Source organism: Camelus dromedarius, chromosome 28, assembly GCF_036321535.1.
Source record: "Camelus dromedarius isolate mCamDro1 chromosome 28, mCamDro1.pat, whole genome shotgun sequence".
Taxonomy (NCBI): domain Eukaryota; kingdom Metazoa; phylum Chordata; class Mammalia; order Artiodactyla; family Camelidae; genus Camelus; species Camelus dromedarius.
Genome location: NC_087463.1, coordinates 3,652,117 through 3,724,205, shown reverse-complemented (window position 1 = coordinate 3,724,205; position 72,089 = coordinate 3,652,117). Strand labels below are relative to the sequence as shown.

Genomic DNA, 72,089 nt, shown 5'->3' with positions numbered 1-72,089 from the left:
TTTTTCAAATTGTATGTATCTTGAGTCAATCCTGGAATTAGATTAACATGATAACGATGAAAATAATTCCATTATTCAATTATATTTGAAGATGGTAAAATGCAATTTTGTCATTGAAATTTAATCTCATGGTAGTTCTATGGACAAGGAAAAGTAGGCAATAATAGTCACGATTTGTAACAAGAAAATATAAGACAGGGAATAAGAACGCTATTTGCCTAGTGAAGGTGAAGTAAGAAGCCAGGCCACTAAATCCTGGACCAAGTTTCCTATCTTTAAATTAATGCTTTACAACAGAAGTACCACAATACACTCATGCTGCCATCAACTGTAAGACCTATTATAATTATCTACTAAAATGAGTAAATATGAATATTTGAAATGATTTTGTAAATAAATTTAATCCAGTTCAACTCAGGAATATTCCTGTATAGAACCACATTCAAATGTGCTTTCTTAAATAGGAAGAAGAATAAATTTTACATAACTCTGAACTGGCTACACAGAATCTGATCACTTTCAGCAGCAGGTATCATGAAGGAAAGGAGTTTAAGAAAACTGAAACCGCATGAGTAAACATGATTTTTAATATTAGAGTGCCAAAATTACATTTGCGATGGTAGATGCCAAAGACTGAGTGAGGGCTTGAAACTACCTAAAGAATTCTAAGGAATATGGATTTGGCTGAAGTGTCAGTGTGAAAATGTCTTTCAATTTGAACTTCCTTTTAACTCTGGACTGAAAACCCGAATCAGATCAGAGAATTAGCATGTGCAGATATCATTCTCAACCTCATAAAAGCTTGAAATCCATTCACAATGACCCATTAATTGGTCTTCCAGCCTCTACTTAAATAGCTACAGCACTGGGTAGAGTGAAGACTTTAGGACCCCAACCCTTGTCCTAAGCTCCCCAAGCAACCCAGCTCCCCAAGCCCTAGAGAAGCACAGCATGGAAGGAGGGCAGAGCTGGGTAAAGCAGTGAGGATGGTCCAGGAAAATAATTTTTCAAAAGAGGAGTTCCTGGAAATATACTGGGAAAATCTGTATCCAAGATACAAACCCAAGGCCAGAGTCATTTAAAACCCTGGAGAGTCACAGATTCTCAAACTTGAAAGGTAAATCAGAAAGAAAGCAGAAGGAATTATATGTGGATCTTATCACAGTTGATCAGAAACTTGTTGAGGTCTGATTTGATGTTTGATAGGTTCAGGGACTAATTTCACAAAAATCAAATACCTGGCACAGTATTCTGATAGCAGCTTCATGCATCTCACTAGGTAGAGGGACATGTTCTCAAAATAGCAAAGAACTCAAGAGCAGAGTTCATATTGTTAAGTCCAATCCAGAGACAACTGTAGCCAAAAGGACAACTGCAACTTTGTTTACCAGAAAAAGAAAAGTTTGGGGAAGTAGACTGTGGTGTCACAACTTCCAATTTTACTTCTAATTGAAGTAGAAGCAGATATGACAATATTTACGGCAATAAATATATTGCGTTGGGCAGAATCACAGAATTTGGAAACATCTTCCATTTTACCTAACTAAACCACTTATAGAAATACGAAGAGCTGTTTAAGGTGATGAAAGAAGATGATGTCATAGTGTGAAATAAAACTTGTGTCTCTTGATCCTGAAGCAAGCGCTCCGAGTCTCCATCACATTTTTATTCATAATATGCTCACTAAATAGTGTTACATCAGAGAGTCCGTTGATTTCTTCAATAAAACATATGGTATCTATGAAGTGGGAGGCTGGATCTTTCTGTCAAAAGAGGAAACTGTAACACATCTATGACATCTACATATGTGTATTTTGGTAGCAAACTTCATTTTTGAAAAGAGCCACAATTAAATCACAACAGAGTCTAAAAACATAGGTAAGTTGCTTATCTGAGAAATACTCTCTTTGGTCAACAGTGGATTAAACATTCCTGTATTTTTATATCATAAATATTATCCAAAAGCAGTTTTTGAAGACAATTCCAGATTCAAAGAACTAAATGTAAAGTCAAGTTTCTAATAATGAAATTGCTTTACAAGTATACTTTACTGAAAGGATATCTGTATTTAATTGTTGCTAATAATTGCTAATATAACACAGTGTCATTTCATATGGCATACAATCAAAAGTATTTTTATATACCAAAACATAATCAAATACCACACTAAGGAACTCTGAATAATGTAAAGATAATAGGATGTGGGTAACACTATTTGAGCTCAAAGCTGACTTTCATGTTCTATGATCGAATTATTTAACCTTCTGATTCTCCATTTTTTTCCTGTAAAATGAGAACACTAAATTTTAAATTTATAATGCTATTGAGACCATGTGAGAACACGCTTAAATTTCATATCAGTTTTAATAGAGTACAATTTTTATAACCACTGATAACTTTTACCCAAGAGAACAAGAAATCCGATATAATTTTAAATATTAGGTACATCAGGGGTGTGCCAAGAGAGCATTGCCAAGTATCTTCTTTCTGTAATAAATTCCATATCCTAGATACCAACAGGCCACACAGCTTTTGAGTAACAACTGCTTACCACAGGCGCATTGTACAACTCTATTACTAGAGAGGAAAAATTTTCAATTACTACAAAACAAAGGAGGATCTGGTGAAATGCTTTTTTTTCTTATAACATGTAAAATGGTTGGAAGAGTATCAGATTTGGATTTAGAAAAAAGGGGAGCTGTATACTAGCTGCATCTCTGATTTTGGGCAGATTACTAACTTTTTTGAACTTCACTTTTCTTCATCTGTAAAACAGCAATAATCCTAATAGTACCTAACTTGTAGAGCTGGTGTCAGTGACAAGTGAGAGGTTTGGGAAGGGGTTTATAGTAATAAAATATGGAAAAGTAAAGATCATGATAGAAATAAATCTTCTTATTGGGTCATTTATTATCTGAAATTGCATTCCTGTTTAATAGCATTCTAATGGCATTTTTACCTCTGTATTCCTTACTGTGTAGATAGCATGGCTTAACACAGGAGTAACAAGAGTATAGAACACTGCTATGGATTTATCCATGGGAAAAATAGCTACTGGTCTCAGATACATAAAAATATAGGGCACAAAGAACAAGACATTGATTGTGACATGGGAGCTACAGGTAGACAGGGCTTTTTTCTTCCCAGCAGAGATGTGAGTCCTTAGGGAGTACAGGAAGACCACAGAGGATGCCAATAACATTACAAAAGTGAGCCCAGGGATTATGCCACCCATGGCACCAACCAAGAGACCAACAAGGAAATTGTCAGTGCAGGCAAGTTGTATCGGGGGAAAATGTCACACATGAAGTGATCCATGCATGATGTTGGGGCCACAGAATGGGAGCCAGAAAGTGACTAGGATCTGTCCAATAGAGTGGAGAAAACCCACTGCCCAACACACTCCCACCAGGAGGCAGCATGTGCAGTAATTCATGATGGTCACATGGTGCAGAGGTCTACAGATGGCCATGTAGCAGTCATAGGTCATGACCACAAGGAGGACAATCTCTGAAGCTCCCAAGAAATGTTCAGTACAGAGGTGTGTCATGCAGCCACTGAAGGAGACAGCTTTTGAATCAGAGAACAGATCAGGTAACATTTTAGGGATTATGGAGGAGAAAAAGCATGCAGCTATCAATGACAAGAAAGTCAGGAAGAAATACATGGGAGTGGCCAAAGTTGGCCTGCAGATTCTAGTAACCACAATGAGCAGATTCCCTGTGACAGTGACAATGTAGGTGATAAGTGACCCCAAAATAGAATTCTCTGCATCTGAAGACTGTAAGTCCCATTAGAATGTATTGAGTCACATTCACTCTGTCTTCTTTCATTTCAATGGTGAAGATGAATTCAGAGTTAGAGAATTAACCTGTAATGACAATACTTTTAGTAGAAAGGTGACAGGAAGTCAATATTTTGGGTTTTTCAGGCAATACACAGCATTTTGATAATATAAGCTGTTTTTTCCATAATATACAAAAGGAGAAGAAACATGGTAGAAAACTGTGAACATTTGAGGATGTTTAATTAAGCTTAATAGATTCAGTTTAATAGATTATTTAGTATATCCATGTACCAGACATTTTGTGGCTACTTCATACATGTTTTCTCATTTAATCCTCATGATCAACTATGATGAGACATATTTTATGGTTGATATAAAGCAAAATAATTGATTTGCTTAAGAATATACAGTTAGCAGGTGACAAATCCTGGATTTGAATCCAAGGAGCCAACTTTACAGTTGATATGTCTTTCTTGTGTCTGAATTTCCTATGGAGCTAGAAGACTTATTCAATAAAATCCTGGAAAACAGGAGAGTCAGAGCAATGTATTTAGGGAGTGCCCCTGGGTCATCATTTTTAAGGAGCAATAGTGCCCTGCGCTCTCCAGAAGACTTGTGCCCCAAGCACTTGTATCATCAACAGACTGTCTCTAGTGCAGGGCTTTAAAAGGGTTGCTTCTGCCAGTCTTTCTAACTCACTACACTTTCCTTGAAATGTGAGAAGAAATTGAATTATCTGCAGTCACACTTTTCACTTACTGTACCATTGTAGATACAAAAGTTAATTCTTGGAATGCTTCCAGAAGGAGGGGACTTCATTCCTGAACAACCTAACGCATCACTCAAAGCACCAACACCAAAAAATATATATATATATTTAAACCAACTTATTATTTTCATTAAATAATTAGAACCATTAATTGAACAAAACAGAAAGAAAACACCACATAAAGTCCTTCTCAAAGATGATTAGTAGAAAAATAAAGTTAAAGGAAGCTGGTCCAAGAGGAACCCAGAATTGTATATATATTATATATAATATATGTTACTTATAAAATACATCCACATACAGAGAAAATTGCTTGAAAGAAGGGAAACATAAAACCTGTCTTAAGGTATCGTCTACATTCCAGCTACTCCAGTTTCTCCTTTTCCTAAGACACGTCTCTGGAAACAAACACACTCTTATTTGCTAATCTCACAATCTGGATAGAGAAAAAAAAGGTAGACACATGTTTCCATAATGCTAAAAGAGATGAAAGTAAATTAAGCTAAAGACTGTTGATAGCTCAAGGCTCTCCATCATGAGGCCAAAATTTGTTTATATAGACAAAACAGGTGAACTACTGACACATTTTAAATATAATTGTGCATACATACAAGTGATTCGATTATTTCAAAATAGTGCTTCAAATTGATAAGATCATGTTTAGTACTCAAAAAAGTTGTTAAAATCACCTCCAAAACTCAGGCTCGTGTCATCTCTATGACCTCTAAAAGCCAGTCAGCTGATAGTCCCCATAAGTAGGAGGCAGAGATTGTGCAAGTAAATTTTCTAGGATCAAGTCAGGGTTACCAAAGCCTTGCCCCATGGAGAATGTACTCACATAAACTCTTATGTACAAAAAAGCTGAAACTCATGACACATTAGAGTTTCAACTTAGCAAATCCAAGCATGAAGATGAGTAAATAGGGCCACTCTGGAAACAAATCACCCAAGGACTTAATGGGAAGTTATTTTGATAGGACTAGATTCCTAATGATTTTGAAGATTCAAAAGAGATGCTCTAAGTGTCTAAGGATTTATATAGGAAACAACCCCTGAGCATGGCAGAGGAATTCAAATTTCATCTAAATAGAAAAGGTTACCCAAAAGGCAGCCAGATTTTATAAAGATTGTGTAAAAATCCTCTGTACTTGGATTACCTTTACTAACATTCTAAAGTTGCTTCATGAGCTTACTGAACCATTTAGACATGACTTTGCACTATATTCCTCAATTGTGTTTTCACTATAGCCCCACAAAAGTGCTTTTTAAAATATTTTATTCCCTTAATTACCCCCTCTAAAATAATAATACCACAAATTTACTGCCTATTTATGTGAGATATATAATATTCATGCTCCAAGAAATCATTTTTACCTCCTTGGGAGAGATGTTGCCCCATCAAATACATGTTTTTAAATATCCCATTTATTAAAAAAAAAAAAAGGAAGATGTTTAATGTGGTTATGTAAATTTTGACCAAACTGAAATTCTTGCTGTGCTTCAAGCAACTTCACAAATCTACATCCAAGTCTTCCCTCCTGCATCACCCTCTGATCAAATGTTTCTCATCAGACCCATTACTAGCAAAATTACATTTTTAATTTATCTGTTTACCTGCTGATTACCCATCTGTCCTCACTGGAATATAAGTTTCACACAAAATACAACCCTGTTTGTATAATTCAATGTTGTATGCCCAGCTTCCATGGCTCTGTTTCTTACTGTAGGCACTAAACAGTATTTTTTGGATAAGTTAAATAAGTCAAAATTTCCTAAACTGAGTTGACCGTGAGGCATTTTTCCAGTAATAAATGTTAAGATTAAGGGATAACAATGAGAAAAGCCTTATGGAAATAACACCTATTTAGCTCTTAAAGGTGCTGCCCTCAGGCCCAAACAGAGGGTCAATCTCCTCAGTGATTGAGTGGCTCATTTTTTAACTCCAAATATCTCTTTGGCCCAAAGGTCACTTCCTTTGAAAGTCAAACATTTGAATTGCATTTCTTGAGCTTATCACTCCCATTTTTATGATGCCCATGAAGAGTAATGTATCTGCACAAATAAGATCATTTGTACCATCATAGATGGCTTTTCCCTGACACAAGAGGAATCAAGAGTAACCAGGAAAAAGTCAGTCAATGCAGAACTAAAGAAAACAAAGCTCTCAACTCTCACCAAAGTGGGTATAGAGGGAACATACCTAAATGTAATAAAAGCTATATATGACAAACCTACAGCCAGCATAGTACTCAAAAGCTTCCCACTAAAGTCAAGACAAGGCTGCCCACTATCACCACTCCTATTCAACATAGTCTTGGAAGTCCTAGCCACAGCATGAGGCAAGAGAGAGAAATAAAAGGAATCCAAATCAGAAAAGAAGAGGCAGAAGTGTCACTATACGCCAACGACATGGTACTATGTATAGAAAACCCTAAAAGGTCCACACAAAAACTATTAGAGCTGATCAAAGAATTCAGCAAGGTAGCAGGTTACAAGATTAATGTTCAAAAATCAGTCGCATTTATTTACACTAATGATGAATCAACAGAAGAAGAAAGTAAAGAAACCATGCCCTTTAAAATAGCACCCAAAGTAATAAAATACCTAGGATTAAATCTAACAAAGGAGGTGAAAGACTTATACATGGAGAACTATGAACCATTGATGAAGGAAATTAAAGAAGACTTAAAAAAATGGAAATATATCCCATGCTCTTGGATTGGAAGAATCAATATTGTTAAAATGGTCACACTGCCCAGGTAATCTACAGATTTAATGCAATCCCTATCAAATTACCCAGGACATATTTCACAGAACTAGAACAAATCATAATACAATTTATATGGAACCATCAAAGACCTAGAATTTCCAAAGCATTACTGAAGAGAAAGAAAGAGGCTGGAGGAATAAATCTCTCAGACTTCAGACAATACTATAGAGCTACAGTCATCAAGACAGCATGGTATTGGTACAAGAACAGACATATGGAACAATAGAACAGAATAGAGAGCCCAGAAATGAACCCACAAACTTTTGGTCAACTATTCTTCAACAAAGGAGGCAAGAATATACAATGGAATAAAGACAGTCTCTTCAGCAAATGGTGTTGGGAAAACTGAACAGCAGCATGTAAATCAATGAAGCTAGAACACTCCCTTACACCACACACAAAAATAACTCAAAATGGATCAAAGACTTAAACATAAGACAAGATACAATAAACTTCCTAGAAGAAAATATAGGCAAAACATTCTAGCATACATCTCAAAACTGTTCTCCTAGAACAGTCTACTCAAGCAATAGAAATAAAAGCAAGAATAAACAAATGGGACCTAATGAAACTTACAAGCTTCTGCACAACAAAGGAAACTGTAAGTAAAACAAAAAGACAACCTACGGAATGGGAGAAAATTTTTGCAAATGAAACTGACAAAAGCTTGATCTCCAGAATATATAAGCAGCTCATATGACTTCATAAGAAAAAAACAAACAACCCAATCCAAAAGTGGACAAAAGACCTAAACAAGCAATTCTCCAAGGAAGAAATACAAATGATCAATAGGCACATGAAAAAATGCTCAGTATCACTAATTAACAGGGAAATGCAAATCAAAACTACAATGAGGTATCACCTCACACCAGTCAGAATGGCCATCATTCAAAAATCCACAAATGACAAATGCTGGAGAGGCTGTGGAGAAAGGGGAACCCTCCTACACTGCTGGTGGGAATGCAGTTTGGTGCAGCCACTATGGAAAACAGTATGGAGATTCCTCAAAAGACTAGGAATAGAATTACCATATGACCCAGGAATCCCGCTCCTGGACATATATCCAGAAGGAACCCTACTTCAGGATGACACCTGCACCCCAATGTTCATAGCAGCACTATTTACAATAGCCAAGACATGGAGACAGCCTAAATGTAAATCAGTGGATGACTGGATAAAGAAGAGGTGGTATGTTTATACAAAGGAATACTTTTCAGCCATAAAAACTGACAACAAAACGCCATTTACAGCAACATGGATGCTCCTGGAGAATGTCATTCTAAGTGAAGTAAGTCAGAAAGAGATAGAAAAATACCATATGAGATCACTCATATGTGGAATCTAAAACAAAAACAAAAACAAAAAAACAAAGCATAAATACAAAACAGAAACAGACTCATAGACATAGAATACAGACTTGTGGTTGCCAAGAGGGCGGGGGGTGGGAAGGGATAGATGGGATTTCAAAATTGTAGAACAGATAAACAAGATTATACTGTATATCACAGGGAAATATATACAAGATCTTATGGTAGCTCACAGAGAAAAAAATGTGACAATGAATATATATATGCTCATGTATAACTGAAAAATTGTGCTCTACACTGGAATTTGACACATTGTGAGATGATTATACATCAATAAAAATGTTAAAAAAAAAAAAAAAAAAAAGAAAGCTCTCCACCAAGAAAAAAAATCAGAGAAAAACACCTCACTGACAATCTCCATAGTGTGGCCAATGATCAGTTGTGTCGTCTTGGTATTTTCACATCAAGATATCAAGGAGAATTTTGAAGAGAGAAGATTAGAGTAAGCAAAGTCTGAAAGATGTGATAGTTCTGTTTAACTTCATTGAGTCTTATTTTATTCTAATATGAAATGGAGTAAAACTTCTCTAATACTACCTGTTGCTGCATTAAGAAAGTTAAAGTATGTAAAGCACCTATCATGATGTATGTGTCATAGTTCACCTTCAATAATATTTAGCTAATTCCCTTCACTTAATGTCTAATATTTTCAGCAAACTGCAAATTAAACCAAACTATCCATATGTAACAGATACATTATTTATATCATTAATTTTCAGAAGAAACATACTCACTCTCCAGCATTTTTTTTAAAGAATCAGAAATTATCAGGTGGCAGTTTATTCTCAGGAGAGATTCATGATAGTAAGTGAAAAGGGACATCTTAGCAGGAATTAAACTTACTCGCAAACCAGCAAGACTCTATCCACTGGGAATGGCAGACTGCCTTACATTTCCTCCTTCAGTTCTTGCAGCTTCCAAACTGGCTGCTGACAATTTCTAATTTGTGCCTCACTAATCTTCTCACTCTTCCGCTGAGCCCTTTGTATGGCCCCTAAGACACAATCATTGGCCTTAGTTGCCCTCATCAAATCCTATTTGGTCTTAGAATAAAAATGACATTTACTCAATACCCTAATTTTCCTTACCCTTAGATTACTCTCATCTCCTATTTTATAGTCATAAAACAAAATGAACTACATATCATTCAGTCTAGATTCTGTTGGCATGTTTAGTTTTCACCAGCAGTTGCAAACTTGACAATTTTAATAAATTAAGTGCTGAGTATATCATCTTCCAGGCCTAGATTTTGTGGGAAAACATTCTGTTTCTTATAAATTGGAGACAGCCATGCCCACCTGGGTAAACACAGTCACCCCAGTACCATGCTCTGGCATTACTGTGTGGTCAAATTATGGAAGAAATACCTCCATCTGGCTAGCGAGTTTGTGAAGGAACATTTGTGAGAAGTAACACGAGTTGAAGTGTTGTAATCAGAGAAGCCTGATTTGTAAAACGTTATGTAATAATGCAGAACGACAGGCGCTCTCCATGTGCATAGAGGAACGCTGCAGGTACCCCCTGCTTCCCAAAAGTTCACCTTGGCCACTTCACTTTTATGAAGACCAGCATCAGTACTTGTTTTCATTAACTGAAAGAAATCTGAAGGGGAGTTTTGATTAAAAAAAAAAAAACTATTACCATACTAATGTTGGTCTTTGGTAAAAGTAAAAGTGGCATAACTCAGACATTCACAAAGAGGAAAAACTCGTGGTGCTGAAATGCTCCATGTATGACAAGACGACAACAAATTTGACACCACCTTCTTGAAGGACAAAGTGAATCATTAAGCCTGCATATCATTTTCTTATCTATAGACCTAAACATACCACAGACAATTGAGTTTCATTTGAAAGAAAGTAAGATTGAATTTTAAGACCTGGAAGTTTGTGGCAGAAACTTTTGAGAGGAAGGTGCATTTCAATGTAATAGTTCCTGATGCACCACATGGGGTAAGCATGTGCGATGTGGGGCAAATAAATTAGTAAACCTCTCTTGACTTCAATTTGCTTCTATGCAAAATGTTCATATTAATAATGGAATGACAGGCTTAGTATGTGGATGAATCAACTGCAGTGAATATGCCTGATATATAATAATTAGTGTTCATTTAGTGTAAAAATATGTATCCAAACTAGAGAGCAATAGCTTTGGAACCTAACAAATGCCTTTTAGTTGAAATTGGATGAAAGAAAGTTTACCATTACATTCCTCAGTTCTTTGCATGGAAAAAAATTCTTTATATTCAATGAAAATTAGGAGCCATGAAGATACTTAACAAAGAATATGAAAATGAACATGTGTGTGTGTGTGTATACATATATGTATGACTGAAATGTGCTGTGCACCAGAAATTGACATAATATTGTAAACTGAAGATATTTCAATAAAAAAGGAGTAACTTCAAAATTTCTGCCTTATTTTGTGACAAGAAAAGATTTAGAGATAGATTTTGAATTACTCTTCCCTCCTTTTGTGGGTGTCTCTCTTTTTGTTTTGAAAATTAATAGAGGGAAAAAATCAGCTGTTATTCTGTCAAGCAACTGTCCCTTCCCTGTGTATCTGTATAAGAATTCCTATCATTTATTGGCTTTGCCAAAGGTTAGAAAAAAACAAGAGTTCTGAGACAGTCCTTTGGAAAAGTCAATTTCATCAAAGTTACATATATAAAGAATTTGGTAAAGCAGTAAGACACTGGAGAAAAACACCCTACAATCATTGAACTAGGAGTTTAGAGTTGTTCTTTCCATTGGCTATTCTGAAACTATGACCGTGAAGACTGAAGACTTGGTAAAGTATATCACAAATTATCAGAGTGCCTAAAAAATGCCTAGACATTATTAAGTACTCAAGAAATGTTAGTTTCTAGGCCTTGTTTTCCTGTCAGTGATCTGTAAAATTTCTTAATTTTTTTTCACAATTTACAACATGTGTAATCCTCCCTGTGTATATAAATCATCAGTTTCTTGACATCATGAACAGCCTAACTCTCCTCATCAACAAACTCCTCATGGCGTTTTTCACCTCTGTGTTTCTCACTGTGTAAATGATAGGATTTAACATGGGAGTGAGGACTGAGTAGAACACACTCACCAACTTGTCTGCAGGATACGTGGCCACAGGACGCGTGTAGGTGAAAATACAAGGCACAAAATAGAGCACCACTACTGTAAGGTGGGAGCCACATGTAGAGAGGGCTTTGCGCCGTCCTTCAGCACCACGGGATCTCAGGGAGCTCAGGACGACTATGTAGGAGATGAGCAGCGTGAAAAAGATGAGTAAGCACATGCCCCCACTGTTCGCTGCCACCACCACTCCAGGCCTGTAGGTGTCACTGCAGGAAAGTTTCAATAGTGAGAAGAAATCACACATGAAGTGGTCAATGACATTGGGACCACAGAAGGTCAAGTCATCTGCAAAAAGAATCTTCACAGTGGCATGCACAATCCCCCCAGTCCAGGCCACCACCATCAGGAACTGGCAGAGCCCCTGTTGCATGATGGTTGTGTAGTGCAGAGGCTTGCAGATGGCCACGTAGCTGTCATAGGCCATTGCAACAAGGACGATGCCCTCTGATGCAGCCAGGAAGTGTTCCACAAAGAGCTGAGCCAGGCAGCCGCCCCAGGAGATGGTTTTCCTCTGATGCAGCAGGTCAATGAGCATTTTAGGAGCTGTGACAGAGGTGAAGGAGGCATCTATGAAGGACAAGTAAGTGAGGAAGAAGTACATGGGGGCTGAAAGCGAAGGGCTGAGGGAGATGGTGATGACCATGAGCAGGTTGGCCAGCAGGGTAAATACAAAACTGAACAAAAAGACAATGATGAGTATCTTCTGTAAGTGTGGATTCTGTGTGAGTCCCAAGAGAACAAACGTAGTCACATTGTTCGGGTGGGTGAGGAGATCCATTCAGCCAGTTACAGCTTCCTGGGGCCTGAATTACCTACATAGGGCAAGGAATGATCCCCATTAATCATGAAAGGATCATGGTCTGAATTTCTCTAAACAAAAACTAAAGCTGTCACTGTACCTGTGGAGCATGTCCTTGACACACCTGCTCAGTGCTATTTCAATTCTCTCTTTCTTCCTTCATGGTGTTTCCTTCTCTTCAGACACCTAGTACCTGTCACCTGTAAAACATCTATAGGGCAACATTCGATGAGTAATTTACTGAGAAAATCCTGGGCTATCTATGTGAGATCTGGATTCTTCTTCTGGTTCCAACTCCATATGACTCTGCTAAGTCATCTGTGTCTCACAGTTCTGAGCCCTGCTCTGTGCCTGTGAGATTACAAACTGTAAGTCTTAGATGGATCTTGTAAGCTGAGAGGTGCTGCATTCAGGTATGAGTTATATCATTTTCCATGAAAATTCATGTTTGAACCCTCAGCTCTAACAGTGGAAAGAAAGATACTGGCAATATATGTCTACCTTAAGTAGACAGTTCAGTGAAATATATGTATTTTTGGGTACATACCCTCCCTGGTACCTCCCATAATACATATGGCATTCATGTGTTTCCACATTGCACCTACCATGCTGCCTGGCATAATGCCTGCAGGTTCTAAAACCTGTTAGGTGATGAGTAAGTGCTTGGTGAATTGCCATTCTCCATGGGTGAGCATACGCCTACTTCCCCCAGTTATAAGCCTACCAGGAAGTCAAGTGTTCTTATCCTCCTGCTCTGTTTATCATTACTCTCTACTTTATGGGAAGCATAAACTTGTGAAAGGAAGCTGTATTCCGACTTAATAGTTTGTAACACATTTATAGGGTAAATATGAAAATATGAATTGCCTCTATGAAAGAGTATATTACTGGATCCTTTTACTTTCAATATAATTATAGTGTTCCTTAATCAATATTTTTTATTCTTCAAAGTTCTGTTACACATACTATTTAATGCACTCATTTTTAATAAAATTTACAGCCTTCATATATTTGGATTAAAATAAGAACTCCTGCATAAGCGTTCAAAACACAAGGATCTATTAAGCAAAGTTCTAAAAATGAAAATTTTAATATGGAGTGTAAAAAGAAATAATTTGCTAGATAAGGCATAGAGATAGATAATATACTACACATATTTACATACATACGTGCACAACATAGACGTATGTAAAATCTGTTACTTACTATAAACACCTACTACAAGTTCACTCAATCAACAAACACTTATTATGTGTATTAATGTATGTTTGTTCAAACAGTCATGAAAAATGTCCCCCTTAATAGCCTTTGTTGCTTGAAATTTCATTACCAAACAGCAGCAACTCATCCCTCCATGACGTGAATGACCTGCCCACTCCTTTGTGTTTCTGCTACAGGCATTCTCATGCCTTCTTCTCCCATCTTCCCATTGCATCCATCATCCATCATTCCTGGCTACAAGACACTGCATTACTAACAGAATGAGGAAATTTGAGGACACAAATTTCTCAAAGAAAAGAGAAAACATAAACATAATAAAATGCATTCTGACAAAATGTCTCTTCCTTTGAAAGAAAAATGTATTAAAGATTTATTTTTTAATTATCCAAAATGAAAAAATGTACATATATATGGAAACAAAGTGCATCGGCTTCATTGCATTCCCTTATTCTGTGGTTAGTGCCCCCATCAGATCAGAAAAGAGAAGAATGTACATAAAGTAAGAATTAAACATAATTACTAAAAGTGATTTAGAAAAAACTACAAAAAAAATTACTTTTTTTTTCTTTTTTTCTTTGGCTCCTCAGTACTCTTTCTAGAAATAAACCCTAAAGGAAAATATTTTTAAAAGAGAGAAGTCATTATTTATAAATATATCCAATATAACTATTAAGAGCTGTGGAATATTTAGAAACTACATGGAACGTTCAATGGCAGAGAAATGGATGATTAAAATACAGTACATCTCTTTGATTAATGTGTACTTTTTAACAGAGTTATTTAAAAAGATTGTGCAATATCATAGGAAAATTCTTACAGTGTATTATTACTTAGGGAAAATTTTGGATGCAAATTTGAATTATATAATTATTTTAACTAATTTAATTTAAACTAATTATATTATTATTCTAAGTTAAATATATCTCTCTGAGGGAAAGACAAATATGTTTACTTCTGAATTGGCAGTATCATTGTTGAATCTGTATTTCTTGATGTTTTTCATGCTGAAGAGAAATTGAAATCTCAGATTGGTGAGGATGAGGGGTGATTATATAATTTGTAGGATCCATTTAATCCTGAGAGTCTATGATTATATGATTTCCTGGGGAAAAAAAACTTACCTATGCACTTGTCTGACATAACTGCATGGCCAGGGCCCCAGGAAGCTGTTAGTTCACAAAGAAAGAAGAAGTAAGATTAAAAATGCCAGCTGGCTCAGATACAGTGTATCTTGCTGACTTACGAACTATTCTCGCATGAGGCCTTAAAAGTGCTACCACGTGTCCTATCTGCAGGCCAATTCTGTGAAGGCTCTCAGCTGTGGCTAATGGGACCTCAGGGGCATTTCACCACCATTAGCAGATCTTGCCAACAACTCAATGATTTCATGTAACTTTACTTCAGAAGAGCCCCTTACACCATTCATCCTTAATTTTGAACTCTTCCTTAAACCCACATGGAGACAAAACACTAGGACAAGAGAAAAAATTTTGACCACTTCAGAATTTAGGTATTTGATAATTAATGAGCATAATATGGAGTCTAAGTATGGACTATTGTATAAGTTAGATATGATTTAGATAGGTAACTATCTGACTTTAAATTTTTTCATGATCATGTTTATTTTTATTGATCTACCATTCATGCTAATCATCATTTTGAAATACAGTTTTCAGATGTACAAGTGATACTTATGAACCATATTATAATTAAGGCACTTCAGGCCTGGTAAAGTTTACAGCAGTTTTTCAAAGTGGTCATATCTTGTGTCAATCTAGAATTAGATTAACATGACAATGATGAAAATAATTCCATTTTTCAATTATATTTGAAGATGGTAAAATGTGTTCTTTGTCATTTAAATTTAATCTCACAACAGCCCTATAGAAAAGGAAAAATGGACAATATTATTCACAATTTATAACAAGAAAATATAAGTCAGGGCAAAAGAACACCATTTGCCAAGGGGAAGTGAGAAGCCAGGCCATTAAAACCTGGGCGAGGATTCTCAGGTTTCAATTATTGCTTTACAACTGAAGTGTCATGATAGTCTTATGCTTCCAACTGTAAGACTTGTTAAAATTATCAAATAGAATAAATAAATTTGAAATTATTTTGTAAATAAATGTAATCCTATTCAACTCAACGATATTCCTATGTAGAACCACACTCACTCACAATGTTCAAATAAGCCATCTTTAATAAGAAGAAAAATAAGTTGTACATAAGACTGGGTTGGCTCCAGAGAATGTGGTCACTGTGAGCAGCAGGTGTCATGAAGGAAAAGAGTTTAAAAAAACTGATACCACATGACTAAACCTGGTTTGTCCAGATACTTCAATATTACAGTGCTGTAATATGTGTGATGGTAGATGCCAAAAACAGTCTGAACGAGGACTTGAAACTACCTAAAGAGCTGGAAGGAGTATGGATTTTGTGGAAGTGTCATTGCAAAAATGTCTTTCAACTTGAACTTGTCTTTTAACTCTGGAATGAAAACCAGAATCAGATCAGAGAATTAGCATGTGCAGACAGAGTCATCATTACCAACCTCACAAAAGCCCGGAATCCATTCACAATGGCCCATTATGTGGCTATCCAACTTCTACTTAAATAGCTACAGCACTGGGTAGAGAGACTTCAGAAACCCAACCCTGTCTAGACCAGCTCCCCAAGCCCTAGAGAAACATGATGTGGAAGGAGGGCAGAGTTAGGTGTGAAGCATTGAGGACTGTCCAGGGAAATAATTTGTCAGAACAGGAGTCCCTGGAGCTATACGAGGAAAGTCTGTATCCAGAAAACAAATCCAAGGCCAGAGTCATTTAAAACCCTGGAGAGTCACAGATTCTCAAACTTAAAAAGTAAATCAGAAAGAAAGCAGAAGAAATTATGTCTGCATCTTAGCACAGTTGATCAGAAACTAATTGAGGTGTGGTTTGATGTTTGATAGGATCAGGGTCTATTTTCACAAAAACCAAATAAATACCCGGCAAAGTGTTCTGATAGCAGCTTCATGAATTTCAATAGGTAGAAAAAAACATGTTCTCAATATAAGAAGGCACTTAGAGCAGAGCTCATATTTTCCTAGTCCATCCAGAGACAACTGTATCCCAGAAGGACATCTGCAAAGTTACCAGAGTGGAAAAGCTTTGGGAAGTGGGCTGTGGGGTCACAGGTCTTCCAATTTTACTTGTAATTGAAGGAAAAGCAGATACGGCAATATTTATGGCAGTAAGTGTATCGGCCTGGGCACATCACAGACCTTGGAAGCATCTTCCAATTTCCCTGAATTAACTACTTCTAGAAACATGGGAACCTGTTTCAGATCATAAGAGATGATGTCATAGTGTGAAATAAAGCTCATGTCTGCTGATTCTAAATCTAGTGTTCCTACTCCCCATCATGTTTTTATTCATAATATACTTGCTGAATAGTGTTACATCAAAGAGTCCATTGATTTCTTCAATAAAACATATAGTATCCATGAAGTGGAAGGCTGGATCTTTTTGTCAAGAGAGAAAACAATGAACACATCTATGGCATATACAAACATGTGTGTTTTGGTAGCAAACTTCATTTTTTAAAAGAGCCAGATTAATTCACAATGGTGTCTATAACTTAGGTAAGTTGTTTGTCTGAGAAATATTTTCTTTGATCAACTGTGGATTAAATATTCCTGGTTTTTTTTCATATCTATCATAAACATTCTACTAAAGCAGCTTTCAAAAATGATTCCAGATTCAAAGAAATAAATGTAAAGCCAACTTTCTAACAGTGAATTTGTTTTACAAATATATTTTACTGTCTGCTTTTGAAGAACATCTGCATTTAATTGCTCCTAATAATTGCTAATGTAATATAGTGTCACTTCCTATGGTATACAATAAAAAATATTTGTACATACCAAAACATAATCAAATACTAGCTCCCCCACATTCTGTATAATGAAAAGATCACAAGATGTGGAATAAGAATATTTGGGCTCAAAGCTGACTTTCATGTTCTATGATCTAGTAATTTAAATTTTCTGATTTTCCATTTTTTTAATAAAATGAGAACATTAAATTTTAGTTTTATAGTGCTGTTGAGACAATTTGATTACACTTAAAATTTTTCACATCAGTATTTATACAGTAAAATCAATTTTTATAATCACTGACAACTTTTACCAAACAGAATATGAAATCCAATATAATTTTTAATATTAGGTATGACAGGGGTATGCCAAGAGAGCATTGGCAAGTATCTTATTTCTATAACATACTCCACATCCTAGATACCAACAGGCCACACAGCTTTCTGAGTAACAGCTGCTTATATACAGAGGTGCATCATATAATTCTGTAATTAGAAAGGAAAAGTTTTCAGTTATTGCAAAAGAAGAGAAGTTCTGACAAAATGCTGTGTTATTTCTGATATCATTTGAAATCATTAAAAGAGTGTCAAATTTGGATTTATAAGAAAGCAAATCTGAATCCTAGTTCTGTCTTTGATTTGGGCAGGTTATTAACTTTTTTGAACTTCATTTCTCTTTATTTGTAAAATGTGAATAGTCCTAATAACCCCTACCTTGCAGAGGTGGTGTCAGCATCCGATGACAGGTTTTGGAAGGGATTTATAGCAATAAAATGTGAAAAAATAAAGATCCTAATAGAAATAAATCTTCATACCGGGTCATTTATTATCTGAAGTTGCATTTCTGTTTAATAACATTCTAACGGCATTTTTTACTCCTACATTTCTTACTGTGTCGATAATATGGTTTAACAGGGGAGTAACAAGAGTACAGAATACCACTAGGGCTTTATCCATAGGAAAAGTGGCTACTGGTCAGATACATAAAACTATAAAGCACCACCACCACCGCCACCACCACCACCACCATCAACAAAAACACAACTGTGATGCTGGAGCTGTATACAAGTAGACAGGGCTATTTTCCACTCTGCAGAGCTGTGGGTCCTTGGGGAGCACACGATGACCACATAAGATACCAGTAACATTATAAATCTGACCACAGGGTTTACCCCACCACTGGCAACAACCAAGAGACCAACAAGGAAAGTGTTAGTGCAGGCAAGTCATATCAGGGGAAAATGTCACACATGAGGTGACCCATGTATTTGGGGCCACAGGATGGGAGCCAGAAAGTGACTAGGGTCTGTCCAATAGAAATAGAGTTGAGAAAACTGACTGCCCAACACACCCCCACCAGGAGGCAGCATGTGTGGTGGTTCATGATGATCACATAGTGCAGAGGTCTACAGATGGCCAGGTAGCGGTCATAGGCCATGACCACAAGCACAATCTCTGAAGCTTCCAAGAAATGTTCAGCAAAAGCTGTGTCATGTAGCCACTGAAGGAGATAGTTTTTGAATCAGGGAAAAAAATTGGCTAACATTTTAGGGATAATGGAAGAGGAATAGCATGAATCTATCAAAGACAAGAAGGTCAGAGAAAAAAATACATGGGGGAGTCCAAAATTTGGTGCAGATTATAGTAACCACAATGAGCAGATTGCCCATGACAGTGACAATGTATGTGATAAGTAACACCAAAAATAATAGAGTTCTCTGTATCTGGCGATTCTGTGTAAGTCCCACTAGAATTAATTGAGTCACATTTACTCTATCTTCTTTTATTTCAATGCTGATGATCATTCATTTCAGAATTGGTAAATTAACCTGTAAAGACAATATTTTTAGTAGCAAGGTGATGAGAAATTAATATTTTGGGTTTTCAGATAATCCAAAGTATTTTGATAATATAAGCTATTTTTTCCCATAGTGTGCACTAGGAAAAGAAAGATGGTAAAAATGAGCAACTCCTGAGGCTGTTTAATTCAGCTTCTTACAAGGATGCTCAAATCCTTCTTTAATGCCTTCTGACAGTTGGCCCTTAGGCTTTTGCTGAAGGATGTCTAGTCATAGGGAGCTCACAATATAATAAGCCTGACTGCTTCACAGCCATGGGAAATGCTAACTTTTCCTTAATTGTTAAAAAAATATATTTGTATGACTATTGGTTCTGGTTCTGCACACTGCTGATACACAGATTTACTTTAATTCACCCCTCTCTTCCATTTAAAGGCCACTTAATTAAGTCTAAGAGATACAGATCTGTGTCTGTCTTCTTTGCCTTTTTATCCCCAGCACTTGGTTCAGTGTCTGACTCACACTGCTGTACAATAAAACTAAGCGAATAAATAAATTGGAAGACTCTCATTTCCCCTGTGTTTTCCTTTTTTCAAGCTAACTTCAAAAATAGCATTTACTCTCTTACTTCAAAAAAAAAAAAAGAATAAACAGTTGGAATGTCAAAAATTATTTTTCTTTTACCCATTGAGATCTCTCAGTCTCTCCTTCTGAACAGCTCTCTTTCCTGGTCAGCTTTAACCATCTCCCTTGACTTCTGGCCAAGAGGTAGCACCAGATGAGTATTTCAGGGTGGGTGAGAAGGAAAGAAGGAATGTTTTGGTGCTTATTGTCCTGGTTCCCTGCAGTGGTTTGTCAGTGACTGGGTCTCTTTCACTGAGGCTGGGCTCCTTTGCATGGCCCTTCTGTGATCTCTCCCCCCTGCTCTCTGAGGTCCCATTACGGTAATGGCTTTCTACCATTACTAGCCCTGGGGTGATTTACCATCCCTTCTTAGTTTCCCTCAATTCTACCCATACCTTGATAAGTAAACATATTCAACTCTTTTTAATCTCCCATTTTAAGTGTGCTTTTTCTTGTTAAAACTTCAATGGATGCAGAAGTATGTTTTTTTCCTTTGTGAAAATGTAAATGTGGAAATAGTTTTCTCTTTATGTACATTTATTTTATACATAAGGCATCAGTACTTCTATTGATGGATAACTGCTAAATAAATTCAACTTTTGTCAGGAGAAAATATTGTGGAAAAAATGCAGCATTAAAAAAAATCTGTGTGTTATCTATAATACTTTATTTGGAGTCATGGTTCTATGGGATTTATGTCTTTGACTAACTTGAAGCTATTTTACAACTCTTGAAGTTGCAGAAAACTGACAATAATGCAGGTAATTGCTATTCATAGAAATGCACATTTTGTCTGGTGGAAGTTTGATTGATTTCCTTGACCATTACAGATAAAGTCAGTTTTTCATTTACTTGTAAATTCATTACACATTCTGGGTGAACAATGTTAAGAGTGATACACTGGAATTCCTTTCTACTGATAATAACATCTCACTATTTCCTTCATTAATCAATAAGCTAAATAAAATCTTTGCCATGTGTTCATTTTATATTTGTATGAGAGTCATGATTTTACTTCTTAAAAAAGTCTTTTCCTCCCTGGATATTAGAATAATGACCATCTTAGAGAGAGGAGCTAAAAGACTCATGAAAATCTAGATATTCTTATGGTGTTAGTTCTTCATGGGTGTTCTTTTTGCGTGGGATTTGTTTCTAGTTCATCAGTTGGTAAAAATCTTCTTTAAAACTTGCTTTGAAGTCAAGTGTTCCAATAGCTCTTTTTTCTCTCAATTTCCATTTTTGTGGTGTTTGAAATATTAAAAGTTCTGTGATAATTAAAGACTAAAGAAATTAACCCCAATTTTATGTTGAGAGATGTTATTATTTGGTAAATTATAAAGTTCTGTATGAAGGTTAGCAATTATTATTATAGGTAATGATCAAATCCTAATTTAGTCTGCTGCATATATACTAGGCATTCTGCAAAGAATTTTATATAAATTATCTTACTTGATATTTTTAAAAGAGGGTTACATGTGGTTGGAAGATAAGAAAATTGAGACACGGAGGAGTTAAGTCTTGTGCCCCAGGACATACAGTTAATAAGGAGCAGACCTAAAGATATAATTCAAGACTGTCCGACCTCAAGTCTCGATCTTGATCTTGGCCCCACATTACCACCTACGTAAAAACTTACCAAATAATTAGCCAGATTTTTCTTTAACATTAATCCTTCAGCAAAGACATTCAGAAGACTGTTTCTCATCCTAATTTGTGGAGGCATTGAATAATGGTTTCAAAAACACTTGGGAATTTGAAAGATGTCAACTTTTTCCTCTAAGAATTTCCCATCTCCTCTCTCAGAAGAATTAAGAATTGTATAGTTATTTTATTCACTTTGTTAAGTCAGTTAATGACATATAACCTTGTCCATTTTTATTTTTCCCTAATTTTGCTATTTTAAAAAGTATTGTGTAAATATGGAGTGGATGTGGAGAACAGAGAACCCTCCTACACTGTTGGTGGGAATGTAGTTTATTGCAGCCATTATGGAAAACAGTATGGAGATTCCTATAAGACTAAAAACAGACAACCATATGATCCAACAATCCCACTCCTAAGCATATATCTGGAGGAACCTCTAATTTGTAAAGATACATGCACCCCAGTGTTCATAGCAGCAGTATTTACAATAACCAAGATATGGAAACAATCTAAATACTCATCAACAGATGACTGGATAAAGAAATTGTGGTATATTTATATAATGGAATACTAATTAGCCATAAAAAAGCCATTTGCAGCAACATGGATGGACTGGGAGATCATCTTTCTAAGTGAAGTAAGCCTGAAAGAGAAAGAAAAATACCATATTATATCACTTATATGTGGAATCTTAAAAAAAAGACAAATGATCTTACAAAACAGAAACAGACTCACAGACATAGAAAACAAACTTAGGGTTACTAGGGTGATAAGGGCTGGAAAGGGGTATTGGGAGTTTGAGATTTGCATATACTATTATATATTAAATACATAAACAGCAAGTTTATACTGCATAGTCCACAGAACTATATTCAATATCTTGTAGTAACATATAATGAAAAAGAATATGAAAATGAATGTGTGTTTGTATGTGTATGACTGAAACATTATGTTGTATACCAGAAACTGATGCAATATTGTAAATTGACTATACTTCAATAATTTAAAAAATTAATAAAAATTTTTAAAACCCATGTAATGAGCACTTCTTGACTCCTCTTTCATATTTAACCTCAAAGTAACCCTATGAGATGAATACATTATTCCAAATTCATAGATAAAAAAGTGGAGGGTCAGAAAAATTTATTCCACCTGCCTAAACTGGTATAACCAGTAAGTAGTAGAACTAAAAGCATATTTCTGCTGTTTTAGTTCCAAGCTGTTAGCTGTCTAATTTAAGAGCTGAAATCTCTGGAAAGTGTTGGATATGGTTCACAATAAGCAGAATAACATTCCTTAATTTCATACTATATTATAAATGAGCTCTCTAAGGATTAGAGTACATGGAGGCCAGAATTTGATCAACAAATAAACAAACAAGTAATAAAATCGTAGGCATTGAGAGTTGAAAGGGTTATTATAGAGTATCTAATTCATTATTTTTATTTTGCATACAAGTAAACTGAGATCCAGGGAAGGAAAGGAACATATTTAAAACTGTACATTCTGATGCTAGTAGATTAAAAATAAGAATTCAGATTTCCTAAATTCCAACCTATTTTATCTTTTCTCTACATGGAATGGCTGATATTCTCACTTGTTACAGAGTAATTCAGACAAAAGGCATTGTTGTGTTTGCCCAATTGATCTATGTAATTACTTCAAATAAGCCTCACTGTTTCCCAAATGAGATATGTCTAGGGAAATGAAGATGTTGAGAGATCATTATCAAATACATCTTTGACTCTATCCTATAGTATTGTCTCATATAAAGGAAAATCACACAAAGTAAAGGTATTTTTAAAAGAGATTTTTCTTTAAAAAGAACAGAACTTTTTCAAGCACCATTTTCCATACCAATTTAGTATGTCTCTCCATTTTATCCTTAAACCAAACAAGTAAATTATGTGGAAATGTGATAAAATGTATTTTCTGCATTTATCAAATTTCTTTGTTAGCACAAGAATATGTTGCTGCTTTTTCTTTACTATTTGGAAAGGGAGATTAGTTCCAAATATTTCTACCCAGTCCTTTATATTGAAATAAATTTACTCATGCATCAGGGACCCAATATGGGAATTTATGCCTTCTATAGAATACACATAGTCTACTAAATATGCAGAACTCACCCACTGAGAGAGCTTTGAGCCAATATTCTCACCTTATAAAGCAGTCAATAAATAGAAATTAAATTAAATAGAGTTGGGAGACCATGAAGGGGAACTCTGTTCTGCAACATAGCAAAGACCAACAAAAGAAGAAAGACTCTTCTTTCCTGGCAGGGGCTCAGCCAATGAGAAGTCATGGGCCCTTTATTTACTAGAGCCCTCCCAAATCTCTTTATCCCTTTATAAAAGCATTCTTTCCTGGCCATGGAGGGAATCGCACATGGTTCAACATGGTTACAGGTTTCAAATTGTAATTCTTGCTGATGCCAAATAAGCCCATCTTTTTGGAAAAATATCCAGTAATTATATGTTTCAGATCAACAAATATCAGTTGGCCTTCTGACCAGCACACTGGCATTCTGCCACCCAGGAGTGAGTGTTAGCATAGAAGCTACCTCAAATAATCTCCAGAAAGATTGGAGTATCTCTATTTGCCCAGAGCACAGTTACTCCAGTAAATGGTCTCAGCTCCCTCAGAGAAAGATTAGGTTGAATATCCATACCACCTATTTGTAGTGATATCACAGAGTTCTCATTCAAAATTATCTGGTGTAGCCTTCATTAAAAAGAAAAAAATCTCTGGTTTGGAAATTATCCACATCTGGTGATTGGATGAGAAGCCATGATTTTTCTGAATTGACCCTGTTGACTCAATTCAGATCACTGTTCACCAAATGTAGATTATATTTGATCACCACCATCAGCATCATATTAGTTGGCTTGGGTTTTCACAACAAAATACTTCAGAGTGGGTAGCTTAACAACAGACATTTGTTTTCTCACCATTGTGGAAGCTGGACATCCAAGATCAAGCCTGGACATCCAGCCTGCAGGGTGGGTTTCTGGTGAGAACTTCCTTCCCAGATCAAACATGGCCACCTTCTCTGTCCTCTGTCCTCACATTGGAGGAAAATTAATAAAATGGTCGCACTTAGGCTAACTGATTGCTTATTCTTATGCTTGTCCTTTACATGGTCAACGAACCTAACTGAACTGGTTGCTACTCATAGCTCAAGGCTCATTGTTAAAACAAAGCTATTAATTTTACTGTTTCTACTTTATTCCGGTAATAAACAGTAATAGTCATGCTTGGTCTCTGAGTCATTCTCCAGGGAGAAGGTCATGGGACTGTAACCTTACAAAATAGTCTGAATTATTAAGAAGACCACACCTTGGGTGCTTATGGAAAAAAAAAGAGCTAGAAAGAGTGACAGCCACTAGCCTCTACAGAACTGGTCACCTGGATACACCATGATGCCACTCTGAGTCTTAAGAGAAGAAAATAGTTCTGTTGATGGTTATCGATGCTTTATTGTTTGAGCTATGTCTATATCATCACCCTGCCCCATCCCCAAGATGGGTTCACAGTTTGCAAGGCACTAGCCTGCTGTGAGGCCCCTTTGCCTGGCAAAGTAATAAAGCTGTCTCTTTTCTTCTATGCTTTAACATCACATCTTTGAGTTTCAATTCGGCTCATCAGGGATGGGGGCCAATTTTTCAGCAGCAGCATGGCCTTTAAGCAAACATCAGAGAGCAAGCTCTGGTGTGCTTTCCATTTCTTATCAGAACACCAGTTCTATTGGATTAGAGCCTCACTCTTATTATCTCAAAGAGTACAAGTTAGTCCAGGCCCTGCTGCTCAAGGCTTTCCAGCTTGTATGACAGGCATATGAGTGAAGGAACTTTTCAGATGACTTCTATCTCAGCCAATTTCTAACCACAAGCTTCTCAGAGATGCTGAGACCGATGTTCTAGCTGAACTGATCAAATTTTTGACCCACTGAAACCATCTGAAATAAAGTGAATGTTGGTGTTTTAAATCACTAAATTTTGAGGTGATTTTTTTTTTTTAATATGGCAATGGTGTCTGTAACACTGCCATCATTTAGATGCAGTAGTACTGGCTCATGGGTAGATACATTAATTGAACAAAATGGAAAGCTAAGAAATAGAAAAACAGGTATATAGATTTTTATGTGAAAGAATCAGTGCCATTGCTGACTAATTGGAAACAGAATTGTTATTCAGTAAATGTACTGGGAAAATTTATTTATCGTTATAAGTAACATAAATACCCATCTCACACTGTGCCTAAAAACGTATGCCCTATGTGGTTGAAAGGTGTAAATATAAAAAAACCTTTAAAATATTTAATGAAAATTATCTTTATACTCAGAGCAGGAAAGGAATTTGAGAAGTGCATGCAGAGACATTTTACCCTGAGTCCAGCTTCCTCATCCCTATATACAGCACAGGTGGTGAATCCTTGATCCCAAACATGCTCCCTCTAATGAACATCTTCAAATCCAGCTGTCAGCTCCTTCAAATCTAACAATTTTTGAAGTATTAGATTTCTTTCTAATTAAAAGACTTAAAGTACTTTTTATTTCCTTCACTGAAGAATAAATAAAACTATTGTTGGCATTAATTCAATGTGTCAAATATTAGTATTGCTAATTGCACTAAGTGATTTCAGTTATAAACTGCGAAAAAAATGAAGGCATATTTTATACCTGAGTGTCTAAGTTCTGGGTTGCATTTTGAGAAGAAGCTTGTAATGCCAGAGCCTTGAAAATGATCTTTGTAATACAGTATTTGATCCCTAAAGCTGCCATAGAGGTATTGTAAACAGAGACGATACTTTGATTCATCACTTAAATCAAGAACACATAGTTTACAGAAAATCAGAAAGGCATTCACTATGTAAACCAAAATAATTTGTTTCCCAAATATTAAACATTTATTGCATTAAACAAAAAACTTTGAACCCAGTAGTTTAATTTAATGTAGGTAGATATGTGATATGAATGACTTAAATATATATTCAGCTACTGGGGAGGCCACTTGATCTAGATGCACAGCAAGCGGTTGAAAAATATAATTTTTAGTCAAAAACTTGATTAGTAAAGAAAATCAGCCACATCCTACTATTATAGCATAAATTTCACAAAGTTCACTTCTTGCGGATTTATCCTGTGCTGTGAACATGTGCTGCGAAATTTTAAATTAATTAATTTGACTGGCACATTTATTTTTACTGTTAGATAAACATTTTTAAAACAATCTAAATTTTAAATTTCAAATTTCACTCTCTCAGACTAAAAGGGAACAAGTTCTATTAGCTCGTATTTCTCTACACGAGTATAGTACCATACCCCACAAACAAGAACTTAAAATAAAACCAAAAATTGCTGTCAGTAAAGAATCTTAATACATTATGGATGCTTATATAAGAAATTAAATGTATGCAATTCTCTTGGTCTTAACAACTATAAAATATTCCACTTACAAAAAGATTAATTTAATAGCTGTCGCAGAACAAATAGGCTAAATAACCCAAAGGAAATGATGTTTTAAATGCAATCACTGATAGTTTAAAGTATGCTGTGATTCTGTAAAAGAATGAATATCATGTCCTACATGAGGGATACAGCCCTTTTCCACCTAAGGTCACATTTTTACTCCAAAGTTTCTTCATGGCATTTTTCATTTCTGCATTTCTCAGGGTGTAGATTAAGGGGTTCAACATGGGAGTTATGAAAGTTAAAACTACCATCATGGATTTATCAATGGGAAAATTGGCATTAGGCCTTGCATACAGGAAGATACAGGGAACAAAGAATAAAATGACCACCGTCATATGGGATGCACAAGTGTAGAAGGCTTTGTGATTTCCTTCCACACCGTGAGTCTTAAGGGAGTGTAATATGGCCCCATAGGAAACTAAGAGAGTGAAGAAGACAACAGTGCAGATTGCCCCTCCATTAGCTATCATAGAAAGTCCAATGAGGTGGGTGTTGGTGCAAGCAAGCTTCAATAAGGGGTACATATCACACAGGAAGTTGTCAATGACATTGGGGCCACAGAATGGGAGCTGATATATGAAGAGAAATTGAACCAATGAGTGCAGAAAGCCTCCAGTCCAGGCCACCAGCAGCATGAGAACACATACCCGCCGATTCATGATGATCAAATAGTGAAGAGGTTTACAGATGGCTACATATCGGTCATAGGCCATCACTACCAGAAGAATGACTTCAGCACCAGCAAACAGATGATCTATAAAGACTTGAGTCATACAAGACTGGAAGGAAATAGTCTTTTTCTCATGAAGCAAGTCGGTGATCATTTTGGGAGCAATGGCAGTAGAATAGACAGTATCTATAAATGATAAATAAGCCAGAAAAAAATACATGGGGGAATCCAGGGACCGGCTGGCCGCGATGGTCACCATGATAAGCAGGTTGCCCGCTATGGTCACGAGGTAGATGAGTAAGAAGGGGACAAACAGAACTTTTTGCATTTCAGGGTTTTGTGTGAGCCCCAGCAGGACAAACTCAGTCACATTGTTCTTATTTTCCATGGTGATCTCAAGGTGTTGAATCTGCAAACAAAAGGGCCAATAATGACTTTGAGAAGATTGCAAGCTTTCTGTCAAAAATGTGATGCCTTACTCCACAGTGTTTGCTCCATGAGGGCTCACACAGAGTAACTCTTTAGAAATGAGACTTTGGACTCTCCTCCCACAAGCACTCCACTCAATATCACAAATTCCTCGCTTCAACCCTAGTGTGAGATGTCAGTACTCTAACTGGGAAGCATATGTGAGTGAGTATATCTGAGATATATATACACACACACACACACACACACATACCAAACAATAAGAAAGCTGCTTTCTCCAGATTCTCTCTCACAAAGATGGCGCTTTTGACTTTACATACCATTTCTATTTTTCCTAAACACATTTTGGCTTCTGAGGTCCACCATGAAAACAATCTCATCTCTAATAACTTGATTTCTATATTTACATAAAGTAATACCTAGGCATGGAGCATAAAACTGTAGGCTTACATTTAGATAACTATCTCTCTGAATTACTGTGAGTTCCAAAAATTGAGAAATAAGTCACCCACAGTGTGAGAGAACCAGGCACATCATGAGTATTCATTAAATGCTTATTAAACTCTGTTTAATTAAACTGAATTTCAAAACTCTTAAGAGAACAATTGAATACAGATAATGTATAAAATTCTTCCCAACCAAGAAAGGTACAATGAAAGCAATGTTTTGTTTGAAAATGTAAACACACACACACACAGACACTTATTACAATCCATATTATTGAAGAATAAATGGACAAGGTATACCTAAGTGACTGATACTGTATTCACATTTTCCTACTCTCCAAAATTGTTTAGAATCAATTACTGCTAAGCAGAGCTTAATTAAGAATGCCAAAATAAAATTTTAGGCAGAATCATGGAATAGTAGAAAGAATTCTATACCAAAAATCTAGAAATATATACGTTGATTTGGCTCAGTCATCTTGGGAAAGTCACATCCCAACTCATTCTTATTGAAAAGTTGATTATCTTTCAGATGTGTTTCTGAATTCTTTTCATAGAAACCTTTATCTTAAATTGCATTTTAACACTTCTGCTGGTAGACTCTCTTTGCATTAATCAGGGTGAATTAGTGTGCATTAAAGTTTGTTTGATTATTAGAGTTATGAGTAGATTAGACTAGTTATATTGTTCATATTTTAAGTTCTTGGTTATCTGAGTCTGTGTGGAATTTAGGACATTCATTCTCACTTGTGGAAAATAAATCATCTCTTGGGCCTTTCCAATATGATCCAGGGCCAATTTCACATGTAATGTGAATAACTTCACTTTGGCAGAAATATCTCAAATGCACTTCATTTCAGTGTCTACATTTATAGATTGTCATTTGTGAATGGTAGGGGATTTTTCTATTCTTTGTGCCTCTCACAAACCAATTTGTACATAGAGGAGAGAAAATAAGAGATGACTGAGATAAGGCAGATAGAAAATGTCAAAGATTGTAAGCTGAATAAAATATGCTCTGAAATCTGTACACAGTTTGGTTTGGAGGTATTGAGTGAGTTAGGAGTGGAGGAATTTTGAATTTCCTGAACTGTCAAGCTGGAGGTGGACTGGAGGGTAACTCAGCATCAGCACCAGGACTTGCCTCTCAGAATCTTTATACTTCCAGAGTGAAGAAAAATGAGGAAATCAAATTCTCAGCTTTAAGATGCATAAGTAGACAAAACCAGCTGCCTAAAGGAATCCCATCTTCTGAACTCTGGCATTTCACTGCATGATACATAATTCAATATCTCCACTCACAATGAGAACACTACATCTGCGCTTGTAATGGAAAATAAATACAGTTCAGAGGAGTTGTCTGAGGATTCAAGAGGTAGCTTCTCATAGGAGAGTCTAAATCCCTGACCTATTGCGCACTTACAATACTTATGTGTTTATAGCTGGTTTTCTTCTATCACCTGTTTGGTCTGTTGGGACAATAACCGTATCTTATCAATAATTATATCTCTAGAATCTATGAGTGTATTTTAAGTGATTGACAAATATTTTAGTGATTGACAAATATTTGACTATTAAATGTCCTTATGAACATGATTTTTATTCTAAACTGTTCAAAACTATTAATTTGACTCAGAATGCTAAAAATTTCTATACTTTATCAATATTGTACTTTATTAAGAATAAATATATCTCTCAAACATTTGTGAGATTCTTCCAATTTATTAACATTTTCAATGAGAACAAATAAAATCTTTAAAGAATGCTAAAAAAATATAAATCTATGATAATTATCTCACAATGATATATAAAAATAAGATAAACTAAATAGATCTACACTCTGCCAAATTCAACAACATAAGATGGAAAACAAACCTTTTATATGGTGTGCAAGATTTAAAATACTTTGGAAAAAACTTTTGATTAGAAAAATATTGAAAATTAAAGACCCTGAAATATTGTTTCAGTCTAGATCCATTTGGAACATATGATCACAATTCATACCTAAATGTGTTTCTGTTTAACAGTCTCTATACTTATTTCCTATGTAACCAATAGCTTTTTCTTAATGATTGAACAGTGGCCCAAAAATGATGCAGCAAAAATTTTGAGGTCCTAATAAACACCTAAACAGCTCATCATATTTTTTTAAAAAATATAAATTAAAAAATACCGCATTTTCTAAATCAATTTCTTCATAGTAAAGGAAAAATGTTATTTCTAAACCTGAATATGGCTGAACAGACTTTGGGGACAAAAACAATATAACAATTATCAGAGACAATGCATTGCCTATCTCATATATAGTCTTTGTTGGTTTTGTTTGAATTTGTTTTATAATTTTGCATGGATGGCCCTGGATGACTGCAGTGTACTTTATTATAGTTTGGAATTTGAGCCTCAGAATCCATACTCACTAACTGTGTGACCTGGATAATGTACTCAGCATCATCTGTATAATGAGTCTTAATATAGCATCTAACACCAAATGGTTTAAAGGGTTCAACAAGATAATGCAAATAAAACTCTCCAAAAATTGACAAATAGTAAGCATTAAGTAAATTAAGATATGACTATCATTTCTTTCCCCATGTAACTTCAGTGTCCCATCTCTACAATTAATTTTTATGTAAGTTCTCCCCCAAATCTATTCTTTTGTCTAGTTATCCAAAGGGTCATTCCCTGAGTGATGGATGGATTGACTGTGTCATTACCATATGCAATTCTGTAAACTGTCCTCTTTTCAACCTTTACATTAATGTGTGGAAATTCCCTTGTCTGTCTTTCGCCAAATCACATTCTCTTCTTTGAAATGTATCATTAAAACTAAACTTAATCTGAGTGATCTTCTTTCCATAAATTAAGAGGTCAACTGAGTGCCTAATGTGATGTGTTCTGTTTCATTTACAATATTTTTAAGGTCCTAAAAATGAAAAAAGATACATGTAATAAACCCACAGACAGAAATAGATATTGGCATTTTATCTGAGCCTGTAAATGCTGTATCTAGCAAAATTCATGAATTCTATTTCCACAGATACTACAATTCACTTTCCAATAAGGTAGTAGTATAGGTCAATGAATCTAAAAAGTAACTAAATATCTCTGAGCTCAAGTTTTCACCTTGTAGATTTTGAGTTTCCCTTTGTAGTAAGAAACTATTAGTTTATGTATGAAAATGTTATTGGAAGTTTATATACAAAAGAATAGGAAGCAGAGACTCTAACACATATTTGTACAGCAATGTTCATCGTAGAATTTCTCACAATAGCCAAAAGGTGGGAATAACCCAAACGGCCAACAACTAATGAATGTATAAACAAATTGTGGTATATACAGACAGTGGAATATTAGTCACCTTAAACAGGAGGAAATTCTGCTATAACATGGATGAACCTTAAAGACAGTATGATAAGTGTAATAAGCCAGAAACAAAAAGGAAAATATTTTATGATTTCCCTTTTATGAGGTACCTGGAATAGTCATATTCTAAGAGACAGAAAGTACAACAGTGGTTACCGAGGGCTGGAGGAGATGGACAGTTACTGTTTAATGGGTATAGAGTTTCAGCTTCAGATAATGATAAACTTCTGGAGATGGAGAATGCGATGGATACACAATAATGTGTTATGTATAGTTTACCACAATAAAAATGATCAATTAAAAAATCTGTACAGATAACTGGAACATTTAAAGATAACATGCACAAGGTAACAATTTATAAAGAGCTATACTGTTTCCATTATTTTAAATATATTAAAACACAAAACAGTGTTGAAGTCTCTAAATTGTACAATGAAATCTAAAAAAAGTTATTGTGAGGACTATATAGATGGCATGTTATGTTGTTATGTTTTGCTATGTGCTTTCTGAAATGCATAGCTCAGTAGGCATGTAAAGGGTTCAAATACAGAACATTGGATAAAATTATTGTCATTGTACTTATTCCAATAATATTTTACAAAATGGAGAAAATGCATGCGTTATATTATTCCTGGAGCTTCAGCTACAAAGTATTTGAGGTCATATGATCAAACCTGCTTCTTAAGAAAGATACATAATTAATTTCAAGTAAGTCTATTTTCCTTGTTCTCATAGCAGGGAAGAGTTTTTGTAAATATGTTACCTGGGTTTTCTGTTTCCTCTTCAGTCACTCGTTCTAAATACAGACTTCACCACTTCTATCTTTGGTCATTGAAGATAAAGGTTTAGTTCTATGAAGATAAGTCAGGATTGCAACCTTATCAACCCTGGTATGACTGCAGAGAGAAGATCAGGATACAATTAATCATTTTGTGACATAAGCCTATATTTCTCTCCCTGTACAACACATGATCATGTTCTTCAACTTTTATAAACATTTTATAGTTTAGATTATAGACTTATTCAGAGTTGTCTTCAGGAATATACAATTGATATGGCTGATAAGTCATCGAATTTGAAAGCTGTCACTGAAAGTTTATTTCCAGATAAAATTTAAAACTTTATTATGATGTTTAGCAGACCAAATTAATTCAACAAAGCTTTGAAAATAGTTTTAGTCAATAATACAGAAAGCTTCTTTAAAATGGGCTTTATTTTGGATTTTTAAAAAAGCATTTGTATGACTATTTAAATACGGTTTTCATCTACTAAGGTAATGGCTTATCACTTATACCTTGACAGTAACATTAATACCCAAAGAGAAATCTCCCAGGTAAGGGAAGATGTGGTTGGGCACTTAATCAAAATGAACAAAAAATCACTTCAGAGTTGTTAAAACAGTTTGCTCCCAAGACTTCTTGTTCAAGATTAAATTCACTGAGGAATCATGCTCTAGAGAACTGAGGTCTTCCATAAGGTCCTTTCAGTACATTGTATATTTTCAGAGGCTTCTCCTGCCAATCACTTTAGGGGAATTAAGTGGAAAAACAGCACTCTAATACCAAAGAGTAAATCACTTATTAATAGCAAAGACATAGGTTGCTTGAACAAGAATCCTTTATTTTCAGTTAATTACTATTTATTTGAAATTCTCAAATTCAAAGTGGCACTGGAATGAATTAAAAAGATTGTCCTTGTGTATGGCAGATATACTCAGTGAGATCATCCCTAAGCAATTTACTAAGTGTTTCAATTTGACTCAGATAACATCTACCTACAAAATTCCAACTCAGAACTTTTGTCCAAGAGGAAGTAATTTTTCTTAAAAAGAAATGCAAAAACAGGTAATAAGGACTTATAATTTGAAAGAGACAATTATAAGTTAATATAAGAAGGAAAATATAGAAACTAATTCCAGAAGTCTTTAATATAGCTATGGCAGGTCCTTAAATCTGAATCTGTACACATGATCTAATACAACATACAATGCAATAGAATAGGCACATGAGATCACACATAACTCACACATGCAGCATAACAGAGATGCTGAGAATACACAAATTTCAAATAACCCTAAAGGAATAAATATTAAATTCCAGCAGAGAGGTCTCTGCAGCTTATGATCCAAGCCTGAGAGGAGAGTGAAGGAAACTGAAAAAACAGAATAGAGAAGAGGGAAGTAACAATCCCAAGGGAGATAGAGCACAGCCATAATCACGTGAAAAGAGTAAATGACACTAATTTTATTTTATTTTGTTTTGTTTTTATTGTAGTATAGTCAGTTTCCAAAATTATGTAAATTTCTGGTGTGCAGCATAATTTTTCAGTCATACATATACATACACATAGTTGTTTTCACATTCTTTCTCATTATAGTTTACTACAAAATATTAAGTATAGTTCTCTGTGCTATACAGAAGAAACCTGTTGTTTATCTATTTTATATACAGTAGTTAGTATTTGCAAATTTCAAACCCTCAGTTTATCCCTTCCCACCCCCATTTTCCCCTAGTAACCATAAATTTGTTTTCTATGTCTGAGATTCTGCATCTCTTTTGTAAATAAGTTCATTTGTCTTTTCTTTTCTTTTTTTCTTAGATTACACATATGAGTGATAACATATGGTATTTTTCTTTCTCTTTCAGGCTTACTTCACTTAGAATGATAACCACCAGGTCCATCTATGTTGCTGCAAATGGCATTATTTTAATCATTTTTTATCACTGAGTACTATCCCATTGTACAAATACACCACAACTTCTTCATCCAGTTTTCTGTCGATGGACATCTAGATTGTTTCCATTCTTGGCTATTGTAAATACCACTGCTATGAATATTGGTATGCATGTATCTTTTTCAATTACAGTTGCCTCTGGATGTATGCTCAGGAGTGGAATTGATAGATCATACGCTAAGTCAATTTTCTTTATTATGAGCAATCTCCATACTTTTTTCCATAATGGTTGCACTAAACTACATTCCTAACAAGAGTGTAGGAGGGTTCCTTTTCCTCTACACCCTCTCCAGCATTTATTCTTTGTGGATTTTTGAATGATGGCCATTCTGACTGATGTGAGTTGATAGCTCATTGTTTTGAATTGCATTTCTCTGATAATTAGTGATACTGAGTATTTTTTCAAGTGCCTATTTGCCCTTTGTACATCTTCATTGGCAAATTGCTTGTTTAGGTCTTCTGCCCATTGTAGGATTGGGTTGTGTGTTTGTTTGTTTGTTTTGTTATTAAGTTGTGTGAGCTGTTTGCATCTTCTGGAAATTAAATCTTTTTCAGTTGCATCATTGCAAATATTTTCTCTCATTTCATAGGCTGTTATTTTGTTTTGCTTATGGTTTCCTTTGCTGTGCAAAGCTTATAAGTTTAATTAATTAGATCTCATTTGTTTATTTTTGCTTTTATTTCTGTTGACTGGGTAGATTGCCCTAGGAGAACATTGCTAAGATTTATGTCAGAAAATGTTTTGTCTATGTTTTCTTCTAAGACTTTTATAATGTCTTGTCTTATGATTAAGTCTTTAAGCCATTTTGAGTTTATTTTTGAGTATAGTGTGAGGGACAGTCCTAATTTATTGATTTACATGTGGCTGTCTAGTTTTTCCCAAAACCACTTGCTGAAGAGACTGCCATTACTCTATTGTATATTTTTGCCTCCTTTTCCAAAGATTAAATGACCATAAGTCTGTGGGTTTATTTCTGGGCTCTCTATTCTGTTCCATTGATCCATGTATCTGTTTTTGTGCTAATACTATACCATTTGAATTACAGTAGCTCTGTAGTATTGTTTAATGTCTGGGAGGGTTATTCATCGAGATTCATTCCTTTTCTTCAGTATTGGTTTGGCAATTCTGGGTCTTTTGTGATTCCATATAAAGTTTGGGTTATTTGCTCTTGTTCCATGAAAAACCTCTAGGTGATTTTATAGGGGTCTCATTAAACCTGTAGATTGCTTTGGGCAGTATGACCATTTGAACATTATTAATTCTTCCAGTGCAAGAGCATGGGATATCTTTCCATTGCTTAAGTTATCTTTAATTTCCTTAATCAATGTTTTGAACTTCTACATGTACAATTCTTTCACCTCCTTGATTTATTCCTAAGTATTTTATAATTTTTTGGATGAGGTTTTAAAAGAAATTGTTTATTTACTTTCTTTTTATTTACTTCATTGTTAGTGTAAAGAAATGCAACTGATTTCTGTATGTTAATCTTATATCCTGTTACCTCGCTGAATTCTCTTATCAGATCTAGTTTTTGTGTGGAGATTTTAGGGTTTTCTGTATATAGCATCCTGTCATTCACATATAGTGACAGTTTAACCTCTTCTCTTCCAATTTGGATCCATTTTACTTCTTTTTCTTGCCTGATCACCATGGCTAGGACTCACAATAACTAGGTTGAATAGAAGAGGTGACAGTGGGCATTCTTTTCCTGTTTCAGATTTTGGCAGGAAGGCTTTCAGCATCTGACTGCTGAGTATTACATTGGCTGTAAGGTTGTCATATATAGCATTTATTATATTTAGATATGTTCCCTCTATATCCACTTTTGTAAGAGTTTTTATCATAAATAGGTGTTGAATTTTATCAAATACTTTTTCAGCATCTATTGAGATGATCACGTGATTTTTGTCCTTTCTTTTGTTGATGTGGTGTGTCACACAGATTGATCTGCATATATTGAATCCTTGGGTCTCTGGGATGAACTGAAATTGATCATAGTGTATAATCTTTTTCATATGTTGTTGGAGTCTGTTTGCTAATATTTCTTTTGAGGATTTTTGCATTTATGATCATCTATGATATTGGTCTATAATTTTCTTTTTTGGTACCATCTTTATCTGGCTTTGTATCAGGGTGATGGTGGCTTCATAGAATGATTTTGGGAGTGTTCCCTCCTCTTCAATCTTTGGAAGAGTATCAGAAGGATTGATATGAGCTTTTCTTTGTATGTTTGGTAGAACTTCCCAGTGCAGCCATCTGGTCCTGGACTTTTACTTGCAGGGAGTTTTTTTTATTGCTGATTGTATTTCACTTCTAGTGATTTGTCTTTTCAAATGATCTATTTCTTCTTCTTCTTTTTAAAATATTTATTTATTTATTTATTTATTTTACATTTTTTATTGAGTTATACTCATTTTACAATGTTGTGTCAAATTCCAGTGTAGAGCACAATTTTTCAATTATACATGAACATACATATATTCATTGCCACATTTTTTTTTTTGCTGTGAGCTACCACAAGATCTTGTATATATTTCACCGTGTTATACAGTATAATCTTGTTTATCTATTCTACATATGCCTGTCAGTATCTATAAATTTTCAAATCCCCATCTGTCCCTTCCCACCCCCCAACCCCTTGGCAACCACAAGTTTGTGTTCTATGTCTATGAGTCTGTTTCTGTTTTGTATTTGTGTTCTTTTTAATTTTTTTAGATTCCACATATGAGTGATCTCAAATGGTGTTTTTCTTTCCCTTTCTGGCTTACTTCACTTAGAATGACATTCTCCAAGGACATCTATGTTGCTGCAAATGGCGTTATGTTGTTGGTGTTTACAGCTGAATAGTATTCCATTGTATAAATATACCACATCTTCTTTATACAGTCATCTGTTGATGGATATTAGGGCCATTTCCATGTCTTGGCTATTGTAAATAGTGCTGCTATGAACATTGGGGTGCAGGTGTCTTTTTGAAGTAAGGTTCCTTCTGGATATATGCCCAGGAGTGTGATTACTGGGTCGTATGGTAAGACTATTCCTAGTCTTTTAAAGAATCTCCATACTGTTTTCCACAGTGGCTACTCCAAACTGCATGCCCACCAGCATTGTAGGAGGGTTCCCTTTTCTCCACAGCCTCTCCAGCATTTGTCATTTGTGGACTTCTATATGATAGCCATTATGGCTGGTGTGAGGTGATACCTCATCATAGTTTTGACTTGCATTTCTCTGATAATGAGTGATACTGAGCATTTTTTCATGTGCCTATTGATCATTTGTATGTCTTCCTTGGAGAATTGCTTGTTTAGGTCTTCTGCCCATTATTGGATTGGGTTGTTTGTTTTCTTCTTATTATGTTGTATGAGCTGCTTATATATTCTGGAGATCAAGCCTTTGTCAGTTTCATCATTTGCAAAAATTTTCTCCCATTCTGTACATTGTTGTTTTGTTTTACTTATGGTTTCCTTTGCTGTGCAGAAACCTGTGATAAAATTCAACAACTCTCACCAAAGTGGGTATATGGGGAACATATCTCAACATAATAAAAGCTACATATGACAAGCCTACAGCCAACATAGTACTCAATGGTGAAAACCTCAAAAGCTTCCCACTAAAATCTGGGACAAGACAAGGCTGCCCACTATCACCACTCCTATTCAACATAGTCTTGGAAGTCCTAGACACAGCATGAGGCAAGAGAGAGAAATAAAAGGGATCCATATTGGAAAAGAAGAGGTAAAAGTATCACTATATGCTGATGACAAGATACTATATATAGAAAACCCTAAAAGGTCCACAGAAAAACTACTAGAACTAACCAATGAATTCAGCAAAGTAGCAGGTTACAAGATTAATGTTCAAAAATCAGTTGCATTTCTTTACACTAATGATGAATCAACAGAAAAAGAAAGTAAAGAAACAATCCATTTTAAAATAGCACCCAAAGTAATAAAATACCTAGGAATAAATCTAACCAAGGAGGTGAAAGACTTATACATAGAGAACTACAAACCATTGATGAAGCAAATTAAAGAACACTTTAAAAAATGGAAAGATATCCCATGCTCCTGGATTGGAAGAATCTATATTGTTAAAATGAAGACACTGCCCAAGGCAATCTACAGATTTAATGCAATCCCTGTCAAATTACCAGGACATATTTCACAGAACTAGAACAAATCATAATAAAATTTGTATGGAACAACAAAGACCTAGAATTGCCAAAGAATTACTGAAGAAAAAGAAAGGCTGGAGGAATAACTCTCCCAGACTTCAGACAATACTATAGAGCTACAGTCATCAAGACAGCATGATATTGGTACAAGAACAGACATATGGACCAAAGGAAAAGAATAGAGAGCCCAGAAATGAACCCACAAACTTTTGGTCAACTAATCTTCAGCAAAGGAGGCAAGAATATGCAATGCAATAAAGACAGTCTCTTCAGCAAATTGTTTTGGGAAAACTGAACAGCAGCATGAAAATCAATGAAGCTAGAACACTCCCGTACACCATACACAAAAATCAACTCAAAATGGATCAAAGACTTAAACATAAGACAAGATACAATAAACCTCCTAGAAGAAAACATAGGCAAAATATTATCTGACATACATCTCAAAAATGTTCTCCTAGGGAAGTCTACCCAAGCAATAGAAAGAAAAGCAAGAATAAACAAATGGGACCTAATTAAAGTGTCCTAAGGTATTTTTTAATTTATTCTTTGATTTCATCATTGACCCCATTGGTTTTTTAGTAGCATGTTGTTTAGTGTCCATGCAGTCATCTTTTTCTTATTTTTCTTTATGTGGTTGCTTTCCAATTTCATGCCATGTGGTCCTCATAAAAAGGGAATGTTGATGAAGATGTACAAAATTAAGAATGCCTGTACTAATTGTTAATGGGACTATAACCTGATGCTACTACTATGGAAAAGAATACAGACATCCCTAAGATAATTAAAAAGAGAACTGCCATATGATCCAGCAATCCCTCTTCTGGTTATATGTGCAAAGGAAATGATATGAATATCTCAAAGAAATACCTACACCCCCAAGAAAGTTGAAGAATTTTCACAATATCCAAGATATGAAAACAACTTAAGTGTCTTTCAACAAATCAATGGGCAAAGAAATGGAATATATTAAAAATGGAACACTATTCAGTCACAAAAAGAAAGAAATCCTACCTTGGGAAATATGGAAGAACATTGAGGACACAAGTGAAATAAATCAGATACAGAAAGACAAATATTCTATTATTTCATTTACATGTGCAATCTAAAATAGTCATACTGATGGAAACAGATAGTAAGTAGAATGTGGATTGCCAGGGGCTGGAGGGTGGGATAAACGGGGAGATGTTGCTTAAATGGTACAATCTTCCAGTTACAGGATGAATAAGTTCTGAGGCATCTAATATACAGCAAGGTGGCTACAGTTGATAATGAAGTATACTTGAATACTGCATACTTGGATTCTGCTAAGACAGTAGATTTCAAGGGAGTCTTACCAAAAGAAAAACCAACCCAAAATATCAAAATGATAATTATGTGAGGTGATGGGTGTGTTATTTAGGTTGATTGTGGTTATCATTTCTTGATCTATTTGTATATCAAATCATCACATTGTACATCTTAAATATATATAATTTTAATTTGTCACCTGTGCATCAATAAAGCTGGGAGAAAGAAAGAATACATACTATATGATATAATTTATATGACTATCTGGAAAAGACAAAGCTATAGGAATATAAATGGATCAGTGTTTGCAAGGACCTGGAGGTGAAGGGAGGAGGTGATTACAAAAGGACATGAGGAGATATTATTGGTGATGAAATATTCTGTATATTGATTGTGATAGTGGTTACACAGTTATATGCATTTTGTCAAAACATATAAAACAGACTAAAAAGGATGAAGGATGTACTATAAATATTAAATATTATGTAACAATGAAAAACAAAAATACTTCCAACATTGAAACAGACATTTGGAAAATATAAGACAAGATTCTATTCATAATAGCAGCAAAAAAAAAAAAAAATCAAAATGACTTGTTACAAAGAAACATACTAGATGTATATGAACATAAGTGAAGACTTGTTAAGTGGAAAGACCCACCCAGTTTGTGGGTAAAAATTCTCAATTCTCTAAAGATATAAACTCTTTCAAAATCAAAACTTATTGCAAATACTGACTAAACTTAATTTTTACTAATTTACTTTCAAATTTAATTATGCAATAATAGACATAGTTCTAATAAGTAATTGTAATAAAGGAGTCCTTGGCTTATGAGATATCAAAGTGTATTTTAAATAAATACAATTACATCCTGTGTTGAATGACACATTAATACAGAGATTAATGGAAGATAATAGAGGTCTGAATTGGATCCAATCACATGGAATATTTTAGAATTAATAGTTGGATTATCAAAACTGTGGGGAAAATTATTACGCTTCTACAAAAATGGCCATGTTAAAAAGTAATTGAAATGTGATAGCTAATGAACTTCTTACATCAAAATAATGTGTAGATGGTATAAGAATATAAACATAAAGCATAATACAACAAAAAGACTTACAAAATTAAATGTTGGAAAATGGGGAAAAATAATTAGATAGCATTGAAATAAGAAAATTCTAAGTAAGATATAATATGCAAAGGAAATATTGATAGATTTCATTACTTAAAAGTAAAAATATTTCTATATGGACAAAAATATTCTGCACAGTACAAAAACCTCTGAGGCAAATCACAAATTGGATGAGTAATTACTTCATATACATGGGAAATGGGATAGGTTCCTCAGCATATGATTAAATCATAAAAATCAGTATAAAAATATCAGCAATCAAATAAAATGTAATATTAATTAATAAGCAATTCACGAGAAAGTAATGCAAATCACTTTAAACATGTGAATAGATGCCCAAGTTCAATTATATTTATTTATAATTAAAGTATGTAAATGAAACAATATTTCTTCATTTAGATTATTCAAATACCACACATGTTTATCAAGAACTGGTTGTCTGATAATGTCACAAAACAGATATTTTCCATAAATAAGGGAGTAGTGAGTTTGGTACAAGCTTATGGATGGCATTTTGGCCATCAACACTGTAAATCATATAACAATTGACTCAACACTTTTACCTCTACATCAACATTATAAATACACGTACCAATTGACTCAACAATTTCATCTCTCGAGCTCATACTTACAAAATTTTAAAAATATTTCATTACAGAACTATTAAACATAAAAAAGACAGAAAAATACATGGAGAACAGATATATCAACTTTTGTGTATCTTTTATACAGTACAGAATTTTGAGGAAACAGAGAATGTTTTAGGTTTGTATAAACTGATATGTAAAGATTTTCAGAAGGCAGAGTAGTAAGATGCAAAATTTATACACTTGAAACATAAACACACACATATATGAAAATTTGCGAGGATAATTTCTTCAAGAACCTTACAAGCACAGCACAGTGACTATGTCTGAAAAGACTGGGAGGCACTGGTATGGGATGGGTAGGATGTTTATTCTACAATATTTAATTTTGCATTAATTCTATTTCTGATACTTATTATTCTGCATCATACTTACAAATTTATTTAAAAAATTAAAATATTATGCTAAAATTTTCATATGTAAGGAGAATGAAAATGAATAAGTAGGATAGTCTGCATCATACTTACAAATTTATTTAAAAAATTAAAATATTATGCTAAAATTTTCATATGTAAGGAGAATGAAAATGAATAAGTAGGATAGTCTATCCAACATTAAATATTTTAACTGGTACAATAAAAAGAATAATAATAGAAAACAGAACTAGACAGAAAATAAAATTAAGAATGAAAAAGTAATAAAAATGCAGAAATGAAGTAAAAATTAAGGCAATTCTATAAAATTTTATTGACTAATAAATTATGAACTACTTATTGCCTCCTTACTAGAAATGCATTCCAATTCCAACTTTTTAGGGGAAGTGAAAAACCAGACATCATATAGTTTATATTCTAGCAAGGAATTTTTATTAATAGCACAAACACACAGTTCATTTTTAATTATAATTACCATTAATCCTTTAGAGAAAAAGAAAGTTTGATGCAGACTTATGAAGACTTTTACATTCTGGGAGATTGGCCTTGATGCTAAATTACTTTCTTTATGATGGATAAAGCACCTGTTTAATACTTTATCTGCCTTTTTTTCTCCAGAGCTTCTTCATAGCATTAGTCATCTCAGAATTCCTTAGACTGTAGATTAATGGGTTCAGCATAGGGGTGATGACTGTATAAAATACACTCAGTGATTTGTCAAAGGGGAAGGTCTTAGCAGGTCTTGCATACATGAAAATACAGGGAACGAAAAAGCAGAAAACCACAGTGATGTGGGAGCCACAGGTCTGGAGGGCTTTCCGCCTCCCTTCCTGACTAACATTCTTTACAGAGTGCAAGACAACTCCATAAGAGATGAGTAAGAGTAGAAAAACAGTAGCAGAGCTCAGTCCTCCGTTGACCACCACTAAGATGCCAATGACATAGGTGTCAGTACAGATGAGTTTCAATAAGGGGTACATGTCACACATAAAGTGATCAATGACATTGGGACCACAAAACGGGAGCCCATAAATAGTGCCAAGTTGAATGACTGAGTGCAGAAAACCTCCAACCCAGGACACCACCAGCAGCACAACACACACCCTCTGCCTCATGACAATCAAATAGTACAAGGGCTTACAGATGGCCACATAGCGGTCATAGGCCATCACCAACAAAATAACAATCTCTGATCCACCAAAAAAGTGCTCTGTGAACAGCTGAGCCATGCAAGATTCAAAAGATATGGTGTTTTCCCCAAAGAACAAGTCTGAAATTAATCTGGGGGAAATAGAAGAGGAATAAATTAGATCCATAAATGATAAGCTAGCAAGAAAAAAGTACATTGGTGAGTTCAGAGTCTTACTAACAGTTATAGTCACAATAATGAGCAGGTTGCCCACAAATGTCAAAATGTAGAAGAGCAAGAACATAACAAAAAGGACTTTCTGCTCCTTTGGATTCTGTGTGAGGCCCAGGAGGATGAAATAAGTTACATTGTTCCTTGGTTCCATCCAGTCTGTACAGAAGGTGACTTCACATATTAGAAGCATTTTACCTACAAAACAAGGCAGAAAACTTTTAAATACATTCATTATAAGTTTTCTCTTTTATTTATCCATTTAATTAACACAATGTGCATGAAGCATCTATTTGTGCCCAGTGTGTGGCAGACATTGTGACTACCCAGTTGGATAAGGCATAGTTCCCGCTCTGTGATAGGATATATTATAAGGAATAAAACAATTTCAGATCCACATAATGAATAGCATTATAAGGGCACTTACAGAAAGCTAAGAGTCAGAAAGTAGGAATATATCTGTCAAACTAAAGACAGAGAAGGCTTCTCTAGGAACGTAATGCCTTAGCTGAGTTTCTAAGGGAAAGTGAAAGAACAAGAAAAGATGGGAAGGAAATTCCATGAAGGTGCACCATTTATAATTACCAAAAATGTAATACTTGACACCCACATAAGCTACTTTACACATCCCAGTGTGAGTAGGTCAAAATATAAATAGATGGTCAGTGGCCTTAATTGTCTCAGAACTCCTGAAGCTTCTTTCTTACTGTCTTAGGTGGATATTCCTCCTTTCCCTGACCATTAATTGCTGAAGTAGTCCAATTTTGTACCTTCAGCCTCTGTCTCCACATGTATAAGCGGCATGTACAGTTTTGGACATTTCTGATTATATTTCAATTTAATATTTATAAAACATGATTTAAAATGTCCACAATAATAAATGTGTATATAAATAAATAATAAATAAAATAATAAATAAATAATATAGTAATATATTTAATATATAGTATATAATACATAATATATATTAATATAATAAAATAAATAAATAATATAAAATAATAAATAAATAAATAATAAATAAATACCTTGAACACATCCTGCTGTCTCTACTTTCAAAATATATCACAAATTTGGTCATTTCTTACCCCTCTACTTCTTTTTTTGCCCACTACGATCACCTCCTGCCAAGTCTCTCCACTTTTATTCTGGCCTCCATCTATTCGTTCTCTTTAGGTAGTCCAAATTTTGCTTCTTACATTTTGTTTTGATTACATCACCCAACTTCTCTAAGCACTTATGGTGAACTCCAATCATGTACTCAGAATTTAATGTGTCATATTTAACATTTACAGTCATAGGAACTGTATTCACCTTTTTATAGCTGAAAAAAATGAGGCTTAGACCATCTCATTCATTTCCCCATGGTCACACATTTTTACATGATAACACTAGAATTGGAACCTAAGTTCAATTTATTTCAAAATGATTTATTTCTTACATGAGAAAGAAAGTCACACAATTGTGAATCCTGGTTCCCAAAATGTACTGTTATTCTCACCTTGTGGAAGCTTGTTCCATAATCTGAAGGATGAGTTTTTAAATTACTCATAACCTGGAATCCTCTTTTCATTCTGTTTGACAACAGAGGGCAAAAGCCTGCATTATTACTTGAGGATATATTCTATTTCATTCTACTGTGTTTATTTTTTCTATGGAGCCTTCTAAATATATAGAAGACATTTTATTTGCACTGTAGATTATTTAAAAGAAATACCTTGGTGACTACAAAAAACAAAAGTATATCATGTTTGAATAATTTATCAAAAATATCAGCAAATCCTATATTTACACAAGATTGTAACGCACCATTTTCTGAGGGAAATATATCTCAAGCAACTTGATTTCCTAAGCTTCAAAATAGAAAAATATTTAATTGTTTAATCTTTCTCATCCATCCTGTTGATGTGGCCAGACTAGTTGATTTGAGAGTTTGAGACACATTCTGTTTCTTTCTCTTTGTTATGCATTGCTTGAAGCCTAGCAAAGGATCTCCTGAAAAAACTGTATCAGTTTTTAAAGGATAGTAGCCGTGTTCCCACTAGGGGCAAGATCACTGGATCTTTTTATCCCTTCTAACCTCATTTGTCATTAAGTCTTAGAACTGGAAAGTATCCAAAACTGATTCTCACTTAATTAAATTCACTGGGATTTTCCACTACATTTTAAAAGTACATCAGTATGTAAAGAGGCTACTAAACCTCATCACAGAATTAGGGTAAAAAAGATGGAACATGAAAAAAAAAAAAAAACCCACAACTTTATAACTGCTTTCAAAATATTGCAAACCAAGAATAAAATAGCAGCCAAACCATTTTGTTTCAGTGAAAATTAATTCCTCAAGTATTTTCCCACTTGCCATAACAAGCTTATCTTTCTTTTTATTTAATATTCCACTTTTCCTGTCATGACTTTTATTAAATTTATAGAAATGTTATCACCATTTCAGATATAATATCTAATGTTGTATCCAATTATTATTTATTTTATAATTTAAGGCACCTATTTTCTACCAGCAACTGTGTCATAATTGAGGAGACAGTAATCAATAAAAGAAGGAAAAAAACACATGAAAGTTTCTTCCCACATGGATCTTATAGTCTTACAATAAAGACAATAAAAAGGAGACAATTTAATAATATAATTGTAGTTCTCTGCAGTGCTTTTATGATAACAGATAGAATACTGTGACAGAAATAAGAAATCAGAGAAGACATTTTTTAAAAGGTGATATTTAAGCTGCAATCCAAAGAACAGGAATGATTACCATTGACAGCAGTGTTACAGACAGTAAAATTTAATTAAGTTAAATTATCTTGCCTCAGAGATGACATAATCTATACCTAGAAAACAATTCTAAGAATTTAATATGAAATTTACTGCAGTACTACATTGCAAAGATGTGGTGAGAGTGCGCACTCTTACAACCAGCCATGCTAGGACCTGGCCCCACCCACCAGTAGCCAACAGTCACTGCACAATGCAATGCCTGTCAACCAATGGAACCAGGGGCCATCCACATCTACCAGCATGTGCACAGTAGTCAGCACACAACAAAAGAGGATCCATGCAGCCCACATAATGGGAATCACTAGAGCATATAGCTCTGGTGACCAGAAGCAAGTGTGCTGATAGGACATTTCCTTCATAAAACCGCTCCTTCAAGATTAGGAAACATAACCAAGCCACCAAGTACGTAGAAATAAAGCACAGAAAATTAGGCAAAATGAGGCAACAGAGGAATATGTTCCAAATGAAAGGACACAATAAAAAGCCCAGAAGAAGAACTAAATGAAGTGGCGATAAGAAATCTACCCAATAAAGGATTCATTGTAATGATCATAAAGATGCTCAAAGAACTCAGGAGAAGACTTGTTGAACAGAAAAAGAAATTAGAAATTTTTTTCAGTTAGATGATAGGAACAAGCAGAAATAAAGAATTCAATGATTGAAAAAAAAACCATAGGAAATCAACAGAAGTTCATATGATACAGAGGAAGTGATCAGTGAGCTGGAAGACAGAGTCATGGAAATCACTGAAACCGAACAACAACAAAAATAAGAGAATAAAAAGAAATGAGGCCAATTTAAGAGACCTCTAATGTGACATCAAGCACACTAACATTCATAGTATAAGGTTCCTAGAAGACAAGAGAGAGAGGAAGATGCAGAAAACATATTTGAAGACATGATAGTTGAAAACTTCCCTCACCTGGGAAAGAAAACAGACATCCAGGTCCAGGAAGCACAGAGAATCCCAAACAAGATCAACCCAAAGAGAACACCAAGAGATACTGTAATTTAAATGTCACACACACACACACACACAAATCCAAAGATGAGAGACTATTAAAGGCAGCAAAGGTAAATCAACAAGTTACTTACAAGGGAACTCCCATAAGGCTATCAGCTGACTTTTCAGGAGAAACTCTTCAGGCCAGAAGGGAGTGCCATGATATATTTAAAATGATGAAAGAGAAACCTTGCAATCCAGAATACACTACCTGACAAGCCTTTCATTCATATTTGAAGGAGAGATTAAATGTTTACAGAAAAGGAAAAGCTTAAAGAGCTTCTAAGTGTGGGGTTATGTGTGTCAAAATGTTATCTCAAATTTAATGCAAAAACTAATTATTTGCTCAACTTGTTATTTCAAAAATTATTGACCACCTACTTTGTGTTGGGCCCCATGTTGTGAGCTGGAGAAAACAGTGATTAGTAAAAAAAAAAAAAAAAAAAAAAAAAATCAAGATAAAAGTACTGCCTGCATTGACCTGATAATACAGTCATCCAGTATAACAAGGAACAACTTAGTAAGTTATTAATGATTTGTGACCCATGCTAATAAAACAAAACACAAGGTACTGTGACAGAAAATAAGGGGGGAGAGTCTACTGTGAATAAGGTGGTCAGAAAAGTTCTTTATGAAAGGTAGTATTTTAGCTGAGTTCCAAAAGAGAAATGCAGCTACCATGTGAAGTACCATTCCACGTGTTAAGCCACAATGCTGAAAAGAGCTTGGAGAGTTTAAGACAGTGAAATGTGATTTCACCTGAAGGGAAATAGGAAAGGGAGAGGATAGGACAAACTGAAAGCAAAGAGTTGGGCAAGACATGAACCCTGTAGAGCAGTACAGATCTTGGTTAAGGAATTTGGATTTCACTTAATATTCCCTTAAAATTAGAGAAAGTAAAGTAAGACAAGCAAATTTTTAAACGAAGGAAAACATCCATCTCATAAATATCTCAAAATTAAGGTACAAGAGCTCCTTGAGATGGGATACCAAGTCATATACTACACCATGCTAGTGCCAGAAGGTGAAGGACCCTTGTATCCATTTGTTTTCCTGTGTCAGCACTAACCACAGTTACTACCCAGCAAATATTCCTAAACAAAACAAAACAAAACAAAAATATGTGAGTAACTGCCTGTAGTATCCATTAATTTCCTCTCTCCAGATTCCTTGTGGTCTGATATTTCTGCTTTTCTTCCTGCATGTAAGATAGAGACATGGATATTCTGAACTTTTCTAGGAATGCAGAACTGTGAGATAAATTTTAGGAGACTAATCCCATCTGTAGTAAACATCAGCAGTGTATGATTGCTCAAACATCTCTTAAATGCAACCTGCATAAGCTGTTAGTTTCCAAAGTATGAATCTATTTTCCATATTTAAAATCTAAAGACTTATATTTTCCTAACTCCCTGAAAATTGGATGAAAACATGTGATTTGGGTTCTGACAACCAGTTGCATTTGTGCAGGTCTTTGAGTGGATATTAGTTATAGGAGGCTAAGTAGTTCTGAGACTCAGATTGGTTCTGAGGTCAAGAAAGTGAAGTGCCTTTGAAGTTTAGCCAATGACAATAAGATTGGCATCAGGAGGACCACATCTCTTTGAGCAACCCTGTCCTGTGTGGGTGTGATTCTGCAAATTGTTAATTGTATCTCAGCTTAGAATCTGCAGCCCAAATCATTCAACAATTCTTTAAGCTTTTTAATTGCATATAATAAATATTTTCTTCTTAAACTAGATAAACATGATTCAGTGTCTTCAGATGAGAACCTCCACATATACCAAATGGACCTCAAATTCTCCATTTCTATTTATCACCTTTAATGGAATAGCTTCAATTTCAGAAGTATTCCAGTTAATAAGTGTCCCCCCCTTTTTTTTTTTCAAAAGCAATTACTCCTAAGGAGGTAGAATAGAGATAATGGTCATTCAGTTAGTAAATATTTATTAAGCATTTATTCTGGGCCAAGCTTTCTTCCATTTTTGGGATACATGATACTGAACAAAACACACACTTTATACCAGTTGTGAACAAATGACTTCTTATATTTTGAGTTCCTGTATTCCTATACACTTACTGCTTGCATGCTATATTGTACTCATGTTCATAGCAAAATACTGTTTCTGACCCCTCAGACAGGTGTTGTCAGGAAACTCACACTGACAGCTGTATCCCCTCAAGTTTATGGATGTACAGGACCAACGTAGAGTAGGGAACAAGAAAAAGAGATTCAAATATGGCCAGGAGGAGAGAGGACCATTCCACCATCACAAATGCTTACAAGATCAGCCAGCTTCCATCATGGTCCTTTCCGCAGGCACTGAGAAATTATACATAATCCTTCCTAAAGCTAGAAATTATTACTTAATATATTTATTTATATATATGTTTATAAAACTAACATATATATATAAGCTTAACACTTTGTGCCAAGTAAGTAGTTCTATTACAATTTAAGACTCTAATAATAAAATGCTCACAATAACTAACATTTATGAGCATATAATTGTCTAAGAGCTTATAAAGATTGTTTCATTTGATCTTGAGACTATCTCCACTATTCCACATTTAACAAAACTTGAGGAAGTTGTATTTTGCCAAAGTTTACATAATGAGTGGCAAAGCTAATTTTGACTCAGAAGAATCTTCTTCAAAAAGACTATGATCTTTAGCATTATATCATACTTAAACTGGTCACCAATCCTCAGAAATGTATATGAAATTTGTAATAATGGAAAATCCACACCAATAAAGCAAAACTCAAAGTGAATGACTAGTAAATATTATAATAAAAATGAGTTTTTACTACCAAATCCAAGTTTGTACTTCTTACCACACAAGCCAATAAATTGAGATGCAAGTTTTTAGGGCAAGGAATAGTGACTTTATTTGGGGAGCCAGCAGACCAAAGATAAGGTAGACTAGTGTCCCAAAGAACCATCTTGCCTGGACTTGGGTGCTAGTTTCTTTATAGAACAGAAAGGGGGAAGTGAGGCAGTAAAGTTTAAAAGGTGATACGGTGTTGCAAATATTTCCTGGTTCTGGCCAGACTCCAGAGGGCATGTGTTAATTTCTTATTTCCTGCAGTCATTCACAAGTGGGCCTGGTCAGGATGTTTCCTTGAGCCAAAGATATTTTAAGTTAATGCTCAGGCACTGGAGGCAGGGCTTTCAGAGATGGGCCGTTCTTTTTGTATACTTTAAGCTATAGGCAACCCCCCTTTAGTGATTAACTTGTAGCAAAAGCAATAGAACACAAAGGTCAAAGTAAAAGAAGCAGACCCACTATGAAGCCAGTTGTTCTTCCCTATCACGGGTCCTTTCAGTTTAGTGCATCTGTATAACAAAGTGAAAGTATGAGGAAATTGAGAATTAATTACTTCAGTATAGACTGGTCTGTAAATATCTTCAGAAGGCTAAGCTGTGCAATGCAAAATTTAAACAGAGCCATAAGCACATGGATGTATGAAAATATGCTTGTGCAAAGGTTAAGAGTTGAATGTTAGGAACAGAGTGATTGTATCTGGAAGAGTAAGAGACAATGGTTTGGGATATGGGGGAGGTTTTATTCTACACTCTTTCATTTTCTATAGAGTCTATTTTTAATAATTATTATTATCTATCATACAAATTTTATTTTAAAATTAAAATATTACATTAAAATTTCACAAGTAAGGCAAATGAAGTAAAGACAATAGTCAATATAGCATTAAATCTTTTAACCAATACAATACACAGAATGATGATTAAACACAAGAATCTGACAAAAATAAAACTAAGAATGAGAAAGCAATAAAAGTAAATGCAGAAATTCACTAAAACTAGTGCAACTATAAAAATTTCATTGATTAATTCATTACATATTATTTATTGACTCGCTGCTTAAAGCTTTCCACCCCTTTCCACCTCACCAAGTGCAGTAATCAACCAGATATTACAGGATGTATATTCAAACACAGAAACTGTCATTGTTTCTGAACATATAATTCAACGTCTAATTTAATTATTATAAATCCTTGATAGAAAAAGAACATTTGCATTAGATTTATGAAGACTTTTACATTCCAAAGAGATTGACCCTAATGCTAAATTCATTTCTTTGTGATGGATAATACCCTCATTCAATACTTGATCTGCCTTTTTTTCCCCAGAGCTTCTTCATAGCATTAGTCATCTCAGAATTTCATAGACAATAGATTAAAGGGTTCAGCATAGGGGTGATGACTGTAAAAAACATGCTTAATGATTTATCAATGGGGAAAGTCTTAGCAGGTCTCACATATATGAAAATACAGGGAACGAAAAAGCAGAAAACCACAGTGATGTGGGAATGACAAGTCTGGAGGGCTTTCTGCCTCCCTTCCTGACTAACTTTCTTTAGAGAATGCAAGATGACTCCATATGAGATGAGTAAGAACAGAAACACAATAGTACACATCAGTCCTCCACTGGCCACTACTATGAGGCCAATGACATAGTTGTCAGTACAGATGAGTATACATCACAGATAAAGTAGTCAATGGCATTGGGGCCACAGAATGGGAGCTAATAAATAGTACCAAGTTGAGTGACTGAGTGCAGAAAACCTCCAACCCAGGACACCACCAGCAGCACAAAGCACACCCTTTTTCTCATGATAACTAAATAATGCAAGGGCTTACAGATGGCCACATAGTGGTCATAGGCCATCACCAGCAAAAGGAAGACCTCTGATCCTCCAAAAATATGCTCTGTAAACAGCTGAGTCATGCAAGATTCAAGGGGTATTGGGTTTCCCCCCAAAATAAGTCTGAAATCAATCTGGGGGAAATAGAAGAGGAATAATTTACATCCATAAAAGAAGCTAACAAGAAAAAAGTACATCGGTGAACTGAGGGTCTTACTGACAGTAATTGTCATCAGAACAAGCAGATTGCCCACCATGGTCAAAATATAGAAGAACAAGAACATGACAGAAATGACTTTCTGCTCCTTTGGAATCTGTATGAGGCCCAAGAGGACAAAGTAAGTTATATTGTTCCTTGGTTCCATCTAGTCTGTACAGGAGCTGGCTTCACATATTAAAAGCATTTTACCTATAAAACAGGCAGAAAACTTTTAAATGCTTTATAAGTTTCATCTTTTATTTATCCATTCAATTAAAACAATGTGTGTGATGTATCTATTTGTGCCCAGTGTATTATAGTGCAGAGGTCTACAGATAACCACGTAGGGTCATAGGTGATGACGACAAGGAGGGCAATCCCTGAAGCTCCCAACAAAAGTTGAGTAAAGGGCTGTGTCATACAGCCACTGAGAACGAGAGAGTTTTTGAATCAGAGAGCAAATTAGCTAACATTTTAGGGATTATGGAAGATGAATAGCATGCATCTACCAAAGACATGTCAGCTTAGGGAGAAATACATGGGATAGTCCAAAGTTGGGTGTAGATGGTAGTAACCACAATGAGCAGGTTGCCCATGACAGTGACAATGTAGGAGATAAGTAACATGAAAAAAAGGATTTTCTGCATCTGATGATTCTGCTTAAATCCTATTAGAATGAATTCGGTCATATTCATCCTGCCTACTTTTACATCAGTGCTGAGTTGAATTCACAATTGGGGCATTAACCTGTAAAGACAACATTTTCAGTAGCAAGGTGACTTAATATATTGGGTTTTCAGATAATCCAAGACATTTTGATAATATGTTTTTTTCCTGTAGTGTATAAGTGGATAAGCAACATGATAAAAAAGAGTGAACAACTGATGCTGTTTAGTTCAGCTTCTTATAAAGATGCTCAAGTCCTTCAGCAGCTTGTCCCTGGGCCTTTATTGGAGGACATCTGGGCACAGGGAGCTCACAATACAGTAAATCTTACTACTTCTCAGCCAATAAGAGATGCTAAAATCTCTTCCTTAACTATTAAAATACTTGTACAACTGTTGATTCTGGTTCTGCACACTGTTGATATACAGAGTGAGTCTAATTCACCCCATTTAAAAGCCACTTAAATAAGTCTAAGAGGTATAGGCCTGTATCCCCCAGCGTAGGTCTGACTCACATTCCTGTTCAATAAAATTAAGTGAATAAACCCATTGGAAGACTTTCAATTCCCTCTGTGTTTTCTATTTTTCAAGCTAACTCCAAAACATAGCATTTACTCTCTTACTTCCAACAACAACAACAACAACAACAAAAACCCCCAAAAACTGAATAAACAGTTGGAATGTTAAAAATTATTTTTATTTCACCCACTGAGATCTCTCACTCTCTCTGGCATGAGCAGCTCTCTTTCCTGATCTCCTTTAACCAGTCCCCCTTCCCTCTGGCCAAGGAGTAGTATGAGCTGAACATTCCAGGGCAGGTGAGAAGAAAAGAGAAATATCATAGTGTTTATTGTCCTGGTCTCCTGTAGTAGTTTGTCAGTGGCTGGGTATATTTCACTGATGATGGTCTCCTTTGGATGGACCTTCTGGGTTCCTGTGATCTTTCTCTGAGGCCCTATTACGTTCATGTCTTCCTACTGTTATTAACCCTGTGGTCTTTATCATCCCCTCTTAGTTTCCCTCAACTCAATCCATACCTTGACAACTAAACATATTCAACTCATTTTAAGCTCCCATTTTGAGTATGCTGTTTCTTGTTAAAACTCCAATGAATGTAGAAATTTTGTGGTTTTTCCTTTGTAAAACTGTAAATGTGAATATAGTTTTCTCTTTATGTACGTTTACTGTGTTCATGAGGCATGTGTACTTCTTTTGAAGTATAGCTGCTAAATAAATGAAATTTTGCTTGGAGAAAATATTGCTAAAGGCAGAAATGCAACACAATCACAGAAAAATCTGTGTGTTATCTATAACATTCCTTTGGAGTCATGATTCTATGGGATTTATACATTTTACTAACCTTAAGCTGCTTTACAACTCTTCAAATTGTAGAAAACTGAAAATAATGCAAGTAATTCTTGTCCATAGAAATAGAGTGAGAAAGAGAGACAGACAGACCCTGCAGAGAGAATTCTGGATTCCTTTCAGCTATTCTTCAGAGTACTGATTAGTGCATGAATTTCAGGAAACTGCCTGAGGCTGGGGAAAGATTTAACCAGATGGACTACTGAGAAGAATGTTTGGTCCCCACACTGGACCTAAAATAATGCATATTCTCACCAGCTGGAAAAGCTCCTGGTTCACAAAGCCAGGGCACTGAGTTGAATACTTATGAAGATTTAGCATCAGTAGTGGCACATAATGTCCCAAGACTGAGCACTTCTCAAGACCTCCTCAAAAATCACATCAACAAGAATAAAAAAAAAATTCAATAGAATCAAATTAAGTACTAAATACTGTGTTCAGAATTTTGTGACTTTGTTAATGGGAAGCATTAATCTAATTATTTTCTTTGCCATACTTTGTTTCGTTCTAGTATAAGGGTTTTGCTGGATGCATAAAATGCATTAGAAATTGTCTTAATTTCTCCCTACTGTGAAACCATTTATGTAGGTTTGTACTATTTATAACTTGGTCTATAGAATTCATTGATTCTCAAAGTATGTGGGCATGAAGCTTTGTTTGGGAATGGTGGGATTTAGGTATTAAGCTATTCCAGCTTTTAATTATTTTTCCTTGTGTGTTTAGAAACTTGCGTTTTTATAGCAGTGGTCCATTTTCTCTTAGCTGGTGAGGACACTGTCATAAATTTGCTCATCATATCATTTTATTGTCTTTTTAAGCTCTGCCATGTCTGCAGTGATGAACCACTCTTCATTGCTGATTCTGATAATTGGTTCTTTTTTCTTATTTTTTCTTAATCTGTTTTCTAGGATCTTATCAATTATATTAAACTTTCAAAGAACCAAGTTTGGTTTTAAATATTTTCTCTATTTTCAATTAATTTCTATTATGATTTCTGTCTTCTATTTGATATTTCCTTTCTACAGTGTTCTTTGTGTTTATATTTATTATCTTTTTCTAGCTTCTTGGGACAGAAGCTCAGTTCATTCATTGTAACATTTCTTGATTGCCAATACTGCATTTAAGGTATAAATTTCTCTCTAAGCACTCCTTTAGCTGCATCCAGTTGATTTATATATAATAATATATATTAAATATAACCTTTTATATGTATACATACACTTCATAAATACATTTCATATATCTTTTATAGACATTTGCATTATTATCCCTGTGTTGAAAATGTACCTTTCAAAATGTTCAGTTACTTTAGATTTATATTGCTAAATTCATAATTGGAAGATGATATATTTTAGTTATCAGTTTCTAGTTGAATTACATTGTTACAAAATACATATGTAAAAAATACATATACATATACATAAATATGTACTCTATGATTTAAGTCCTTTGAAATGTATTGCAATTGTGTCATGGCCTAGTGAACAGTCTGCTTTGGTAAATGCCCCATGAGCACTTGGAGATTAATAGAATAGGCCCACAAATATTTTCTTTCCCTACTTCTACACTAACACAGATTCTATCAACTTGCTTCTCTGAAAATATATGACCAAGTATGTGATAAAATTGTTCTGCATTTGAAACAAGTTTTAAACAACTTGTTCTGAAATTAGCATTCATAATATTTTGGAAATCTGTTCAGATATCATCTTCAAAGACAAAGCTTAAACATATTTTCCTATTTTGAAGGTCATGATTTTTTAAAACATTGTTTTCATTGAGTTACAGTCAGTTTACAATGTTGTGTCAACTTCCAGTGTAGAGCACAATTTTTCAGGTATACATGAACATACATATATTCATTATTGCATTCTTTTTCTCTGTGAGCTACCATTGACCTTGTATATATTTCCCTGTGCTATACAGTATAATCTTGTTTATCTATTCTACATATGCCTGTCAGTATCTACAAATTTCATACTCCCAGTTTGTCCCTTCCCACCCCCCTCCCCCCTGGCAACCACAAGTTTGTATTCTATGTCTATGAGTCTATTTCTGTTTTGTATTAATGTTCTTTTCTTCTTTATTTTAGATTCCACATTTAAGTGATCTCATATGGTATTTTTCTTTCTCTTTCTGGCTTACTTCACTTACAATGACATTCTCCAGGAGCATCCATGTTGCTGCAATTGGTGTTATGTTGCCATTTTTATGGCTGAGTAGTATTCCATTTTATAAATATACCACTTCTTCTTGTTCCAGTCTCTGTTGATGGACATTTAGGCTCTTTCCATGCCTTGGCTACTATAAATAGTGCTGCTATGAACATTGGGGTGCAGGTGTCATCCTGAAGTAGGGTTCCTTCTAGATATATGCCCAGGAGTGGGATTCCTGGGTCATATGGTAATTCTATTCCTAGTCTTTTGAGGAATCTCCATACTGTTTTCCACAGTGGCTGCACCAAACTGCATTCCACCAGCAGTGTAGGAGGATTCCCTTTTCTCCAGAGCCTCTCCAGCATTTGTCATTTGTGGACATTTGAATATGGCCATTCTGACTGGTGTGAGGTGATACCTCATTGTAGTTTTGATTTGCATTTCTCTGATAATTAGTGATACTGAGCATTTTTTCATGTGCCTATTGATCATTTGTATGTCTTCCTTGGAGAATTGCTTGTTTAGGTCTTCTGCCCATTTTTGGATTGGGTTGTTAGTTTTTTTCTTATTGAATCATATTCGCTGCTTATATATTCTGGAGATTGAGCTTTTGTCAGTTTCATCTTTTGCAAAAATTTTCTCCCATTTCGTAGGTTGTTGTTTTGTTTTGTTTTGTTTTGTTTTATTTATGGTTTCCTTTGCTGTGCAGAAGCTTGTAAGTTTCATTAGGTCCCATTTGTTTATTTTTGCTTTTATGTCTATTGCTTGGGTAGACTGCCCGAGGAGAACATTTTTGAGATGTATGTGAGATAATGTTTTGCCTATGTTTTCTTCTAGGAGGTTTACTGTATCTTGTCTTATGTTGAAGTTCATGATTTAAACAAATTTTTATGTATTTTATTTCTGCCTAGACTGGACTTTTCCCTTTTGGTGATCTGACCTCAAGTTTTTAAGTTTTTTTTTTTAATGCCTCTCCTTGGGGAACATAGTCCTGTAAGTCTTGTTATACATTGTGATTATCCTGGTGGCATCTCTGGAGATAGAGTCTAACATCAAAATTATGATTAAGGTCCCATTGAATTTAATTAGATAAGAATCACCCTTGGAATGACTCCATAACATGTCCAGTAGTTCAAATGTAGATGAAGGGTTTACAGATCTTTGCTCTTTCCTTACATGACAGACATTCACGAACTGAAATGCTGGACTCTGAACATAATAAAGTATGTATATGTAATCATTCTCCATTTTTCAGGAAACCCAAAATTCAACAATGCTGTATCAAGGCAGGGCAGTATAACTGATTGAGAATCAAAAGATTGCAAAAGCTATTTCTGTATTTCACTTTTATTGGTATAAGTCACAAACAGAAACATTCTTATGTAAACAATTCATACATAATTTGTTTTCTCTCCAACCAAAATGTTGAATTAACATTAGTTGGTGATTCAGACAAATCCTGCCAACAATTATTATTTTACTTCTCTGTTTAGAATCAAGATTCAGAGATCTTTAGTAATAGGCCATTGATACTCATTTTGAAAACCCAAATTTTCTGAAAATGAATATTTTTCTGAATGACTGAGATAAGTTAGATTTCTGCCTGCATGGAATGAGTTGGTCACATGGAAACAGTTCCAGGTCCAGTGACGGTACATGTATCTTGCTCTCCATGATGGCATCAGTGGGTAAAGGACAAAGGAGAAGGCAGAGAATCCAGAATATGGATTGAGTGGCTTTCTCCTTGTGCAGGTAACCCAGGAAGGGTATTTGTATGCAAGATTCTGCACTAAGCTTTACATTTGCCAGAGTACAATGGTGGCATGAGAGTTCAATCTTTTAAAGGTTCTCCTTTGTGATTTTCAAAATCAACCATGTTAGCAATCCTTTATGATCACTAAAGTATATGGAGATTGAGTCTATTCTATAATACTCTTCCTAAATAGTTTTGTATTACACTCTCTAACATAAAGAGACGTTCTTTAACATAAAGTAGTCTTAGAAACTAATTTCAAGTGTAACTAATTTGGGATATTTTTATGGGGAGATATTTGCAAATCTGATGATAGTCTCAATCAATATGTTTTCTAAACATTGTTTATTAATCTGTAAAAAATTAAAAGATGATATAGCCTCTGAAGACCTTGATTGAGTGGCTTTCAAGAATCCAAAATAATACTGTAGTAAGCAAGCCATTACTTCAATTCCCACTTTTCTGTTCCCAGCCTCAGTGTACTGACATACGCTTGTTGGACATTTAGATGTCTTTTTCCTTTAATTGTTTGTATTTTTTAATTTATTTTATATTTTATTTTTATTTTGTGCATAAATTGTTTTGAGATTTTTGTCTATTTTAGACATTAACTCTGTGTAGAACCTGTAAAATGTAAATCTTTCACTAAACTGCCTTTGTCTATTTACATTTTGGTATCTTTTCCTAAAACCTTAAAAACATTTTTGAAATTGTTAAATATATCTCTTTGGGATTTAAATGATTGGTTAAGAAGTTTCTTCCAACCCTAGATTGGAGATCATTTCCTTAATGACTGGAAATTAAAATGAAGTAAATTTTTCTTTCCTTTTTTATTAGAACTTCAACCAATTTACATTTTTGTATAAGGTATTAGCTATATATACAATTTAATTAGCTTCCAGATGGAAAGCTAATTGTGGCAACTCATTTACTTAATAATGTGTTCTTGCCCCCCATATGTCTCTAAATTACTTGCCACTTCATTAGACTGAAAGTTTTTTGAGATTAAGGAGGATATTTTAATCAGCCTTGTACTACAATCACTGAAAGTACTGGAACATAATAAACCATACTGCCTATTTCTTGATTGAATAAACACATTATCTAAGACTTCAGAAAATCCCTAGGAACAATTATATTACCAGAAAATTTTTCCCTGAACACTGAAATAAAACATACAGAAGATTCTATGGAACAAAGGAGGAATGTGACTGAATTTGTCCTCTTGGGGCTCACTCAGAGCCCCCAAGGTCAGAAAATATTATTTGTTGTGTTCTTGCTCATCTACATGGTGACAATGGGGGTGACCTCTTCATTGTTGTGCCTTTAGTGGTGAGCCTGACCCTGGATTCCCCTATGTACTTCTTTCTTGGCTACTTATTATTTATGGATGCTGCTTATTCTACTACAGTCACCCCAAATATGATTCTAGATTTACTCTGTAGGAACAAAACCATTTCCTTCCAAGCTTGCATGACCCAGCTTTTTCTAGGGCACTTTTTGGGTGGTGCTGAAATTTGTCTTCTGGTGGTCATGGCTTATGACCATTATGTGGCCATCTGTAAACACCTGCATTATTCAATGATCATGAATAAGCAAGTGTGTGTTCTGCTGCTGCTGTTGGCCTGGGTTGGTGGGTTTTTACATGCTTTAGCTCATCCTCTCTTTGTTTATAACCTTCCCTCCTGTGGCCCCAATATCATTGACCACTTCGTCTGTGACACGTACCCCTTGTTAAAACTTTCCTGCTCTGACACCTACACCATTGGCCGCACTGTGGTTGCCAATGATGGGAAGATCTGTGTGGTCATCTTTATGCCCTTACTCATCATCTATGGGATCATCCTGCACTTCCTGAAGAATCTTAGTCGGGAAGGGAGGCACAAAGCCTTATCCACCTGTGGCTCCCACATTACTGTGGTGGCCCTCTTCTTTGTCTCCTGTACCTTTATGTATGTGAGACCTCCTTCTACCTTACCCATTGATAAATCCTTGGCCATGTTTTATACCATTATCACCCTTATGTTGAATCCTCTAATCTACAGTGTGAGAAATGGAGAGATGAAAAATGCCATGAAAAAGCTCTGGACAAGAGTAAGAAAATGAGACACTTATTTTCTTATTTTATGAGAAAATATTATCACTTATTTTCAATGACAAATTGCTATTTCAGGAAAGCCATGTATGGCTATTTACCTGTAGTAAATGTCTCTTCAGGTTTAATAACTTGGGCATGATGAAAAACGTTATTTTATGAATACTTCCAATGACCTAAATATACTTTTAAGATTTTCATAATTTCCTAGTTCAAATGTGTGTGTATATATATATTAAATATATATAAAATTTGAAATACATTTTTAAGATTTTCACCATTTCTTAGGGAAACATACAACTTTTGGATGTAAAGTGTCTCACTCATGAATATAGATTTATATTCTATATGATGAGTTAACCTACAGCTTATATAGCAAATTTATTTCAGTTAGTGAAGGATTTTCTTTTGTTTCTCTCTTAAATGATGTACTCTTTCTCAGAATTAATAACTCATTACAGTACTCAAAAAATAGTAGAAGAGATATGACACAAACATTTCATTCACTCCTCCCCACACAAAGACAGCCCATATTAGTATTTAAAGCATGTATCTTCCCTTTGTATCTACAAGTACATTACATATATTAATTTGCTTGTATTGCTTACCATATTAACATCAAAAAATGAAGTTTCAGTGTTGTAATAGTAGTCATAAGGAGGCTAAGTTTATAAAAATGTGAATGAACAAGGTATATATGCAGAAAAGAACCAATCCTTACTTATTTTCCCAGTTGAGTAATCATATTATCTTCTCATATGAAGCAGATTTGTTTGGAGTTATATTTTCATAGAGATGACCCATTAATCTTCCCAAATAGTTTAAAATACTTGATCATACCTCTGCTATTTTTTAATATCTCCATATCCTTTTTTGCTTATGTTTCATAAACCCTATAGAGACCCAGTCTCTTCCTTCTTGTGCAAATTTAGCATTAATGATAATCCATGAGATAAAAACATGCATTTTAGAACTTTGCCCCAGATGTTTTGGGTGATATCATTGTTAAGAAAGATGCTGACAATATATGCTCTTCTTATCTCTGTTGTTAATGAAATACAGTTTTCTAGGTAATACAGGAGCCAGAATATATTGTTTTGTTTGATAGACATCATTCATAAAATCCTCTCTATCTGTGAATGAGGCTAGAAACATAATATTATCTGCCTCTAAATGGTCAGAAGTATGTGCTCAAAGTGTAACACGTTCTGCTCACCACACAATAGGCCAGTACATTGGGAGGCCTGGTGTTGGGTCTAGGATAATGACTGTCTTTGGAAAGCCAGCAGGCCAAGAAGATGAAGACTAAAGTCTTAGAGAATCATCATACCCAAGTCACAATTCAGGCTCCTTTTATACTAAGAAGGGAATAGGGTGTGGACCTCCAACAAGACAAATTCTATTCTCTATTCTGCAACTATTTATCTCTATATGAATGGAAAAGTGTTATACCCTTATGGGCCATCTTGTATATTTCAGGCTGTAGGCAACATTCATTTATCGACATGCAGACCAACAAGACTAAGCACAGGACACAGAGCACAGGGTTAGCACTAAAGGAGCAGATCTAACCTAGAGTCATCTATCTGTTCTTCCCTATTACAAAAGAAGTCTGTTATTCTGCCTCCATTATTTAGTCTGGATCCATGAGGAGCTCATTCTTTGGGGCAATGCATGATTTTCACTAGTAAATCACAGTGTATGAAAAACAGTGTATTGTGATTTCTATCCCTATTACAGAAAAAATTCTTATGTTATCTTAGTCTTCACAAATACAACACTATTCACCAGATAATATGAAGCATTTTAGTTTATGAGCACTTATGTAATTTATTCCTCCACTTTTGGATGCTGCAGTAGACTGAGGATTTGTGTCCCTCTTCAAAATCATAAGTTAAATTCTTTATGATGTGGTCATATTTGGAGGAGGGCCCTGTGAGAAATGATTAGATCATGAAGGTCAGGTTCTCATGAATGAGATAAATGCCTTTATAAAGAGACCCCATCAGCTCACTTGACCCTTCTGCCATGTGAGGACTCAGCCAGATACAGAATCCGCTGGCACATTAATCTTGAAATTCTGAGCCTCCAAACCTGTGAAAAATAAATGTTTATTGTTTAAGTGTTAGGTATTCTGTATTAGTAGCCCAAGTGGACTAAGACAGAAATTTAGTGAACTTTCAAATCTATGTAGTCATTTCAAGTTATGTGATAAAAGCCTTTACAAATTATCTCTTTTTATTGGGCTGTAATCTATCTGAAGTCAGGGGAAGTTATTTGTCTTTCTGTTCTGTTTCTTGCACAATATATGGGACATAGAATCCACTATATAGACACTATCCATTGCTTTAATTCTTGATCTATTGGAGAGTGAATTTTTTCTGATAAATTTTGATGAACACTTTCTAGGTTAAATTATAGATGTATGTGTATATAATTTACTATGAATACTTATTCTTTGAAATTTGCTAAAAACTTTTACTTTTGTGTTATAATTATGCGTGTTACTATATAAATATGTTATTTTAATATTCTTTTACTTTTTGCTATGTTCTATACTTGGAAAATCCATATTCTTCCAATTATTCTATAAATTTTAATCTTTACTTAAATATTAACTTTTCAAACATTTTTTTTACCCACTTAAATTTTTTTTTGTTTATGATGGGGAAACATCTAAGCCCAAACAGGAAAATAATCTGCCAACATAATTATTAATTTTGGTAATCATTTGAAAATTTTCTACTTAGTAGGTTGGGATTTACACCAATAAGAAGATTTAAATTTGGGGTACTTTCTCCTTTTTCTCCCTTTTTCCCCTCCTCCCCTAAACTTTAGTGTCATTTTACAAAGTTTGAAAACTTCTCATTAAAATATATGTAGAATGTTAAGAGTGTACATTTGTTTTAAGGAAAATTACATGTGTTAATATCTTATTTCCCATTCTGAATAAGATATATTGTGAAAGATTTGTTAATGTCTTAATACAAATTTATAACCATCTCTATAGAGTGTAAATAAATCTTACCTTGTGATTTCTTATTTAAAAACAGGACTCTCTTATTTACATTTGATTCACATTTTCAATGAGCTGGTCAGGAAGGGCTTAATATTTTTTCCTGGCATGAACTATGGCACAATCCTCAAAGTCAAGGAAATATAGTTAGTGGGTAGAAAGACCTCCAAATTGAAAAACTCACCAAATGTGTGAATCATTGCCTGCTAATTGAGAAAGAATTCTCAGTAGAGACAGAGGGACAAAGTGAAAAGTTGCTTTATTTCTAGGAAAGAGAAGGGTCAAAAAAAAAAAATCACGTGGGGAGCTGTCAGCCAAGTAGCCTGTTAAGAAAGCTCTAGCCCCTGAATGGGTCACAGGGTCTTTTATTTAAAGGCTCTGTCATCGTTATCTTTATTTTGGAAGTACCAATCACTTTCTATTATAGGCTCTTTCCTCCCATGGAAGTCAGCCCTAAAACAGAAACTTCAGTGGAAAAAGAAGAAAGAAAGAGATACTGGAGTGTGTCCTTGGGATGAATGCAGCAGTTGTGGAACATAAACGTCTTGTTGCATGGCTATGTTCTTGCGACCTAGGAGCCAGCTGTGGGATAAGAGAAAAAGTCCTATTTTTCAACAGCCTGGCATTTCTTCCCCTTGTTGATAATCAGCTAGACTCAGTAAGCTGTCTGATTACCTCTCTGAATATGTCAGTATCCAAACATTAATATGCCTGTATCCAAAATACACAAGTATATATCCCACCACATACTCAGATCTGGATCCAACTTCATGTGAATCTCTATGACCACATGTATGTGCACATTCAATGAAATGTAGGTCTACATCCAACTACACTTATGTGTGTGTATATGTGAACACTCTGAGTTGATATATGACAACACATGGATCAATATTTGATTGGCAACATGAATGCATTTGTATATGTATATGCATATGTATTTGATGTGATCTCCCACAGGCTTGTATCTGTCTACACACAGGGTATCTTGCCATTTGCTTGTCTGTATCTGATTATACATGAATTTAGTCAGGACTTGACTGAACAATTCTGGTTTTTGTGTGTGTGTGTGTGTGACATGCACTGAAGTCACATTCTGGCATTCTTCTGATTGCTGTGCTTTAAGGAGGGTCCAAGATGATTTGACTTATATGAATAGTGCCGTGGCAGGGATAACTATAAGGTTCTTCTGGGTCTCTTTCTTCTCCATGTAGATGTAGGGTAATGTAGACAATGTTTGTCCAGTGAGGTTGTCAGACTTATAAAATGGCAGCTCAGGGCTCCCAGAGAGAGGAGGCAAAAGCTATCAGATCATTAATTCTCATCCCATCACGACACAAGATTCAAGTCCAGGATATCAAGTTTAAAATTCAGACTAAACTTTATAGCTAATTATACAATCAAAGAATGAAAAGGTAACTTATGGATTGGGAGAAAATATTTGCAAATTATATATCTCATAATGCATTAATATATAAAATATATAAAGAACGTTTACAACTAAATTAAAAAGAACACTTGATTTAAAATTGAGCAAAGCACGTGAATGGACATTTTTTCCAAAGAAGACATACAAATGTCCAATAGGAACATGGGAAATTGAACAACATCGCTAATCAACAGGGAAATGCAAGTCAAAACCACAATGACATGTTATCTTACACTCATTAGGATGGCTAGGTGAAATATATAGCAGACGACATATTTTGGTGAAGATGTAGAGAGAATAGAACCCTACTGCACTTTGGTGGGAATATACGTTTTTTCTGCCACTATGGAGAACATTATGGAGATTTTGCAAGATATTAGAAATAAAACTACTGTATGATTCACCAATACTATGTGTGTGCATATATATCCAAAATATGAAACCAAGAATCTGAAGAGATACCTGTACGCTCATTTTCCTTGCAACATTAATTACAAAATGAAACCATTGCAGAAATAAATGCAGTCTACCATCCCTGGATATAATTGCAGAATGGAATTATTTAATTATTTTCATCAATATTATGCTAACCTAATTCAAAAACTGACACAAGATACAGCCACTTTGAATGAGCACTGTAAACTTTACACAATGTGAAGTGCCAATATTATAATAGGGTTCAAAATGATCATTTAATTGTACATCTGAAAATAATATTTAAAATTATGATTTGCATGAATAGTAGATTGGTTTAAAAACAAAATATTATACTAAAACATTTAACGCAGATAGTTACTCAAATGATTAATTCATGCAATAGCAAATATTCAGACAATATAAAGCTCATTTGTTTCAAATGCCTAACTTCATAAATGGCCAACTTATTTTTTTTCTCTTGTCATAGTATTTTTTCTTCATGTAGACTTAAGGGAGAGTTCAAAATGAAAAATGAATGCTCTAAGAGTTCTCCTCTGAAGTTCAGTTAAGTTATGAGAAATAATTGGGTTGTTGGCAAAATCTAATGGTGGTGAAATACCCCTGAGGTCCAATCATCTACAGCTGAGAAACTTCACCTAACTGGCCTACAAATAGGAAATGTAGCAGCACTTTTAAGCTCCAAGAGAAAGGCCTTATCCAGAGGAACTAGTTATAAATGAGAAAAGGCACTTACTATAGCTGAGCTGTTTGGCATTTTTAATCTTACAACTTCACTGCTTTCTTGGCGAGCTAACATCTGCCTTGGGCTCTCACCAGGGAGTTAAGTCTGACAAGTTTGCAGGTAAGATTTTTTTTCTCTCCAGGAAATCATATTTTAATAGACGCTCAGGATTAAATGGCTCTTTCAAATTATGCAATCACCCCTCTTCCTCACCAATCTGAGATTTCAGTCCCTCTTCGGCATGCAAAATATTAAGAAAGATCAACTCAACTACAATACTACTGATTTAGAAGTAAAAATACTTGGGGTATTTTTTCCTATTGAGATATATTTAAATTAGAAGAATAGCACAATTAGTTAGAATTAAAATAGAATAGCTATATAACTCAAATTTCCATTCACAATTTTCCCACTTTATAAAATACAACATCAGAATTTTCCTATGATATTGTACCATTTTCAAAAATACGTCTTTTAAAAACTGCACAAGTCAAAGGGATGTACTGTATTTTAATAACCATTTCTCCAATGTTGAACATTTCATGTAATTTCTAAGTTTTCCATACCTCTTAATAATTTTGTTGAACATATTTGTAAATAAAAGGTTTTAGCCTTTAAAATATTTTCATTTAGAATTTAACCCTATAAAGAATACTGCAGTGCCAAAGAGAAAAGAAAAATAATACTTATTTCTTCATAGTCATTTCTAAATCACATTTATTAGTTATGTATAATTCTTACTTTATATAAAATCATCTCTTTTCTGATCTGCTGGGGAGTCAGCCACAGAATAAAAGAATGCAATGAAGCTGCTGTTCTTTGTTTCCACATATGTATAAAAATTTTCATATTGTTTAATTAAAAAATAAAGGTCTTTATTTATTTATCTTTGAAAGGAAAAGACATTTTCTGCAGAATACATTGTATTATATTTATGATTTTTATTTGGGAAATTTATGGTTGCAAATTTCCTCATTCCATTACTATTGCAGTATTCTGTAACCAGGAATGGTGGATGATGGATGCTGTGGGAAGATGGGAGAAGGAGACATGAGGATGCCTGTAGCAGAAGCATAAAGGGATGGGCAGGTCATACATCATGGAGGGATGAGTTGCTGCTGTTTGGTAATAAAATTTCAGGGAAGGGATTACTAAAGTTGTTTCACTAGGGAACTTTCTATAATTTTATGTAAACACACATACATTAACATACACTAACATACACAATGTCTAGTAAATGTTTGTTGAATGAGTGAACTTGTAATAGGTACTTACAGTAATAGATTTTATGTGTGTTTGTATTGTGTATGTATATATGTTTATGTGTATAGTCCATACATATCTATCTTATCTAGCAAACTATTACTTTTTGTTGCCTATGTTAAATTTTTACTTTTAGAATGAAAATAAGGATTTCTTTGCTTGACAGATACTCACATACTGAACTTTTATGCAATAGTTTTTTATCCAAGTCTTCTGAAGCTATAAGTTTATTGAATATGACTGTCAAAATATATGTGGAACATAATTTGAAAAATAAAAAAACATGGATTAACAAACCTTATGAATATCTTGAAAATAAAATTACCTAAAAACATACTCATTCTTAGAGGCAATTAATACTTTCATATTGTCCCATAGAGTATGCCATAAAATATTAATGTGGTATGCAGCTTCTTTTCAAACATTTGCTTATGATTTTTATAAAGTAGAGAGTAATGATAAACAGAGCAGAAGGATAAGAACACTTGGATTCTTGGTAGGTCTAAGGTCTGGGGAAGCAGATATATTCTTACCCATGGAGAATGACAATTCACCAAGTATTTACTCATCACCTAACAGGTTTCAGGCAGTGCAGACATTATGCCAGGCACTATGGTAGGTGTGGTGAGGAAACACACCTGAATAGCTTACATGTTCTGGCAGGTACCAGGGAGAGTGTGTTGCCAATGACTTACATACATTTCTCTAAATGGCCTGCTTATGGGAAATATGTATTCATGGTGTCTTTCCACAGTTAGAGCTGAGGGTTCAAATGTGAATTTTCATTGAAGAGGAAATACCTCTTACCTGTGTGCAGCACCTCTTAGCTTAAAAGATCCATCTGTGAATTATAGTTTGTAACCTCACAGACACAGAGGAGGGCTCAGAACCATGGGACACAGAGAGGACTCAGAAGAGTCACATGGAGCTGGAGCCAGATGGAGAATCCAGATCTCATGTAGACAACCCAGGGTTTTCTCAGTAAATTTGCCATCAAATGTTGCCTTAAGATGTTTTACAGGTGACAGGTATTAGGTGTCTGAAGAAATGGAAACATCATGAAGGAAGTAAGAGAGAACTGAAACAAGGACTGAGGGAGGAGTGTCAAGGACGTGCTCCACAGGTACAGTGACTGCTCTGTTTTTGTACCAAGAAATTCAGACCACAATCCTTTCATGATTAATGGGTATTCTTCTTTATCCTTCGTGGGTAATTCAGGCCCCAGGAAGGTGTTACTGGCTGAATGGATCTCCTCACCCCTCCCAACAATGTGACTGAGTTTGTTCTCTTGGGACTCACGCAGAATCCACACCTGCAGAAAGTACTCTTCATTGTCTTTTTGCTCATTTTCCTATTTACCCTGCTGGCCAACCTGCTCATGGTCATCACCATCTCCCTCAGCCCTTCGCTTTCAGCCCCCATGTACTTCTTCCTCACTTACTTGTCCTTCATAGATGCCTCCTTCACCTCTGTCACAACTCCTAAAATGCTCATTGACCTGCTGTACCAGAGGAGAACTATCTCCTGGGGTGGCTGCCTGACCCAGCTGGCTTTGGAACACTTCCTGGGAGGGTCAGAGGGCATCATCCTCACTGTCATGGCCTATGACCGCTACGTGGCCATCTGCAAGCCCCTGCACTACACGGCCATCATGAGACAGCATCTCTGCCAGCTCCTGGTGGTGGTGGCCTGGATTGGGGGGATACTGCATGCCATTGTACAGGTTCTTTTCATGGTCAACTTGCCCTTGTGTGGTCCCAATGTGATTGACCACTTCATGTGTGATCTCTTTCCACTGTTAAAACTTGCCTGCAGGGACACGTACAGGCTTGGAGTGGTGGTGGCAGCTAACAGTGGGGGCATGTGCTTACTCATTTTTTTCATGCTACTCATCTCCTACATAGTCATCCTGTGCTCCCTGAAATCCTGTGGCTCTGAAGGACGGCGCAAAGCCCTCTCTACATGTGGCTCCCACCTTACAGTAGTGGTGCTCTCTTTTTTCCCTTGTGTATTCACCTACATACGTCCCGTGGCCGCCTACCCTGTGGACAAGTTGGTGAGTGTGTTCTACTCAGTCCTCACTCCCATGTTGAATCCTATCATTTACACAGTGAGAAACACAGAGGTGAAAAATGCCATGAGGAGTTTGATAAAGAGGAGAGTAACTTAGGCTGTTCATGATAACAAGAAACTGATGATTTATATACATAGGGAGGATTATACCTATTGTAAATTGTACAGAAAAACTAAGAAATTTTGCAGATCATTGACAGAAAAAAACAGGGGCCCACAAACTAGCATCCATTGATCATTTAATATTTGCTAGGCATTTATTATACATTTTGATAAATTGTGATGTACTTTACAAGGATTCAATGTTTATGATCATAGCTGCAGAATAGCCAACGGAGAGAACAACTATAAATCCCTAGTTTGATGATTGTAAAGTATATTTTTCTCCAGAGTCTTATTGCTACTTTACAAAATTCTTTATATATGTTACTTGGGTGAAATAAGTTTTTCCATAGGGCCTTGATCTCAGAATTTCTTCTATGTTTGCTTAGCCTGTGGTAGAGCAAATAACGGATAGAAACTTTTAGATACATGGGGGAGCAACAGTTGTGTGAAGTACTCACTGCTCAGAAATTTTTTCTGCACTATGAATTGACCAAAAGCAAAGAGATAGACACCCACGAAAGGAGAATGAATAATTCAAATTCTATCTCTTTTTATTTTCCTGATGCACAAAAATAAACCAGAAATTCTGAAATTAGTCTTAATTCCTCTTCAGTACCCTTAATGGCTGATAGTTTTTCTTGAATATAAGAGAAATATTTTCTTTCTGCATACCAAGACTTGGGGAGGCATTTGAAACCAAAGTAAATATTTGTGTATCCAATCTCAACAAAAAAGCCCAAGGTTAGAGGAAAACACATCTGCCTCCAAATTGGATCTGTTCCTGTTTTCTAGGCTTAGCCCTGCCAGCTCTGCACCTTTTGGGAAACAATGTTGCCTTTAGCCTGAAATAGACAGGAGAGCCTATTCTCTGGGCTCTGGCCTGTCAGGATGTTAGCTCTTCTTCCCTTATGTAGAGATGGCAAGTTGCAAAATGGAGAATAACTTTTGTTTTTTGGAGGTTTATAGGGATACCATGGCCTGACGCACATGGATGGCTGCAAGAATGAATTCCTGCAGCAAGAAGCATGCAATAACCAACCACAGCCCCTCACCTGTTTTTGTTTTGTTTTGTTTTGTTTCTTTCTTTCTTTCTTTTTTTTTTTTTTGTATAAAAGAAGCCTGTATTCTGACTGGAGGAGGATGGTCCTCTAAGACATTAGGCTGCCATCCTCTCAGTCAGCTGGCTTTCTTAACAAAGTTGCTATTCACTGCCCAACACCCTGTCTCCCAATTTATTGGCCTGTCATGTGGAGAGCAGAAGGAGTTTGGACTCAGTAATAGGTCTGGCACATATTTTTGCATTAAATAAACAACTTGTTATCTATTAGGCATATTCGCTTTAGTTGATTCACTCATGTGCTAAGCTAGTAGTTCCATTATTAACGTCCCCAGTTTACAGAGCAGCAAATCAAAGCCAAGAGAGGGTTACCAGCTTGCTTGCCCCACACCTCACAAGCTTACCCTGAAAGTGCTTCAGGAGCACCGGCATGCTGCTGCCTCTCAACAGTTTCAGCTACAAACTCCCAGTCCAGATCTTACAAACTCAGTCTTACTTTCTTTGAAATGACACATGTCGGTTGTATGTTGATGTGTTTACATCTATAGAGAAAAAAATACCATCTGCAGTCTTGATGATTCATGTATCCTTCAAGAAGGTGTAGCCTTGTCTCACATGTAGCCGTGCAGTTCAGCCTGCACATTTTTCCCTTTGTTTGAAAGGCTCGTTATGCCACTTCACTTTTAAAACAGACCAACATTAGTCTGGTAATAAATATTTTTAAGTAAAAGAAAAAAATCCCCTTCCAGTTTCTTCCTGTTAGAGAAAACAAGTACTAATGTTGGTCTTCAGAAAAGCTAAGTGGCTAAAGTGAACTTCTGGAAAGTGGGGTTCCCTGCAACGCCCCTCTGTGTATGTGGAGAACACTGGCAATTCCACATTGTTACCTAACTCTGTAAAGCAGAGCGTCTCTGACTGCAACACTCCTGCACATGTGCTTCTCACAAACATCCCTTTCTCAAACTCAGTCATCAAATGGAGATACTTCTTCCACAATTTGACCACACAGTAATGTAAGAGAATTGTCCTGTGGTGGCTGCACTTACTAAGGTGTGCATGGCTTTCTCAAATTCATAGGAAACAGAACATTTTCCCACAAAGTCTAGGCCTGAAAGCACCTATTAAAATGGTCATGTTTACAATTGCTGCTGAGAACTAAACATTTCAACAGAATCTAGATTAAATGGTATAGGTTCATTTTGTCTTATGAGTGTTACACAGAAGATGAGAGTAATCCAGGGGTAAAGATAGAAAAAGTGTTGATTAAATGTTGTTTCTATTCTAGGAACAGATGGAGGATTTGAAGGGGGAAACTAAGCCAGTGACTGTGTCTTAGGGGATACACCAAGGGCTCAGTGCAGGGGTGAGAAGATTAGTGAGGCACAAGTTACAAATAGTCAGCAGTGAACTTGGAAGGTGTAAGGCAGCCTGTTG

The 72,089-nt window shown here is 35.1% G+C and overlaps 4 protein-coding genes and 2 pseudogenes across 4 annotated transcripts; 2 read left to right on the top strand and 4 right to left on the bottom strand.

The window, feature by feature from the left end:
• Window positions 1–11,651: 11,651 nt before the first annotated feature.
• Window positions 11,652–12,726, bottom strand: LOC116149735 (olfactory receptor 4C3D). The gene has a single exon (XM_031441667.2). It carries the CDS (start codon window positions 12,597–12,599, stop codon window positions 11,652–11,654), a length of 948 nt encoding a protein of 315 aa, XP_031297527.2. The 5' UTR covers window positions 12,600–12,726.
• Window positions 12,727–27,287: 14,561 nt separating this feature from the next.
• LOC105105919 (olfactory receptor 4A15) lies at window positions 27,288–28,342 on the bottom strand. Its single transcript, XM_010999745.3, has one exon. It carries the CDS (start codon window positions 28,292–28,294, stop codon window positions 27,341–27,343), a length of 954 nt encoding a protein of 317 aa, XP_010998047.2. The 5' UTR covers window positions 28,295–28,342; the 3' UTR covers window positions 27,288–27,340.
• Window positions 28,343–43,047: 14,705 nt separating this feature from the next.
• On the bottom strand, window positions 43,048–44,028 carry LOC116149743 (olfactory receptor 4A47-like). Its single transcript, XM_031441672.2, has one exon. It carries the CDS (start codon window positions 44,011–44,013, stop codon window positions 43,096–43,098), a length of 918 nt encoding a protein of 305 aa, XP_031297532.2. The 5' UTR covers window positions 44,014–44,028; the 3' UTR covers window positions 43,048–43,095.
• A 7,645-nt stretch (window positions 44,029–51,673) lies between these two features.
• LOC116149745 (olfactory receptor 4A47-like) lies at window positions 51,674–52,488 on the bottom strand (annotated as a pseudogene).
• Window positions 52,489–59,647: 7,159 nt separating this feature from the next.
• Window positions 59,648–60,564, top strand: LOC116149746 (olfactory receptor 4A47-like; annotated as a pseudogene).
• An 8,099-nt stretch (window positions 60,565–68,663) lies between these two features.
• On the top strand, window positions 68,664–69,675 carry LOC116149747 (olfactory receptor 4C13). The gene has a single exon (XM_031441673.2). The coding sequence runs from the start codon at window positions 68,664–68,666 to the stop codon at window positions 69,588–69,590; it is 927 nt and encodes a 308-aa protein (XP_031297533.2). The 3' UTR covers window positions 69,591–69,675.
• The last annotated feature ends 2,414 nt before the right edge of the window (window positions 69,676–72,089 follow it).

Excerpts from the sequence above, each read along its gene's own strand:
- LOC116149735 (XM_031441667.2), bottom strand. The coding sequence starts at position 12,599 with ATGGATCTCCTCACCCACCCGAACAATGTGACTACGTTTGTTCTCTTG.
- LOC105105919 (XM_010999745.3), bottom strand. The coding sequence starts at position 28,294 with ATGGAAAATAAGAACAATGTGACTGAGTTTGTCCTGCTGGGGCTCACA.
- LOC116149743 (XM_031441672.2), bottom strand. The coding sequence starts at position 44,013 with ATGGAACCAAGGAACAATGTAACTTATTTCATCCTCCTGGGCCTCACA.
- LOC116149747 (XM_031441673.2), top strand. The coding sequence starts at position 68,664 with ATGGATCTCCTCACCCCTCCCAACAATGTGACTGAGTTTGTTCTCTTG.